Genomic DNA, 72089 nt, shown 5'->3' on the forward strand with positions numbered 1-72089 from the left:
TAAACGTACTGAGCAAGAAGAAGTCAACAGTATAATACAGAATTCTGAACAAAGAACAATTAGTGATGTTCTAATTTCCCAAATGCGAGAGCAAGAACTAAAGAATATGATTTATGGGATAATGAATCAGTGGTATACTGAAGTGAGGCAAGAAAGAAATCAGGCTGAACCACCTCCTCCCCCTACTGCTCCATCGGTGGTACCCCCGGTTGCTCCTCCACCTCCTACAACGACTGAATCTAGTAAGCGTTCTCCATTGGAAAGGCTTAGAAAACTTGGAGCCGAAGAATTTCGGGGAAGGACTGATGATGATCCCGTTAAAGCTGAATATTTGTTACAGAGTTTGATAAGAATTTTTAAAGAAATGGCTTGCTCACCAGATGATTATTTGAGATGTGTTGTGTCTCTGTTGAAAGAAGAAGCTTATAGTTGGTGGGAGACGATTGAGGCTGTGGTTCTGGCAGAGAAAATTTATTGGGAATTTTTTCAAAATGAATTTAAGAAGAAATATGTGGGCAGACGGCATTTGGATAAAAAGAAAAGGGAATTTCTCGACCTACGGTAGGGAAATAAATCAGTGGCTGAATATGAAAGAGAATTTGTCTACCTTAGCAAATATGCCCGAGACATTGTACCTACTGAAGAAGAAATGTGTATCCGGTTTGAAGAAGGGTAAAATGATGAAATTAGAATGATGATTGGGGGTAATGAAATACGAGAGTTCGTTGTTCAGTCAGACCGTGCTCAAAAGCTCGAAAAAGTATACAACAGAAAAATGTTGCGAGATCAGAAAAGTAAAGAGCCATTCAAAAGAGGTGCTTCTAAGTCATTTTCAGATTTTCCAGTGAAGAAATCTAGAGAAGAAATTAGTCGAACTACATCAGTGTCGGGGAGATCGGGCAGAGATAGACCAAGACAATCTGATTTCAGGGTATTCGATAGACCTGCAGCAAGTATGAGCAGTGTTCAGAATGCTTCACGGCTTAAGTGTCAATATTGTGGAAGATATCATTTCGGAGAATGCAGGACTAAGATGGGGGCTTGTTATAAATGTGGGGCCACTGATCATCTTATTCGAGATTGTCCTCGGCTGCAAAAAGATGAAGTGGAACAGAAGGAGATACAGAGAACCATTCCCCAAAGAAGTAGACGTTCGGGCCAGAGCAGTGCTACAGGGACTACCCGTTCGGGTACGAGGGAATCAGTTGGTTGATCAGAGAACAGAGCACCAGCACGTACCTACGCCATTCGAGCAAGGGAAGAAGCTACGGCTCCTGATGTAATTGCTGGTACTTTCTATCTTTATGATGTTATTGTTTATGCATTGATAGACCCTGGGTCTACTCATTCATATATTTGCACTATGTTAGCATCTGAAAAGAAATTATCTGTTGAGTCCACTGAATTTGATATATAAGTCACAAATCTATTAGGTCAAAGTGTGATGGTTAATTTGATATGTCGTAATTGTCCACTGAAAGTGAAAGGCTATGAATTCCCCGCTGATTTGATGTTGTTACCCTTTCGGGAATTTGACATCATTCTGGGAATGGACTGGTTAATGAAACATAATGCGGTAGTGAATTGTCGTGATAAGCAAATCAGTTTGAAATGTCAAATAGGAGATGTAATCTCAGTTGGGTCAGAAAATATGGGTGATACAGTCAGAATTATTTCAGCTCTCTCTGCCTAGAAATTATTATGCAAAGGCAACGAAGCATTCTTGTCCTATATCCTTGATACTCGGGGTTTTGATTTAAAGCCCGAATAAGTGCCAGTGGTGAATGAATTTCCTGGCGTGTTCCCTAAAGAGTTACCAGGTCTACCACCTGATAGAGAAGTTGTATTTGTAATTATGTGATCCCCGGAACAACTCCTATATCAATGACACCGTACAGAATGGCTTCAACCGAGTTAAAAGAGTTGAAGGCGCAGTTGCAGGAGTTATTAGATAAAGGGTTCATCAGACCGAGTATGTCGCCCTGGGGTGCACCTGTCTTGTTTGTGAAAAAGAAAGACGGTTCTTTAAGACTGTGTATAGATTACAGGCAGTTGAATAAGGTAACAGTAAAGAATAAATATCATTTGCCTCGTATTGATGATTTTTTTGATTAGTTGAAAGGTGCTGCAGTATTTTCTAAGATAAATCTTCGATCCGGGTATTATCAGTTGAAAGTTAAAAAGTGTGATGTGCCAAAAACTGCCTTCCGAACTTGATATGGTCATTATGAATTTTTGGTGATGCCATTTGGTTTAACCAATGCCCCTGCTGCTTTTATGGATTTGATGAATAGAATTTCTCAGTCATATTTGGATAGATTTGTGGTTGTGTTCATTGATGATATATTGATTTATTCAAAGATAGAGTCTGAACATGCACAACATCTAAGGATTGTACTACAGACTTTGTGGGAGAAACAGTTGTATGCGAAATTCAGCAAATGTGAATTTTGGTTCCATGAAGTTACATTTTTGGGTCATATTGTATCAGCTGATGGAATAAGAGTGGATCCAAGTAAGGTAGCGGCGGTGGTAAATTGGAAAGTTCCGAAGAATGTTACTGAAGTGCGGAGTTTTCTAGGATTGGCAGGTTATTATCGCCGATTTGTCAAAGATTTCTCAATGATTACCTTACCGTTGACTCGATTACTACAAAAGAATGTTGAACTTATATGGTCAGATGAATGTCAGCGGAGTTTCGATCAGTTGAAAAAGATGTTGACAGGGGCTCCAGTATTGACTCAACCAGAATCGGGTGTACCGTTTGTAGTCTATAGTGATGCGTCTCTAAATAGGTTGGGCTGGGTACTTATGCAGTCAGGCAAAGTGGTGGCATATGCTTCTCGGCAACTGAAACCGCACGGGAAGAATTATCCTACACATGATTTGGAATTGGCAGCTATCGTGTTTGCTTTGAAGATATAGAGACACTACTTATATGGTGAGAAATGTTACGTGTATACTGATCATAAAAGCTTGAAGTATTTAATGACTCAGAAAGAGTTAAATTTGAGACAGAGACGATGGTTAGAGTTGTTGAAAGATTATGATATTGTCATTGACTATCACCTAGGGAAAGCAAATGTCGTAGCAGATGCACTTAGTCGGAAATCATCATTATTTGCACTACGGGCATTGAATGCTCATTTATCTATTAATGAGGATGGTTCTGTACTAGCAGAATTAAAGGCTAAACCCGTGTTCTTTCAACGGATTCGGGAGTTACAGCATGATGACCCAAAATTGATGATAAAACAATAGATGGTTCAAGATAAGGTAAGCTCAGAATACTCCATTGATGAAAATGGTATGTTATATTATCGTAATAGAATATGTGTTCCGAATAACTTAGACTTGAAAAATGATATTTTATCAGAGCAGATTATCAGCTCGAAAAGTTAGCGGAGTTATATGTGTCTGAGATAGTGAGGTTACATGGAGTGCCGATATCTATTATTTCAGATCGAGATCCGAGATTTACCTCGAGATTTTGGAGTAAATTACAGGAAGCTTTGGGCACCAAATTAAATTTCAGCATAGCTTTTCATCCCCAGACAGACGGGCAGTCAGAGCGAGTGATTCAGATTTTAGAAGATATGTTAAGGTGTTGTATACTTGAGTTCGGCGGTAGCTAGGAAAGGTATTTACCTTTAGCCGAATTTGCTTATAATAATAGTTATCAAACTAGTATTAAAATGGCACCGTTTGAAGCTCTGTATGGAAGAAAGTGTAGAACTCCATTATATTGGTCTGAATTAAGTGAACCGAAACTGGTGGGAGTGGACTTGATTCGGGAAACTGAAGAAAAAGTCTGTATTATTCGAGATTGTTTAAAAGCTGCCTCCGATCGGCAAAAATCATATGCAGATTTGAAGAGAAGGGATATAGAGTTTAATGTGGGAGATCGTGTATTCTTAAAGGTGTCGCCGTGGAAGAAAGTTTTGCGGTTCGGCAGAAAGGGAAAACTCAGCCCATGATTTATCGGGCCGTATGAAATCATTGAAAGATTCGGTCCAGTAGCTTATAGATTGGCTTTGCCCCCGGAGCTTGAAAAGATTCATGACGTGTTTCATGTGTCTATGTTGAGACGGTATAGATCAGATCCATCACATGTAATTCCTCATACAGAAATAGAACTCCAACCCGACATGACTTATTCAGAGGAACCGGTGAAAATATTAGCTCGGGAGGTTAAAGAGTTGAGGAATAAATGTGTACCACTAGTTAAGGTGTTATGAATCGACATGGGTCTGAGGAGGCAACCTGAGAAATGGAGGAATTGATGAGATCTCAGTATCCGAATTTATTTACAGGTACGAAATTTCGGGGACGAAACTTCCTAAAAGGGGGGAGAATTGTAATGGCTTGAATTTTCAGTGGTGTCGGAATGGTGATTCGAGATCACTAAATCTGAAAAATGAGTAGAAAATATTATTAATTTAGTAAGAATAAGTAAATGTGAAGTTAGGAAAATTTTTGAAATGGTGAATAGTGTACTAGGAATAAATATTAAAATAATTAAAATTAAAAACGAGGTATCGAGACCTCGAAGATTTTAAACCGAGCCATAAGTATTTTTAGAAATATTTTTAGAGTGTCATTGAGTCAGTATTAAAGTTTCGTTAGAAAATTTTAACGTTCGGATAGTTAATTAACTAAAAAGGACTAAATTGAAAATACTGTAAAATTTGTTAAATGGTGATTAAATAGCTTAAGTGATTAAAAAGGAGGGATTTAAAAGGCAATTAGGCCCAAATTATATGGGCTGGACGGTTGGGCAAGAAAAATCTCGAAAAGTGATGTAATAAGGGTAAAATTGGAAATTTTGTAAAAGTTAACAAATAAAAAAATCTCAATTAAAAGAGTTTCTAGGTAATTATTCATAATTATCAGCTAAAAAACGCCATTGAAGAGTCCCTCCAAGCTGGATTTTCATATATTTGAATCATGTAACTTTAATTCTTGATTATTTCTTCTAATTTTTGTGGTTTTGATACTTTTACAATTAGGTCCAACTAATTGTTTCATTAGTTATTGACTTTATGGCTGATTTTGAAAGTTATCATTGATGAGTACTGAATTTTTATGATGAATAAACATGGAATTAAAGCTTTAATTTTGTTATATGATGATTCTATTAAGTAATTTTGATAGAAATTTATTTTAGGGACCTAATTGTGAAAAAGTTGGGAATTAGGGTTTGGTGTTGCGGTTTTGAACATGAAAGGCTATGTAGTAGTCTAAAATAGTTGGAAAAGGGTTTTAATTGAGGAAAATTGGATTAATTGAGGGGTTAATTGAGTAGGGACCAAATTGTAAAAACTGTAAAGTTTGGGGTAAAAGTGTAATTTCGAAACTTTAAGGGCATAAATTGTGAAATGAATTAGAATAGAATTATATGATGATGAATGAATAAATTTGTATTTTAGATCGAGAACCCGAAGCAAGTCGAGGAAAAGAAAAAGTAGTTGATTAGCCCCTGAACTTTTACAAATTCTGCAAATCGACCCAGGTAAGTTCATATGGCTGAAATTTAATGATTAAATGTTAATTTCATGAATTATATAATGTATGATGAAATATATTTAGTGTTGAAATGAGAGTAAAATAAAAATGCGAAAATCGAATAAATGAACAAATTAAGTGGAACGCCGGATTTGAGTACTTCTGATCAAGAGATAAAGTGATAAGTGGTAGCTTTAGCTACACTTATCTGATCAAGTGAAAAAGTGATAAGTGCTACACTTATCTGATCAAGACACAAAGTGATAAGTGGTAGCTTTAGCTACACTTATCTGATCAAGTGAAAAAGTGATAAGTGCTATACTTATCTGATCAAGTGACAAAGTGATAAGTGGTAGCTTAGCTACACTTATCTGATCAGGGACAAATGATAAGTGATTATACGTAAGACCATAGTTATACTATGGCAAAGTGAAAGTGAAGTACTCAATTTTCCGTAACCGTTCCTTAATTTTGATCAAGGATGGTAAGTGACAAATGGGCCCAAAGGAATTATGGTAAAAGAATAAGCAGTAGTGAGTTTATACCAAGGAACTCACCAAAGATTGTGGTTGACAGGTAAACTTAGTAATGGTGTATGTACAAGCCCAATAATGTCCGGGCCCAAACCAATAAACAAACCCAATAACACCCTGACCCAATAACCAAATTATAGGCCCATTTTCTGACCCAAATCAGCCCAAAAATGGAAAACCCTAGCAGTTTTCCTTGCGCCGTAGCCCTGTGCACCACCCCCTCCGCAGCAGTAGCCGCCATTCGCGCGAGTTGCGCCTCCACTCGCGCCTCGCCTTGTACCTACAGCAACACACACAAACAGAAGAGCAAAAATCGAGCCAACAAACAACAGAACAGATTTATTTAGATTTATTTTCTTTCTTTTTCTCTTTTCTATTTCGGCTATAAAAGGCCGATTTCAAGTACTGTAAAGAGGGGAGATATAGACAATAACAGAGAGATACACAGAGAAGAAAATAAAAAAACAATAAAATAGAAAAGAGGTGAATCGCACCACTGTTTTCTTTTCATTTTTGCATCTTACGTTTTTTTATTGTTTTTGTATAAATAAAATTAGAAAAGGGGGGAAAAGGGGGTTACCTCCGTTTTGAATATGCTCAAGGGCAGTTAAAAGCCCGTCGTGTCGCCTCTCCGATCACCATTCTCAGTGAAATCGCGGCGACAGCGCAAAAGGGGGCTAGGGCTGAAACCCTAGCAGAGGAAAAGGGGTGGCAACCCTTTCTTTTTTATTTTTTATTTTGACTCTGCTGTAAACTATTTTTTTAACATTTTTTTGTTTAAATAATATTTTCGAAACGATGTCGTTTTCACTAAAGCAGACCCGTACGGTGACCCGACCCGAAGGGGAGGATCCGCGCGTTGTTGCTTTTGATGGTACAATTGCGCATTTAGCCCCTGCCTTTTGCGACACGCTTCAATTAAACCTGCTGTGCTTCTTTTTTAAATTGAGCCGCAGATTTTATTTTTATTTCATTTTGGCCTATCATTATGCCGCGTTTTGGAAGGAGGGGATAATTTCCCTTTTAGTCCTCCTCTGTTATGCGCGCGTTCAAGTTGGTCCTGATTTTTAATTCATTCAAAATCTGCCCCATTTTTTTGTTTAGTTCAAGTTAGTCCATTTCAAGCTATTTTTTTTATTTTGTCTTTTATATTATTATCATTATACCATTTATTCATTTATTATCAATATTATTACTATATTCCTAAGCACACATGCTCTTTATATAATATATGTTTTAATATATATATTTTCTAAGCTTTCTGCGCATATATTACATATATACATACTCTTTTTGTTTTTGTTTTACTTTCCTTATTTTTTTATACTTTATACCATATATATATACATACACGCTTTATAACATGGGCATTTTTTAATATACTCATGTTCCCATTTAAAAAAATCATTATAAAATTTTCATTATTTCACATATTCTATTATCTTTTGTATATTATACATATATATTTTCAAGTTTCACCAATACATGTATTCTTTTTTTTTTATTTCTGTAAATATATACATATGCATACTTTTATACTTTTATTTTATTTTTGATACATGTATTTCTATTTGTTTTTATTTGATGTATTTCATTCCTTCTTTTTGTTTGCAAATTTACCTGTATATTATACTTATATATATTTTTGTAAATGTTTATTCATATATGCTTGAAATTAGAATATTGGTTTCATGTTATACATTAACCCTTTTTAGCATATCTTTTTTAAAAAAATGTATATTTTGGTTTCGTCAAAGCATTAAAATCATCATATTTTATAAATTTCTAAAATATTTGGCATTCATGATTCTCGAGAAAGATCGTGTCCTAACTTACTAGATTGCGATTATTTTTCGATGAATTTAAAAAGCCAAGTATTTGTTTTGCAATAAATTCACAAATTTCAAATAAAGCTTATTCTCGAGAATTCAAAAATGTTGGGTCCTAACTTACTGGTCATGACATTTTATTATCCCGAAATAAGAATTTCAAAAGCAAAAAGGCAATATTCGGTATTTTGAATATTTAAAAATATTGTGCCCTAACTCACTGGGTGTGGTGTTTTATTTCTTTGAAATAAGAATGTCATATTATTTTGATTCATTCATGAGATAAAAAGTTTTTTTAAAAATCTTTTCAAATTTTCGACACGAAGACATTAAAGAATCAATTTGGTATCAATTTCAGGCGTTACGAGGGTGCTAATCCTTCCTTGTGCGTAACTGACTCCCGGACTCATTTTCTCAAATTTCGTAGACCAAAATCATTTTAAGCTGAGCCGATCACACCTTAATAAAGGATCGGTGACGACTCCAGTTTTTGTTTCTTTAAGTCGACAACTAAAATTTTTTGTTTTCAAAAAGCGGTTTCGACAGTTTGGTGACTCCGCTGGGGACTAAGAGAGTTGAGCTATGACTTGGTTATATTTTGTCTTTGTGTCGAAAATTAAAAGTTTTTAAAATCATGATTTCCTTTCTCATTTTTTTTGGTTTTCATTGTGGTTCATTCCCATGGTTGAACCAAGCTGGTTGACTTATATTTGCATTTTGCATTACATAGTCCATTTTACCCCTTTAAGTGGGAGTGAGAAACTAGTCCTTCGCGAGGTTTTCACCTCCGTGCAGGGTAGTGGACTGCTTCCGGGATACATCTGTACCTATGTCTTCGTGAGATTTTCATCTCCGTGCAGCCATAGGGAAATGTATCCCCTTGAACTGAACTTGATCCACATGAGCCTATAATGGGTGAGGATCGAGGAATTTGTTGGTTCGGGTACCCTTACTCTAGAAACGAAGCCTCATATAGTGAGCTTTAGGAACTTGCCCTAGGTAGAGCTATATCAAACCCTAGTGGATTCCTGAATAAATGTTCTTGCTATTTCATGTTTGTATTGGATTATATCTTTTTGGTGTTATACTGACTTGGGTTTATTTTGTTTTGATTGCATGACATCATGATTGCATTGCATTTGCATCTTAGAAAAGAGATGTTGATTTGAGTTCGATTACTAGATTAGAAAGCTTGTTATGGAATACGGGGTTCTTGATAAGGTGGAAGATAATACAGTGGTCCGAAGAAAACATGGCACGAAAAGCCTAACAAGAGGAGTATATGACTTTGTTGCATAACTTAAGGATCCAAATTGTCAAAGTTTATTCAAAAGTCATCAAAGGTCCCAATCTCATAAAGAAGCTAATGAACGTGAATGAGCAAAGATTTACGACCTAGATCAAATTCGTGAGATGTATCTTAATATCTGAAGGGTCGATCTCTTCACTTGGAGTATGAGGGTAAAGCCGTATATATATGTCCGCTTTATGTAAAGAGATTTGTTTTCTAGTAAAGTTTTCTAGTAAAAAAATTGAACATGAATCAACATCTCTTTTCGCATTCATTTCATGCATTTGCATTTCATTACATCATATGCATTAAATACAGTTAAAGGATCCTAATTAACTAAAATCATTACTTAGTTAACCTGGAAACCAACCAACCAACCAAACACCGTTATGGTACTCGAGCAAAGATTAAGGACATCGATCAGAGATTGGAAAAACTCGAACAGTGTCAGAAGGAGATGCAAGACCGACTTCAGCTACAGGTGCAGGAGCGGTTAGATAAGATGCAACAGGATATGTCTGAGAAGATGCGAGAATCCCAAGATGATATGATGGCGAAGCTAACCAAACTGTTGACTGGAGGAGTTGATAAGGGAAAGGGTCCCAGGCTTTACTCCTCCACATGTTCGAACTCAAGCTGAATATCCGCACAAACCCACTGTCACAATCAGGCCTCAGTAGTCCCAGGCCAGTGCTTCAAACTTTCAAGTTAGATTGGGCTCTAATCCCGAAAACTACCCTGTTAACTCTGCCATTCCTGACTTCGATGAAAAGGCTGAAAAGGAAAGAATAAAGGAAGAGTTACCAAAGCAGCTAGAGGAAAGGTGCAAATGGCTCGAGGAGAAATTCAGGACGATGGAAGTCACTGAAAGCTATCGTGGGATTGACGCTAAAGAGCTGAGCTTAGTTCCTGATTTGGTACTCCTTCATAAGTTTAAGATGCCGGAATTCGAGAAGTACAATGGGATGACTTGCCCAGAGGCTCATATCACCATGTTCTGCAGGTGAATGGCTGGATACGTTAACAATGACCAGCTATTAATACATTATTTCCAAGATAGCCTAGCAGGGGCAGCATCTAAGTGGTACAATCAGTTGAGCCGTACCACAATTGGTTCATGGAGGGACTTGGCACAAGCATTCATGAAACAGTATAGTCATGTGACAGACATGGCTCCTGATAGAATTACCCTTCAAAACATGGAAAAGAAGCCGAGCGAAAGCTTTAGGCAGTACGCACAAAGATGGAGAGAAGTCGCAGTCCAAGTTCAACCACCGCTCTTAGAGAAAGAAATGACGATGCTTTTTATAAATACATTGAAAGCCCCATTCATCACACATATGTTAGGAAGTGCCACAAAAAGCTTTTCTAACATAGTCATGAATGGTGAAATGATTGAAAGCGCCATAAGGAGCGGGAAAATTGATGCAGATGAGAGTAACAAGAGGTCAATCTCAGGGAAAAGAGAAAATGAGGTGAACAACATAAGTTACTCTAAACCAGTTATTGTGAGTCAGCCAAGAAAGGTGGTTACTAACCAACAAGGTTTATTAAGACAGGAATCTAGAGTGAAACCAGGTACTGAGAAGCTCCAGTTCACACCAATTCCGGTGTCATATAAGGATCTGTATCAAAGCTTGTTTGATGCATATGTTGTTGCTCCTCATTACTTAAAACCTCCACAACCTCCGTATCCCAAGTGGTATGATACGAACGCACAATGTGACTACCACGCGAGAATTACGGGGCACTCAATAGAGAATTGCATTACCTTCAAAAAGCTAGTTGAAAAATTCATCAACATGGGTATTGTCAAGTTGGGTGACTCATCTAATGCAGAAAATCCGTTACCCAATCATGATTGATAATGGAGGGAACGCAATGCATAGAGAAGTGGTGAGAAATTCGCACACCAGTGTCATATCTGCAGACACAATTAAAAGGGTTCTGGTCAGATATTCGCCTGGGAGGTGTTAAAAATAATGAGATTGCAGAGGAAACCCCTATAAGTATTTAGAGTCTGTTAGAGTAATGTTCAGAACACACTTGTTGCTTTCAGCCTAGAAGCAATAGGAATTTCTTTGTGAAATAGGCTCACGTCTGAACATTATTATTTTAGTGAAATACATTATTGCAATCATCTTTGAGCAAATGTTCTTTCATTCTTTATGATTTTTTTCATTCTTTCAGATTTTTTCTGCCAAACTATTTATTCATTCATTCATATTATTCATACATTCTTTTGTATATTCTTTGGTACCCACCATGGGTCCCCAAATATCAATGACATGAGTGACGCTACTACAGACTCAGAATCTCCTTTTGAGTGAGACATGTGTTTAGAGGGATCACACAACTTTGAAGATGACATGGATTGTAGCTTATCTCCAGACTTATTGAGGATGGTAGAATAAGAGGATAGACAGATCCTACCTCACAAAGAATCATTAAAAGTTGTGAGCTTGGTGAGGATTGGAATTGATATGACCTCAAAGACAAAACAAGACATTGTTGAGTTACTTCAAGAATTCAAAGATGTCTACGCATGGTCATACCAGGATATGCCCAGGTTAAGCACTGTCATTACAATCTGAACAACAGCACAATATCAAAAATTTGTAGTATGTCAAGATTAATATCATGAATGATGCAGTGAAAATTCTACCGGAGCAGTGCCTCTCTCTTTAGTTCATCACGGTTTCTTCTATTGAAGTTGAAATTCTTTCTCTCCAGGTATTGGCTGAGCAAGTTGGATGAAGCAGAACAAATCCAATTGCAATGTGATCAATTGAACTTAATAGAAGGAAGAAGACTAAAAGTTATTCATCATGGTCAGATGTACCAAAAATGAATGATGCGAGCCTATAACAAAAGGTTCATTCTAGAGAATTCCACGAGGGTGACCAAATGTTGAAGATCCTCCCTCTACAAAAAAATTTTGGGGGGAAACGGATGCCAAATTGGGAGGAACCTTATGATTTTAGAGAAGGTTTTTTTTTCCAAAGGAGCTTTGATTTTGAACGAGATGGGTGATAAACCTGCAAAGTCCCATAAGCTCAGGTTCAGTCAGGAAATACTCCGCTTGAAGAAGGAGACGACCAAGGTAAAAACCTGCAAAGGGCACTTTGAGTCGTAAAAAATGATAATATGAAAAATGAAAAAGTGAAAATGAAAACTGAAAAAATGGAAAAGTAAAACGGAGAGGCTAAGGTGAAAACCCGCAAAGGGCGCCTTAGACCAAAGGGGATTTGAGTTGAAAACCCAAAAAGGGCGGCTCAAATGTTGATCAAAATGGCGCTTGAAATTTTCAGAGTAGCTCAAATACTGATCAGAATGGGGGCATATAGTGGTCTTGCTATACCTGAATCTGTAGGAAAGGGTAGGCAACATCTTGGGGCATCGACAAAGTACTCCTAAACACATGTTAAACTCAGAATGGTTTTCAGAAAGTTTGTACAGAGAAGTTCAAGCTGCGATATCTAGGGAACCTAATCCTTATACCATTTTTTGGTTATTCTTGGAACACTTCATTCATTGCCAAGATATGCATTCTTAAATCAATTTCTTTATTATCTTTGATAATCTATTCATTTCAGAGCCATGCTCTAAATCAATTCTATTCCTACCCATTTTTATGATCTCTTGCAAGCATGTTGCATTAGAATAATGATGAATGGACTAATAAAACTTTCACAAAAGAAGTTTTGCATATTACTCTGAAAAATTTCTAAATAATATAGGAACCTGAAACAGGACTATTGTTTAGAACACACCAAATTTAAAGGTTGGAAATTTGAGAATGAAGAGTCTAAATTTAGACTTTCTCTTTAGATTTTGTTGTCAAAAACATTGATTGAACAAAGGGACAAGAAGGTCATGTTGATGACAAAGCTTAAATAAACAAGCAAGCAATAATCACCAGGCAATAGGAAGAGGTTGCATCGGAGAAGAGAGCCTTCATTTGCGCATGAGCCTTTGGTACGACACCTTGGGAATGGTGTAAGAGACCGGAAAGATTTAGATCCTGTATCCTTGAATTGCGATAGGAGAGGATTGAAGAAAAGTCGGTCAAGCAAGAAGGCGTTGTAGCACGTCAGTGTTAAAGCCTTAATAAACTTCGAGTAATGACAACCTAAGCGGGATCATTCTCGGAAAAATAAAATTCTGCATTCATTCAAATGTCATTCACACATGTCTAGTTAGGAGCATTTGATTCATTTTGATCATGCCATCCTAATCATTAGGCATAATTAGGTTCATTATACAGGTCCTGTTCTCCAGAGAACAGATCAATGAAAATAGCAGATTTTGCCTTCCTGCATTGACAGCGAAGCAAATCGAAGATACCAGCCTTACCTCCCTCGGTTGCAGTAGAGCAGGTTGATGGCAGATTTTACCTCCCTGAGGTTACAGTGGAGTACATTGAAGCCAGTAATTCTATCCCCCTGGGCAACAGTGGAATAGATTGAAGATTACAGATCTTATCTCCCTAAGTAGTAGTGGAGCAGATCAAATATGGTGGATTTTACCTCTCTGATGTTACAGTGGAGTACATTGAAGCCAGTAATTCTATCTCCCTGAGCAGCAGTGGAATAGATTGAAGATTACAGACCTTATATCCCTATGTAGTAGTGGAGCAGATCAAAGATGGTGGATTTTACCTCCCAGAGGTTACAGTGGAGTACATTGAAGCCAATAATTCTATCTCTCTGGGCAGCAGTGGAATAAATTGAATATTACAGATCTTATCTCCCTAGGCAGTAGTGGAGTAGATCGAAAATAGCAGATTTTACCTCCCTGAGGTTACAGTGGAGTACATTGAAGCCAGTAATTCTATCTCCCCGGGCAGCAGTGGAATAGATTGAATATTACAGATCTTATCTCCCTAGACAGTAGTGGAGTAGATCGAAGATGGTAGATTTTACCTCTCTGAGGTTACAGTAGAGTACATTGAAGCCAGTAATTCTATCTCCCTGGGCAGCAGTGGAATAGATTGAAGATTACAGATTTTATCTCTCTAGGCAGTAGTGGAGTAGATCAAAGATGGCAGATTTTACCTCCCTGAGGTTACAGTGAAATATATTGAAGCCAGTAATTCTATCTTCCTGGTCGGTAGTGGAATCGATCGAAGAAAGTAGATCTTGTCTTCATGTATTGGTGTGAAGTAGATCGAAGGAAGCAGATCTTGTCTTCATGTATTGGTATGAAGTAGATCAAAGAGAGCAGATCTTGTCTTCCCATACTGGTGGCGAAGTAGATCGAAGATACAAGTCTTATCTCCCTGAAGTAGCAGTGGAGCAGACAGAAGTAACCAATCCTATCTCTTTGAAGTTGCAGTTGAGCAGATCGCATCCAGTCTTATCCCTCTGAAGTTGCAGAGGAGCAGACAGAAGAAATCGATCCTATCTCCTTGAAGTTGCAGTGGAGCGGATTAAAATCACAAATCTCATTTCTCTGAAATTGCAGTAGAGCAGATCGCATCCGATTTATCTTTAAGTCGTAGCAGAACAAGTTGAAGTTATAAGTTTTATCTCCCTAAAGATGCAGTGGAGCAGATTAAAGATAACAAATTTTGTTCTTCCGAGAAACTACAACATATGAATCCTTTCTCCCCGACATTGCAATGGGGTAGATCGAAGCACCAGTTCCTATACCTCTGAAGATGCAGTAGGAGGGAATGTAGTTACTTGAAGAAGAAAAGCACTAAAGAAGGCGAGGCTCAGTAAGACCGAGCACAATTGGGCTTTTAGTCTTTGCTCTATTCCCGTTACACGACAATGAGCAAAGAGGGGCAGCTGTACAAGCCCAATAATGCCCGGGCCCAAACCAATAAACAAACCTAATATCACCCTGACCCAATAACCAAATTATAGGCCCATTTTCTGACCCAAATCAGCCTAAAAATGGAAAACCCTAGCAGTTTTCCTTGCGCCGCAGCCCTGCGCACCACCCCCTCCGCAACAGTAGCCGCCATTCGAGCGAGTTGCGCCTCCACTCGCGCCTCGCCTTGTACCTGCAGCAACACACACAAACAGAAGAGCAAAAATCGGGCCAACAAACAACAGAACAGATTTATTTAGATTTATTTTCTTTCTTTTTCTCTTTTCTATTTCGGCTATAAAAGGCCGATTTCAAGTACTGTAAAGGGGGGAGATATAGACAATAACAGAGAGATACACAGAGAAGAAAATAAAAAAAACAATAAAATAGAAAAGAGGTGAATCGCACCATTGTTTTCTTTTTATTTTTGCATCTTACGTTTTTTTATTGTTTTTGTATAAATAAAATTAGAAAAGGGGGAAAAGGGGGTTACCTCCGTTTTGAATCTGCTCAAGGGCAGTTAAAAGCCCGTCGTGTCGCCTCTCCGATCACCATTCTCGGTGAAATCACGGCGGCGGTGCAAAAGAGGGCTAGGGCTGAAACCCTAGCAGAGGAAAAGGGGTGGCAACCCTTTCTTTTTTATTTTTTTTTACTCTGCTGTAAACTATTTTTTTAACATTTTTTTGTTTAAATAATATTTTCGAAACGATGTCGTTTTCACTAAAGCAGACCCGCACGGTGACCCGACCCGAAGGGGAGGATCCGCGCGTTGTTGCTTTTGATGGTACAATTACGCATTTAGCCCATGCTTTTTGCGACATGCTTCAATTAAACCTGTTTTGCTTCTTTTTTAAATTGAGCCGCAGATTTTATTTTTATTTCAATTTGGCCTATCACTGCGCCGCGTTTTGGAAGGAGGGGATAATTTCCCTTTTAGTCCTCCTCTGTTATGCGCGCGTTCAAGTTGGTCCTGATTTTTAATTCATTCAAAATCTGCCCCATTTTTTTTATTTAGTTCAAATTAGTCCATTTCAAGCTATTTTTTTATTTTGTCTTTTATATTATTATCATTATACCATTTATTCATTTATTATCAATATTATTACTATATTCCTAAGCACACATGCTCTTTATATAATATATGTTTTAATATATATATATATTTTCTAAGCTTTCTGCGCATAAATTACATATATACATACTCTTTTATTATCCTGAAATAATAATTTCAAAAGCAAAAAGGCAATATTCGGTATTTTGAAGATTTAAAAATATTGTGCCCTAACTCACTAGGTGTGGTGTTTTATTTCTTTGAAATAAGAATGTCTTATTATTTTGATTCATTCATGAGATAAAAAGTTTTTTTAAAATCTTTTCAAATTTTCGACACCAAGACATTAAAGAATCAATTTGGTACCGATTTCGGGCATTACGAGGGTGCTAATCCTTCCTCATGCGTAACTGACTCCCAGACTTATTTTCTCAAATTTCGTAGACCAAAATCATTTTAAGCTGAGCCGATCACACCTTAATAAAGGATCGGTGGCGACTCCAGTTTTTATTTTTTTAAGTCGACAACTAAAATTTTTTGTTTTCAAAAAGCGGTTTCGACAGTGTATATTGTATAAGTGTACAAATGTTTGGTAAGATTTATGTTTTATGCCTATGAACTTACTAAGCTTTTCTATAAGCTTACATGTGTGTGTTTATTGTTTTTGTAGATTAACGTATTTATACATTCGGAGGATCGGATCTACATCGAGAATCACACTATCCAGATATACTCCGGTAGATTTTGTTAAATAACTTTTTGGATTTATATGGCATGTATAGGGAATTGAAGTAAAAAGTAATAGAATGAATGACTAAGTATGCAAAGTAAAATTGAATGTGATGGTTGTGTTAGACATTGAAAAATACATGTTTTTAGTTTGAAATGGTTGATTGGTTGAACTTCACTAGTATTCAAGTGAAGTAGTTGAAATACTGAAGTTGGTTGTTATTTGAAATTTGCAGGGAATGTTAGGTAATTATAAAGGGGTTATATTGAATTTTTTTTTAAATTTCCAATAGAACAGTTTTTGAACAGCAGCATTGATGTAACTTTGAAAAATCACCAAAAATAGTGAAAATAGAATTAGAAGTTGAGTGAGATATGAAATTAAATCTGAAAGAGTCTACTTTCACATGAAAGCAATAGAGTAAGCAACAGAGTTATATATTTTTAGATATTTTAAATTTAGTGAGATAGTGTCAGAATGATTTTGAAGTCCCCTGTTCTGACTTTAGAAATTCATTAAAAATTGTAAAAAATGAATTATGAGTTATAATTTATATTTTTAAATTCCTTAATGAGTATATTTTAATTAGAAACAAGTGGAATCACCATATGAAGTCTTTACAATGAGATAATTGAATTTTAGTGACATGAGGTCAGGATAGTTTATTAGTGAAATAGGGGAGAATTAAAATAATAAAATGTACTAATTCGCTAAACCAAAAATTCTTAAAAATTTATGGTGAATATATATATGAGTCTAGTTTTAAGGAAAATTTACGGATCTAAATTTCAAGTTTTTTATCTTGAGTTATAATTATTTTAGTGACTGCTGCGCAGGTGAACAGCTTTATTGTGAATGGTGAAATTAATTTTTAAAGTAAATTTTTATGCCCCAAACTTTTAAGTTAAGTCAAGTAACGCCTCATGCTCGACTCCGGAAACGGTCTCGGGTAAGGGGTGTTACATTTCCTATAGATTTTTTCTTTTGGAACGTGTCAGTTTAATCTTTGAAGAGCTCACACTATCCATCTCTTGATTCGGTAGATTTTTAATTGTTTGAACTCGGTTATATGTGGCATGTACTTAGGAGTGTCAAGTGAATTGTATTGTTAAAATTGCTTGGAATCGTAGTTGATTATGTATACTTTTAGTAATTCCAATTTAATCATGTTTATAATTGGTGTTATGCTCTGTGAATATGCATGTAGATTATCATGTCATATGGAATGAATGAAATGGTATGAACCATATAAATTGATTGAATGATTTGCTTGTAATCTTGTTGTGAAATGGTGCCAAGTGATGGCATATTGGTTAGTGAAGTTTTAGGATCTTTTGATGATTGTTTATATTGTGTTGTAAATGGTTTTTGTGCAGGTCTTGATTGTGCCTAAGGCACCACTTTATATAACAATTGGATTGAGCATGAATAAGTATTAAAATGTGATGATTTTGACCCTTTTAACATTAAGTATCAATACCTTGAATAAGAGTATCAATACCTTGAATAAGAGTATCAGTACTTAATCAAATGAACAGTATTTTAAAATGACAGAATGCTAAATTGGTATCGATGCCAGTATAAAGTATCGATCCTTGAGGATAGGTATCGATATTTAAATAATGGTGTCAAAACAAAATAATTTGTTTTAGATTTTGAAAATTGGCAGAATGCCAAAATAGTATCAATACTGAATTTGGTATTGATACTTTTTAACAAGAGTATCAGTACCTTATTCCAAGTATCGATACTTGTGAATTCCATCTTGATTTTTGAAACATCGGAGTTAGTAATGGTGTCGGTACCTAACCTTGGTATCGATACCTATACCTAGATTTTGAAAAGTTTTCGATATGGTCATTCTTCATGCTCGGGTCAACTTTAAAGCTTTCGTAAGCTTGATTGAGTATAAGTTTTGTTTGAAGATCATATTATATACAGATTTATGATGTGAATTGGTGTTCAAGTGAATTATTTGTTGTAAATTGTGTATGTTTTGCTCCGATAATAGTAGTAACATTTTGTAGCTCGGGTCCAATGACTGGACCGGGTGAGGGGTGTTACATCAATTTTGTAAAATTTAATATAATATAAAATTTTGAGACGTCGAAGAGTGATCGAAAAACATTTTGAGATTAAAAATGAAAGTCGAATTCCACAAGCAACTTTAAAAAATGGATAAATGTCTTGTCTTTTAAATATATATTTTTAAATATTTTATTATACTATAGGACACTTGTCAACCCCTAACCTTGCTTGTAGAGTCTAAAAACTCCATTGATAGGTACCAAATAATTTTCATATATATATATATTCAAGGGCCTTCCTTTATTTAACACGTGGCTATACTAATGTTGGAGCTCTCTTATTTCTGATTATAAAGAAATGGTTAAATTTCAGCTTTGGTCTCTCCATTATGTCTAGATTTTATATTTAATATTTACATTTTAATTTCTAACAAAATTTGATCCATACATTTTTATAATATTATTAATTAGTCCAAATAATTAATATCGCTAACTTTTCGATTAAAATGCTACGTGATTATATATAATTTAAATGCCCTAAAGGTCATAGAGATTGAAGCGTGTTTCTTTTGAGTTTGTCTTTTTTTTTCTTTACATTATAAGACAAAGATCAAATTTTAGTTTTGTCCTTATACATTGGTATCTTCAATGTTATTTTTGTTACAAGAGTAGCAAGTGAGTTTTTTTTTTAATTTCAAAGTGTCACGAATGTAATAGAACTAATTTTTAATGTTACATACGTTGCATGTGATTACAATTATATTAATAATGATGATTAAAAATAATTATTAAAATTTCACTTTCTTTTGAAAACAAATTTATAAATCATTTTCCACACATGCAAAACAAGTAACAGATTTAAAAAAAGAAACAGTTTTAAGAGTGCTTATTTCACATGATATAAACAACATACAACATAATTATAAAAAAAATTAGCATATTATATTATCTCATCATAAATTAAAGTAATATTCAATTTTTCTTAGATATTACTAGATTAAATATAACCACTGGATGCTATTTATAAAGCTAAACATAAATTTTAATTGGTACATAACTCTAATATTAATTAAGTGATAATTAAGATGTTTAAAATTTATTTAAGTAATAACTCTATTTTACATCAATAAAATTAATGAAACATTTTTTAAAATAAATTTAGCACAAATTTTTTAAGTCAAAAGTTTTTTAAATAACAATTTAAATAATAATTCTAATTATCATAAAATTTTCCAATATTTTATGCTTAAAGTTTTATTCAAGTACAATTTTTTTTTGTTCTCATAATTGTATATTAAATTATAATGTTTTTAAATATGTGATTTTCACAACTTTTATTTCACTTTAACTTTTTTAACTAATAATTTTAAATTAAATATTATAATTATTTTTAAATGTGAATATAGTGATGTGATGGGAAATAAATGAATATTCTCGTAGTTCAAAAGTTTTTTTTTTCAAACTCGTGGCTATATATATATATATATATATATATTTCTATTATAGATAATTTTAACGTGGTAACAAATAGAATTGAATTTTTATTTAATTCAAAAAGTAGAGAGACTAAATTCCTACAGATAAAAGTAGTGAATTAAATTCCAAATATATAAAGTATATATGAATTTAAGTACATTTAGCCTTCACTTTTTTTACTCTATAATTTAACACAAACAAATAATTACATCTACACTAACATGTTGATTTTGTTTTTTCTTTCTACATTTAAAAATGGTTAAACTTTAGTTTTGATCTCTTTATTATGCCTAAACTTGATATTTAATCTACATACTTTAATTTTTTATGTAATTTGGTCTTTCTATTTTTATAATGTCATTAGATAGTTTAAATACTTAATATGGTTAACTATTTCCGTCAAAATGCTAATATCATTTTTTCTTAGAAACACTTTCCGAAAAAAATTATTTTATAATGATGAGTTCGAATGAATACTTTTAAGAAAAAATCCACATAATTATTTTTAAAATTACTTTTATTGTTACATGACTACCAAGTGATTTTTTTAAAAAATTTTAAAATATCATGCCAATGAATTTAATAGAAAAAAATTAATAATAATAATAATTGGACCAAAATTTTTAAATTCAAAAAGTGGAGAAATTAAAATTCTGAAAATAAAAATAGGAATTATGTTTCAAATGTATGTATGAAGTGTATAGGGACTTAGAGTATATTTTAACCTTCAAATATTTATTTTATAATTTGATACAAACAAACAATTAACCCATCTTGAAGTGTGGGAACGTACAAGTAACTATATATAAACCAAAGATCCAAAACCTTCATTTGTTTGACACGTTGCTATACTGATGTTGGAGCTCTCTCTTTTCTCATCATAAAAAATTGTTAAATTTCAGTTTTGGTCCCTCCATTATGTCTAGATTTTATATTTAATATCTATACTAATTTCTAATATATTTTGGTCAATATATTTTTATAGTGTTATTAATTAATCCAGATTGTTAGTATCATTAACTTTTGAATTAAAATGCTACATGATTATATATAATTTGAATTCCCTAAGATCATAGAGATTGACATATAGCTTCGAGTTTCTTTTAGGTTTACCTTGCTTTTTTTTTCTTTTTACATTATAAGACAATGATTAAATTTTAGTTTTGATCCCTATACATCAACATCTTCAATTATATTTTTATTATTACATGACTATCAAGTGAATTTTTTTTAATTTTAAAATGTCACTTATGAATTTAATAGAATAATTTTAACATGGTAACAATTGAAACTGAATTTTAAGTCCCAAAAAGTAAAAAGGCTAAAGTTAAGAAAATAGAAGTAGAGAGATTAAATTGCAAATGTACAAAGTGTATAATGACTTAGAATATTTTTTAAGTTAAAATATGCATATCAAAAATTAGGAATTTAGTCCTTGTACTTGTATTTTTAGAAATGTAGTTCCTCTACTTTTCAGATTTCAAAATTTAAGTTCAATTATTAATATTGTTAAATTTCTTTTGTTAAATCCAGGTTAATTATAACAATTTTTTTCAATTACATAGCTATCAAGTGAATCATTTTTTTAAAATTTCAAAATGTCACGAAAATTGATTTAACAATAAAAAAAGGTAACCGTGTTAACAGTTTGACCTAAATTTTAAAATTTGAAAAATAGAAGGACTAAATTTGTAAGAATACAAGTACAGAGACTAAACTCTTAATTTTCAGAGAATATAGAGATTAAAGGCACATTTTAATTTATATTTTAACTTTCAAACTTTTACTACATAAATGGACTCAAGTAAATAATTAATCGAATGTGAAACGTGCTGTACTAATAATAACTAGAGTCTGGGATAAAAACAAATTTAATAAATGGATATAAACAGAAAAAGGTGCGTCCTATTGCTATCGTAAAACCAGATTGAGAGGTGAATAATATAAAACATGAGCCAAATTTCCAGGGGGGTGACAAACAAAATAGCCTAAAAAGGAGTGTTGGGGTTCATTTTCATGGTGTCATCAGATGGCAAAAGGAAAAAAAGTGCGTCAAATAGTAGAGTAAATGAGAGCAATGATAGAAGCATGGGATGGGATGAAGGGCTCTTTCAATGGTGGGTTGTCCTTATTTCATTGGCAAACCCAAAGCCAACAGCTAGCAAAGATGTTGATGTCTCTATCCTTCACTCCCATTTTCAGAAAATGTGACCGCACAAATACTGGTCCAAATTCTGAACAAGCCAAAATATTTAGGGTTTTTTCATTATTATTATTGGGAATTAGGGGTAGTTTATTTAATGCTTTGCTTGCTTTCCCCATTTGTTCAAAATTGGAATTCTCGAAGGGACCACCCCCACTCCTATTTGTTTAAATGTCAACGCAAGTTTAAAAATAAATGAAAAACCAGCACTCATTTTGGAACTGTCCTTTTTAGTTATGGAGCTGTCTGTCTCTTATCTTGAATTTTAAGTCAATCGGCGGTTTATTCAATGAATTTTAACATTTCCTGCTTCATAACTATCCGTTTCTTTAAATAATGATTACTTCAATTATGTTTTGAAAAGCCAAAACTTCACTACATTTAACGAAATATAATACATCGCTTAGTTTAATCTAAGTAACAACATAAGTTTCAACCGATTGAGTTTTAATTCAATTGATATAGATATTATTATGATTTAAGTGAAAAAATATAAATATATCTATTTTATTGATTAAATTTTAACTTAATTCACATGGTGGTTAATATATAAGTTCTTCCAATTTAAAGATCATGTGGTAGTAAACTTTTCTAATGATGATTAGATGATAAGAAGAGAATTACAATATTTTACTTCTGAGTAAAATCAGACTTGAAAAGCACTTAATTAGCAATCATTTATAAAGAATTTAAGGTTTCAATCATCAACTGAGAAATTACTTCACAAGAAAAAGAAAGCAGAGGAGATGAGGAAACAAAGCAACAAAACAAAAACAAAATCGAAAAGAAAACAAGCTGTCTCCGGATAAAAGTGCGGCATCGAGGCATTGGCACGATACAAGTCCAACAACACACAAGAAAAAAGAAGAATTGAAGTGATTTTTGCTGTTTTTTTTTTCTTTTTTTCTTTTTTGAATGTTGTATCCAATACAAAACAAACAAAAAAACATTGAAAATAACACCCATCTGCTTCAAAGAGGAACCACCCCAAAACAACCGACCCTCCTCTGTTTCTCTACCACCGAACACCCACCACCGCCCCCTTTCCTCTTTATCATCCACCTTCAACATCTTATCCTACGCATACCCTTTTCTTCAATCATCATATATCATTCTTTTGATTCCTTGTTTTACCACTTGGTGGGAGGTTTTTTTCTTTTTTGGGTTTAAACCTCAGATCACATCATCCTATTGTGAAATTTGGAATTGTACGGTGGTTTGGGATTTTGGGTTTTTGTTTGTTTGTTTTGATGATGAGAGATGTCTGATGCTCCAGGGATTCATGAATCTTCTCTCCCTCTGCTGGAAGCCATTCGGGCATGAGAAGGGAAATCACGGGGCGAACGGCGTTCTTGGCGGCGGAGGAAGTAGTGGCGGCTCAAAAGAAGGTAAAGATGGGTTGCTTTGGTATCGAGATATAGGGAAATATGGTTCCGGGGATTTTTCCATGGCCGTGATCCAAGCCAACCAGGTCCTTGAGGATCAGAGCCAGATCGAGTCCGGCCAATACGGTACTTTTGTTGGGATCTACGATGGACACGGCGGACCCGAGACGGCTCGTTACGTTTGCGATCACTTGTTCAAGCACTTTCGAGGTTCGTCACTTTGGGTGTTGTCAATAATTTCTTATGCTTGCTTTCAACTCTGTTGACCCTAAAATGTAAACTTCGATTATTTACTATTCAGGGTTTTCTTTTAGATGTGTTCATATTTGGATTACTAAATGAATATAATTTTCAGTCAGTTGTTGCTTTTTTCTTGGCTTCAGAAAAGTTCAGCTTTTGATTGGGTACTTTTATCGAGTATTTGAGTACAGTTAACAGTTGAAAGCAGGCAACAAAATGCTCGTAGTTGGAAACTATTTTGCTACTTTGGCTGGTTTTTAGTTAACTATCAAGTTCTTTTCTTATTCATTTTGTGGCTAAAATTAGAGTGAATTCGGGTTCAAAAGCAGCCGGATGTGGTATTGTTTGGATGTATTTAAATGGTGCATTATGTTCTGCAAGTTGCCTTTAATACCCAAGAATTCCCTCTATTGCATTAGTTTTTGGTTAACTCCTAGAGAAGGAGCTGTTCTTATGTTGGCGTTCTTAGACTTTGTGTTTATGCAGCAATAGCAGCCGAATCACAGGGGGTTGTGACTGCCGAGACCATTCAAAGAGCTTTTCGTCAAACGGAAGAAGGGTTCACTACCCTTGTGTCAGAGTCATGGAGTACTCGGCCCAATATGGCAACAGTTGGGACATGCTGCCTGGTTGGAGTAATACATCAGCAAACGCTTTTCATTGCGAATCTTGGTGATTCGCGCGTTGTACTGGGCAAGAAGGTTGGCAACACTGGAGGAATTGCTGCTTTGCAGTTGTCAACTGAACACAATGCAAATATCGCGGCTATCAGACAGGAACTTAAGGAATTACACCCAAATGATCCGCAAATCGTTGTCCTCAAGCATGGAGTTTGGCGAGTAAAGGGCATTATTCAGGTGATATAAACATCCACATTGTATGATTCAGCATATTCAGGCACGCATAAAATTTGTCTAACCATTTCCACTGCTGAAATCTTCATAATATAATACTTAGCTTATAGGCTTATCCTCAAAAAACCAACAAAAAGATGCTGATCTAGGTCTCATGGACTAAAGTGTATTATGTCCGTTTTGAATTTAGGAGAACGATTATTATGTAAGTACTATTGCCTCAGATGCTTACACACAGATTACTTAGTAGGATTCTCAGTGTAAGACAGACATGTTGGATTCTGATTGCTTTCCTTTTTCATGCAAGACTTTCAGAGTTCATTAGATGCATTGGCATTATACCCTGCTTTCTCAATTGCATAATCCTATTCCATCGTAAATCATCATGTCATATCCTCAATTTCATGGTTGTATTCAATGCAGGTTTCTAGATCTATAGGCGATGTTTATATGAAACACGCAAGGTACAACAGGGAACCAATTAACGGAAAATTCAGACTTCCTGAACCAATGAACCTGCCTATATTGAGTGCTAATCCGACTATTATTTCTCATGATCTCCAACCAAATGATTCTTTCCTTATATTTGCATCCGATGGTCTATGGGAACACTTGAGTAATGAAAAAGCTGTGGATATTGTACACAGTCATCCGCGTGCAGTAAGATTGTCCTTACTTCTATGTTTTTTTTAAAGGCATAGTTTTGTTGCATTAGAGCTTTTCTGTTTTCACACCTTATTGATGTCATCGCATTCCATGGTTAGTGTTGATACCAATTTTCGTTTTCTGATAATATTGTGACAAACCTCATTTCTGATTCTTTTGTTATTGATACTAAACTACTTTTTTCTCGGTCCTCAATATTTTCATGTGAGCATATTAATACCAAATTCCGTTTATTTCCAATTATGAGTTCCACTTTTTCCGAATTCTACAGCCTTTATTCAGTCGGTTAAACTACTTTCACAAATGTGACTGCTTGTAGTTGAGTTTATTAGGATATGATATGTAATCTTAAGGTGTTTCTCATGAGCCTCTACAAATGCAGGGGAGTGCCAAAAGGCTGGTCAAAGCTGCCCTACAAGAAGCAGCAAGAAAACGAGAAATGAGATATTCTGATCTCCGGAACATCGACAAGAAAGTCCGACGCCATTTTCACGACGATATAACTGTTATTGTGTTATTCTTTAATCATGATCTTATATCCAGAGGTGTTGTCCAAGATCCTCCGGTATCCATTAGAAGTGCAGTAGAACACGGATAAATTATTCATAAACCGGATAGATTTCTACTTCCCTGAACCCGGTTTTCGCCTAACACTCAGAAAAAACTGCACCAAGAACACGTAGACATTTCATGGTGCAAGCACGGAATAGTGATGTAGAGAGCAGTTGTTTTAAGAGGATTCAAATTTGTAAAATGTCAAAGAAAAAAAAAAGGAGTATACAATTCCTCGTAATAATATTTTTAAGTAAAATGCATGTTGTAGTTGTTTTTCGATGGCATTCGCCATTTAGTGATTAAAGAGGTCAAGCTGTGTGGGACAATAACTCGAACACATAGCGTGCTACTTTATTTGGTTGCGAGGCGTTTTGATTTGCAATCAAACATGTCGAATATTTAGTGTAAGTTATTAACATTACTCCCAATCTGTTGTGAGTCTGATTTTACCTGGTTATATAGTACAGCTCAAGGATCAGCATATTAACGTCATGATTGATGAATCATGTTTTTCATTCCAAATGCTGAACAGTTTTTTTTTATCTAATAATAATAAACTATTTCAGCATCAAATGCATGGATGGGATAATAATAATAATAATAATAATATAAGATCAATTTCCATAAATGGAACAAGAGAACTGTCGATAGAAAAGTTATAAACTTGCCCAAAATAAATGTCCTGAACTATGAGTATGGAAATGTACCTACATTGCTTATAATACCAAAAATGAGTTATGGTTGGATAATCTGGGTTTTATTGAATTGAAGTAGTTGAGTACATCTAATTCTACACTTCGATTCATAAGAGAGGGTTAAGAATTAAAATAATTCTGTGGGTAATTATAAATAACCATACTCATATCTAATTATTCTATGATTTTTCAAATGTACACATGCATTATTTAAGTTTAATAAGTTAGTTTTATAGAATAATAATAGTATTTTAATTGTAGTATACATACTGGATAAACAATCAAAGTAGTCACTTTTGTTTATATCTTCGGTAAACTATCAAAATAGTCAAATTTTATTTATCTCAGGTTAGATTTTAGTCACTTATATTTGAAATGTTATGTTTTAGTCACTTATATTATCGTGTTGTAATATTTTAGTCACTGAGTCGTTAATTATCGTTAACGGCGTAACGGTAAGATGATGTGGCACGTTAAATCATCATTTCAAACAAAAAGCTTAGGTTAAATTATACAATTGGTTCCTACATTTTTTTCGTTTTAAGCAATTTAATTTTTTCTTTTATGTTCTTTTAACTTTCCTTTTTTTTATTTTTTTCATTCTCTTCGGCTTCTCCCTCTATTTTCCTCCCTTCTCCGTTTCTTTTAACGTAGTTTTTTTTTTATGTTTTCCATTTGTTAAAGCTTTTTTATGTTTATGAAAAAATAAAAGGCGAAAGACGAAATAAAAATAAAACTTGATTCGCATATTCTCACCCCACAATAACAAACCCTCATTGTCTATCACCACTTTAACGAACCAATTTGGATCTCTTAATGACTTAGTCTACAAGCTCGCCTCACTCGAAGACCTTCCAAGTCGTGACTTATGACAATCCACCCTCAACAAAGTTTCCCAAGCCCATTCGCTCAACCTCCTAACCACCCCCCACGACCACCTTATCTATCTTCCCTACAACATTCTCGTTCTCTCGAAACTACGTTGTTTCACAAATCCTTCAAACGAGCTCTACACTCTCGATGACTAAAATGACCACCATGCGAAACTTACCCTCAACTTTACCCAAACCAGTTTGGTTCCATGCTCTCTTTCTCTCTTTGGTTCATCCATACTCGACTTCCAATCAAACTTGCTTGGGAATATCCAAGAAGGTTTAGATCAATTTTATCGTTTGCTTAATTTTATTCATCAGAAAGAGAAAAGAAAAGGATATGAATAATCTACACGATTCAGTAAAAATTTGGAAACGAAAAAAAATTATTTTGAATATAAAGAATTCAATTTATGTTTAGATTTGATTAAGCATATGATTTTTCATATTGATTAGTTAGATCCAATTTTAGTTTCAAAATTAGGCTATATTCTAATCGAGATTTGATTAAGAATGTTTGGTGTTCAGTTTCGAGTGAAATTCAATTTAGGAATCATGTGAAAGAAACAAAGACTTGGTTTATTTGGTGGGCAAATATTATGTTTCTGCAATGAAGAATATGAGAAGAGAGAAAAATAAAGGGGAGGAAGAAAAGGAAAATAAAGAAATAAAAAGAAAAAAAATTAAATTGTTCAAAAAAAATAAAAGTATAGGGACTAGTTTTAACAAACGGAAAACATAGAAAAACTACATTAAAAGAAATGGGAAAGCATAAGAGAATAAAAAATAAAGAGAATATAAAAGAAAAAAATTAAATTGCTCAAAACGAAAAAATATAGGGACTAATTATATAATTTAACCCAAAATTTTCGTTTGAAATGATGATTTAACGTGCCATGTTAGCTTACCGTTACACAGTTAACGGCAATTAACGGCTCAGTGACTAAAATGCTACAACATGATAACATAAGTGACTAAAATGTAACCTGAGCTAAACAAAAGTGACTATTTTAGTAGTTTACCCTATATATCTTTTAAAATATAATTATATATTATTTTACTAATCTCGCTTAAATAATTTGAATATTTTGTAAATGAGAGATCATTTCCGATACTTTTTGACCTACAATATAATTAACTAAATCATATAGTATATATTATTGGTTATTTATACATTGTTAATGATTAATCGATGATAAGAATAAGTATATGTTTAATGTTACAGAAAGAATAACTCATAAAACATAGAATGCTAAAGTAATTAAATAAAATTGGTTAGGATGTTTATTTTTCTTAATTTTATTAGTTGAGTTTGGTTTCCAAAAAATGTCATCCTACCCATCATTAGTGTTCCACCACCTATGGCTTCTACGGGATCGTATTTTATATCATGGACTTGTACCTTGTCTGGCATTTTTTCAGTCAAAAGCGCATGTTGGATGCTAAAAGAGGGGTCTTGGAATCCAAGAGATGGTATTTGGAACATTGTATGGAAATTTTCGGGTCTCCAAAGAGTGCGACAGTTTATTTGGCTAGCCTTAAAATAGAGACTTCTAACTAATTCTGAAAGGCTCCGTAGGGGTATTGGACAAGACGAGTCGTGTCACCTTTGTGGCCATGAATTCAAGGATGCATTACATGTTCTTAGAGATGTTCTCCCGCCAAATCTGAAGAGACATTTTTTCTATTGTAATTTATCGGATTGGATACTTTCAAATCTACAAGTTTAGTCAAATCCTAGCATGAGAGAATTGGAATGGTTATGTTTCTTCGGGTTATTACTTTGGCGAATCTGGTAAAATCAAAATTTGATCATTTTCCAAGGTAAATCAATGAGTTCGGATGAAATCATAAGGTTTCATATGGTTGGGCTACAATTGTTTTTTGGGGAAGTGCTCGGTTTTAGATGGGCATTTTAGATGGTTTATTACTGATTCAAAAACAAGGTTATGATGAGGTCGTCATCGAATCTAATAATCTTGATGTCGTTAAAATCATCGGCAACAATAAACTTGAAAGATCAAATTTCGCTTTGATTAGGTGAAATCAACAGATTTTATTAAATGAAGAGAAGTGATTCTTAGAATATATCCTTAGAGAATTTAATAAGTGCAATAACAAAAATTGCTTCATTGGACGATGAAGACTTACATATGTTCGAAGATCCTCCCATGGCAATCAAAGAAATACTGCAAGAAGATAGTATTAGAGGCACTGTATCTATGAATAAATCCATGTAATCATTTGTTCTTTACTTTTCACCAAAAAGAAGAAGAAAGACACATGATAATAATAACATTTATCAAAGTAGAAGATTTTACTTAAATTAAATTTTAATGTTATAATATTAAATTAATGGATATTAAATTGTTAAGTTTAAAATATATTTTTAAAGACAGACACTTATTAATAACATTTATCAAATTAAATTTATATTTTTCAAATATAATAAGAATTAATTATATTCATTGATTAAAGTAGAACAAAAATAAACATAAAATTACAAAAATTGAATATTAACAATTTTAAGATTAAAACAAATTAATTTAACAATATATATAAAATAAAGAATCTGTAAGAAATTATTAATAATATTTTTAAATTATAATATATTAATATTATTAATAATAGTTTTAAACTATAATGTATTAATATTAATATTTATACCATGATGAATTTTTGTATTGTTTTAATAGTAAATACCTTTAAGATTAAATAACACTAATATAACTGATTCTAAATTAGTTAAATATTTTTAATTACATTAATTTTTAATTTAATAATGACTTTTTTGAAGAAATTAACATAAACTATGTTATAAAAGAATTAAAAAGTTAATATATATAATTGTGCATCACATAAGAATACAAATTAGTTCAAATATATAATGTTGAAATAAATTTCAAGAAGTGAAATAATTGTATACCTAATATAAATATCGCAAAAAAATAAATTTAATAATAAATGAGGGTTAAGAATATTATTTTGATTCTAAAAGTGCTTCTTCAAACAAAAAAGTACCTATGTCTTTTAAGGTTGTACCATTGCATATGACTTTAAGGTGTATTTGGTTGGATGAAAAAAATAAAGGGATGGAAAAAGAGAATGAAAAAATGGAAAGAAAATAAATTTGAAGTGTATTTAGTTGGAAAGAAAAGTGAGAAAATAAAATAGAAGGGATGATCATTTTCTATTCTAATGCATAAAAAATTAATCTTTCTAAATTGGAATGATCAGAGAAAAGAAAATGGGAGAAAAGTATATGTTTGTTCAAATTTTACATTTTTCGGTTGTTTTATTTGCTTTGCTTTCACTTTTCAACTCTACCAAGCAATTGAGAGAAAGAAAATTACTTTTTTTTCATCTTTTCTACCAAGTACATCTATGGAAAGAAAATTTATATTTTCCATCATTCTAGTTTTCCTCTCCATTTTTCTAAATTTCTTTCATTTGTACCAAGCAAATCTTAAGGGTGTGCTTGGTTAGGTGAAAAAGTGGAGTGATGTCGAGAGGGAGTGGAAAAGTGGAAAGAAAATAAATTTTAAGTATACTGGGTGGGAAAGAAAATAGGAGAAATAATAATTTTTTATTCTAATGCATAAAAAAAAATCTTCCAAATTGAAATGACGATTAGAGAGAAAGTGAGAGAGAAGTGTCTCTTAATTTAAATTGTGTATTTTTCAAATGTTTTATTTTATTTAATTTAATCTTTCAATTTTACTCGGTAATGAAAGAAAAAAAATCTTTTCCATCTTTTCTACCCGGCGCATATATAAAAAGAAAAATTACATATATTTTTTTATCTTTTTATTTTTCCATCCTTCAATTTTTCATCATTTTAATTTTCTTTTCACTCTATTTATTTTTCAAAATAACGGAAAAACACACCAAGTCTAACCCTTCGTAATTTGATGAAAGGAGAAGATGGGGTGGGCTGCTTCAAGTTGAAAATTGATTGCCCAAAATCAAAAGGCCCATTATAAAATGTTTTCATTCTACATCTCGTAATTTAACCACAAAAGCAGGGATCATTTTGGAAACTTTGTAAATTATTATTTCACAGTTCAGTCTAGGCGCAAGTCATCGCCGGTAATGGCTAAAAAGCTCATACAAAATTAATTGAGTAGCATTTTCACGCATTTCTCCTCTGTTTTTATCACTGAAATGGAATCGAGATCGAGGTTATCGTCTATGTTATCATATGCGATATTTCTCGTTACACTCAGTGGACTCGCAACTCTCTCCGATTCTACTCAACAAGCGTTCAAAAGAGACCCCGGCCTCCCTCACTGGCACCATAGCGCATTCCTCGAAGTTCGCGACAGCGTCCGATCCGATGTTCGCCGCACGCTCCACACGCGTGCTGAGGTAATCGATTCTCGCTCTGAAAATCTTGTTAAATCTGTGAAGAAATTAATGACGACTTTTTCCTCGCCAATTTTCATCGAGTTTTCTTTTTTGAAAGAAATTCATATTATTAATAATGTCGGGTTTTCATCGAGGTTTTTTCATTTTAATTATTACTTTAGAGCGTCGAATTTACGAAAATTATAGGACTCGAATTGACTGAATTTGAGCTACACAGTTGATCTCTCCTAAAATGTAATTCAAAATTCGAATTGCGTTCTGAAAATCTCTAGAACCTTGAAGAGTTAGTGGCTGCTAGCTTAGTTCTTCTCATCTCTGGTTATGATTGGAAAAGGTTCCCTTTCTAAAAATCTTGTTAAATCTCTAAAGAAACTTATATGGACATTTTTCTCGCCAATTTTCATTGACTTTTTGTTGTTTTAATGATTACTTTAAAGGAACTTACCAATATTATAGGTTTCGACTTGAGTGAATGAGCTACGCAGTTGATCTCTCCCAAAATGTGATTCAAAATTTAAATTGCGTTCCTGAAATCCCTAGAAACATGAAGAGGTTGTGGCTGTTAGCTTAGTTTTACTCATCTATGGTTATGATTAGAACAGGTTCTGTTGTGCAGGTTCCATTTCAGGTTCCGCTCGAGGTGAATGTGGTGCTAATTGGTCTCAATGGAGATGGTGGCTATCGGTACAATGTCGATTCACAGAAATTGGAGGAGTTTCTGAGAGTTAGCTTTCCCTCTCATAGGCCTTCCTGTCTCGAGACCGAGGAGCCCCTTGATATCGAACATCATGTTGTTTATAACACATTTCCTGTAAGTTTTTTCATTCCTTATTGCATCTTAATAATTACTACTGGTTTAAGCTTCAGCTAGATATCTAAACTGAGTTGTTAGTGTTGTTCTTCACTTATTTGTTCTACTATAGGCAGGACAGCCAGAATTGATTGCGCTTGAGAAGGCACTGAAGGGGGCCATGGTTCCTGCTGGTTCTGCAAGAGAGGTCTACTATATTGCTTCATATTTACTATTACTCTTGATAGTGGAAAGAATATTAACTATATGAATTCTTTTGTATATCAATTTCTTTTTTCTTTTTTCTTTTTTCATTTTACATATTAGCCTGATTTTGGGAGAGAGGTGCCCCTATTTGAGGTGGAAGCAACAGCTGTGGAGCCAGTATTCCAAAAGCTATATTCATATATATTTGACATCAAAAGTGGGGGATATTCTGCTAAAGAGATGGATAGACCTGTGCCAACTGCTATATTTATTGTTAACTTCGACAAGGTATAAGCTAAGTATAATTTCAAACATTAGTTCTGTGCTTTGTCTGTATGAAACTTTGACCATTCCTAGTGTTTTAGTTTTTCCTTTCCCCTTACATGGCTGCATTGATTTGAAATTTTCCTTCTTGATACACTGGTGAATGATTCGGCCTCTTTTTAGGTCAGAATGGATCCTAGGAATAAAGAGGTTGATCTTGATAGTTTGATGTATAGCAAACTTACCCCACTGACTAATGAAGAAATGAAACAACAAGAGGGAGACTACATATATCGATATCGATACAATGGAGGAGGAGCGTCTCAAGTTTGGCTTAGCTCTGGAAGGTCTGTTTTGAGTTGCATTACTTTGTCGAAAGTTTAACTTTTGGGTCCCTGATTTATGGACTTATGGGAAAGAACTGCTAGATTAGAAATATTAACAAGATATTTGATAATATAAAATTCCACTTCTCAATTAGCTGCTCTATAACCTCACTTTTTTTTTTAATATCTTTCTCTGGGGCTCATTTCTGCCTCTACTGTTCAGGTTTGTTGTGATCGACCTATCGGCTGGCCCTTGTACTTACGGGAAGATTGAAACTGAAGAAGGAAGTGTCAGTCCTAGAACATTGCCACGAATACGGAGTATCTTATTTCCAGGGGGTTTGGCTTCTGTCAGTAATCGTGCTACTCATGATAATTTCATGGGACATCTTGCTGCCTTGGTAGCAACCACAGTTGAGCATGTTATAGCTCCAGATGTTCGGTAATTTTACACCATCTTTATTCATTGATAATACTTGCATTTTATGTTTCTTAAATTATTATAATTGGAAACATAGTTGATTATGATTTATGAATCATGCTCAGCTCTATACCTTTCTAGCATTATTATTTACTTTGGTTTAGGGCCTTTTCAGTTGCCTTCTTATTTGTTTGTCCTTGGTGAACTCAGGTTTGAAACTGTTGATCTGACGACAAGGCTGCTTATACCTATTATTATCCTCCAAAACCATAACCGGTATAATATTATGGTAAAAGGTCATAATTACAGCATAGATATTGAAGCAATTGAAGCAGAGGTAAGAAACTAATCTTGAATGGCATCTTCAGATCTGCTTATGCTTGTAAAGCTTGGGTTTAGCCCTTTTTTCCTTGACTCATTATCTGGAACAACATGTAAATAATTTTTTTCAGATTATACTGTGGTGATAACTGATACTCTGAAAACTACTGTATACCATCATACTTTAGTTCTCGAAAACTACTTTTAAAACCTTCTGATTAAAAGCAAAGAACATATATCCTAAATATAACTGTGTCATTTGTTAGTTGGATCGAACTCCTTTTATTTGCATTGGCTGCAAATGAAATTGCTTGGGTTATTTTTCTGGCTCTGCTGAAGGCACTATATTTATTTTTGCGTGATGCTCAAGAAGCAAAATTAATACGTTTCATATGTGGATATTTTGTTTTCTTCAGGTGAAGAAGTTGGTTCATGATGACCAAGAAGTAGTGATTATAGGGGGGTCACATGCACTGCACCATCATGAGAAGTTGGCTATTGCTGTGTCAAAAGCTATGCGTGGCCATTCCTTGCAAGAAACAAAGAGGGATGGGCGCTTCCATGTTCATACGAAGACATATCTTGATGGTGCCATTCTTAAAGAAGTGGGTTTTCCACTCTTTGACCACTTTTTTCCATTTTCTTTCTGAGAGTCTTACTTTCATTAGGTTACATATTGTCAATATCTTGTTGTTATCTCTGTGTTCTGAAGTAAGTTTTCTAAGGATAATGATGAGTTGTTGTATCTAGTTAATGCACTTTTCATTGGCAATGCTTACTTGCTCTTCTCATTGTGTCTTGAAGTCTCCTTGGGATACTGATAGACGGTTATACGTGTGATTTTTGTTGGCTTATCACAGGAGATGGAACGTTCTGCAGATGTGCTTGCTGCAGGTTTACTTGAAATGGCTGACCCATCTCTTTCAAATAAGTTTTTCCTTCGCCAGGTCAGCTTATATTGACTTATTCTTTTTACTTGCTTAAATAAAGAAAAAGAAGTATAAATTGGTGGCATGTCTAGTCTCTTGCAAGTTGAATTTTTCTCTTGCTTGGTTCTGAGGTTAAACACTCTTTCTACCCATGCTTCTTTATCTCTCTTTGGCTTCCCTATGTTGCCATAACATGAATTTTATGTTCAGCAGCATTGGATGGATGAATCCGAGAATTCAACTGATTCGGTTCTGAAGCATAAACCTCTATGGGCTAGTTACAACTCGAAAGTTGGCAAGGATAAGAAAAAGAAAAAACAGAAGAAAAAAGGCGATCTGCACCCAACTTATGGAACTAGAGTTATTCCTGTGTGAGTAGACCAACTTATCTGACAATTTAAAATTGCAATCATGCCCAGGTTGTCTGATCAAATATTTCAATACAACAAACATGTATTACAGGTTTTCGTTGTCCTGCTTAATAATCTTCTTTATTGTAGATGCTGCTTTGTTTATTGGTTTAAAATGTTGTTTGCAGCTTCTATGTGAGATTGAAAAGTTTTGCATCCTGTTCTACCACTTAATAATGTCTTTAAGAACTAAATGGCAAATTTAAGAGCCTCAGTTACTTGTTTTATTCTACATATTTAGAAGGCATGGATAATCATTTATAACATCAACAAAATTGTGGCCTGGTGGTCATAGTTGATGGCTTTAATTACAATTCTTTCATGATTTGATCAAACTGCTAAACCATTTTAACATGCTGGCGATTAATCAGAAAATTGGTCTTATGATCTTTTTCTGCAAAACATTAGAGAATGTTACAGTTTGTACAGGTAGTATTTGGAAATTTGACAGTCTTCACTAAATTAGAACAGCTGTTGCTTCAATCAGCAATAACATTTTTGCTGATTCCCCCCTCCCCATGTTATTATCCTTAAGCTTATGATAAAAAGTTGTACAATAAATTTTGGTATGTTTTTGAATTATCTCTTGTATTGTAATACTTCAGATAATAAGTTCCCAAAAAGCAATATTATGAATCAATCTTTAGACTGTTTAATGGATATTAGAGCTTTTCATTAGACATAGATCAGTTATTTTTCTGCAGCTTTGTGCTATCATTGGCTGATGTTGATCCACAACTTATGATGGAAGATGAAAGCTTTGTTTGGACTGGAAATGATGTTGTCATAGTACTTGAGCACCAAAGTCCAAATATACCTCTGAGGTGAGCCGAAAATTCTTTATTCCTTTAAAAAATACCCTTGCTGTATAATTTTGATTTGAGCTATCTTATGTATTTGACTTTGCTGGACCAAAGAGTTCTCTAACGTCTCTATTCATTTTTTAACTCTTTCCTCATGCCTTACCATGGCTTTTTGACTAGTTATGTTTCTGAGACTGAGAGAAGGCATGCTATTCCATCACAAGCACAGCGCCATATTGTAGCAGGGCTTGCTTCTGCTGTGGGTGGTTTGAGTGCACCATATGAAAAAGCTTCTCATGTACATGAAAGACCTGTTGTGAATTGGCTCTGGGCTGCGGGTTGTCACCCGTTTGGACCATTCTCAAATACATCTCGAATTAGTCAAATGCTTCAGGATGTTGCACTGGTAAGCTAACTTCATCGTCTTAAAGTTCTTTGTATCACACACGAGACACATACCTACCAAGGTATTAAGAGTGCACTTTGCAACTCGATATCTATTTGGTCGAAACAACTTTGCATACTCTGTAGGATTTCTTGCCTAGTAGGTACACATATATTCACATGTAGGTTCTAATGGACAAGCTTATTGAGGCATTTGAAAGATTGACCATCTTGTTGGCAGAGAAATACGATTTATGCACGTGTAGATTCTGCTCTCAGAACCATTCGTGATACATCGGAGGTAATTTTATCTTCTTATAGCCATTCCTTGTCCAATGTGATAATTTTATCGAGATAATTTTATCTGCTTCTCATTGTCTTCAGGCTGTCCAATCTTTTGCTGCTGAATATTTAAAGACCCCACTTGGTGAACCTGTGAAGGGAAAGAAGAACAAGTCGACTACTGAACTATGGCTGGAGAAGTTTTACAAGAAAACAACAAACCTGCCTGAACCGTTCCCGCATGAATTAGTTGAGCGATTAGAGAAATACTTGGATGTAAGCTGCAACTAATCTAGCTAACTGATTAAGTTATTTGAACTTGTTCTTTTTCTATCTTTTTTTTAAAAGTTTTTTCGGGTCTATTCCTTGATTAAAACAGAACCTTGAGGAGCAACTCGTTGATCTTTCTTCTTTGTTATATGACCATCGACTACAAGATGCACATTTGAATAGTTCGGACATCCTTCAAAGCACCATGTTTACACAGCAGTAAGTTAGCCTGCATTATGGCTTGGCAAACTATTTGACGTTCTTTCTCTTTCTTTCTTTCTTTGTTCATTTTTGGCAGATTATGCAACATTTTTAGTAGGTATTTATCAATCCTGTTCCAAACCTTTATAATGCAGGTACGTTGAGAATGTTTTGACAAGCGAGAGGGAGAGAATGAGATGCTGTAATATTGAATTCAAATACCTGATGCATTCTTCCCAAACTTTCGTCTATGGAGGAATTCTTCTTGCTGGGTTCTTTGTATATTTCATTGTCATTTTCTTTTCATCACCCCCCGGTCAATGATCTCAACTCCGAAGATTATCAGGCATTTGAAGGTAAGCTTGGTCTCTCATCTTTAGGGAACCCATCTTAGTCTGTACACATTTCAGAAAGAAGAAAGTTTTGTAAAATTAGGGTTTCTTTGCTTGCATTACCACAACATGGTATAAACAAATAGCTGAATCTTTGCTAAAAACCTGTTTTTCTTTGAGAACCATGAACCAAAAAAAAAAAAAAAACTTTTGAATGAGTCTGTCAAAATTTGATCGTATATCTTATTCCATTCATGGCGATGTAGTTCTTGGAAGAAAAAATATATATTTGACGTTTCTTGATGCATCCATACATCAGCGCGCGCACAGACATCTCCATATATTCTTCCCACTTCTGTATATAAAAATCAACTTCTTAACTTACTTGATTGGCAAGCTTTCACCCGTTATGAATGATTCAATCTCTTTTTTTTTTTCTTTTTCTTTTTTTTCCCCTTTCATTATCAATGGCTTGCGTGCGTTGACCTGGTGGTTCAATCATATACGATGAACACCGGTAAAAACTGGGAACCATAAACCCTTTAATATATATATTATTTTTACTTTTTGGACATTTTAAACTAAAAAGTTAGATTTAAGAAAAATATCATGATCTCATTTTTATCTTTTGTAAATATGTCTTCCCTGATTTTTTTAAAAAATAATATATTTTTAGTTATTATTAAATTTACATTTAAAAAAAAAATTCAAGATTGAACTGAGAATTTAAAACAGATTTGATATTTGGTTTTAGGCTTTTCAACAGGGAGATTTCATCTATAGAGAGAGAAAATCATTCCTTCACTCTCCAAACCTTTCAATTAGGAAAAGGATTTCTGCTAATGAAAGTTCAAATAACACTATTTTATATATATATCTATAATATTTTGACCTAATGATGTAAAAATGATAATGAAATAAAATTACCAGTTATTATGTTTCGTCCTATGATTTATTTCATCATATATAATATAACCTTAGCGTTTGGAATAGGTTTGGGAAAGTAGGTTGAGCTCTTGTGTCACAAATTAATTAAGTATTAATCCAGTTGGCTAATGATTTTTTACAGAGTAAATTGTATTATTATAAAAATATTTTTATTTTTATTTATATAAAATCAATAAAAAAAATCTATATTTGGACTTGAAGGATTACGATTTCTTTACAACCATTTCAAAGTTCTATTTGATTTTTATATAATTTTTTAAAAATATATTTTATAGGTTTTTTAGGTGTCACATAATCTCATAGGTTTAATGGATATGAGGTAATTAAGATAGTAAAATTTTAAAAGTGATATGATAAGAGAACTAGGTTGAAATAAAACTAGAAAACAACCTTAGTCAATTAAGAAAGAAAGACATGCTCTTACTAATTGCTTCATTGGCAAGCTTCCAACAACCGGTTGCAATTATTTTTATTCATTAAAAAGACTAAAATGGGCTTAAGCCTATTTGGGCCGGGCCTGGATAGATTTTTTAAAGCTTGAGTCGAACCTGATCTTATTATATATTGTTAATATATGTTATAAATGGTTAATATATAAAATCAGCCCAAAACCAAATATTTTTTTACCCAAAACTCCAACTTGTCCTTAATAAATTAAAGGACAAACTACTTAAATAGTCATCTAAATATTTTGCATTCTTATTTTGGTTATTAAATTTTTTTTGTTAATTTTACATTTTAGTCACTCCACCATTAAAATCTGTTTGGTCATCATACAGAATGTTGATGTATGTTGGTATAATAACAATTTTAGCCCTTAATATTTACCCATTTTATTAATTTAATCATGATTTTGAAAATTTCAACAAATTTAATTTTTAATATTTACATATTCTATCAATTTGGTCTTGATTCTAGAATTTTAAAAATAAGTGAATATTTACACAGAATGTGTAAATCGAGAACCATAAAACCATTTTTTATTTATCTTTTTTGAATTTTGTAACTTAAAAGTCAGATTTTTAAATTTTTTTGCAGATATATTTATCTATTTTTCTTTTCTACTTTTTATATGTTGATAACTTTTAAGTATTATTTAACTTTTTTGCAGATTTGATCTTTGGTTTAGGCTTTTCAACTGGTAGATTTGATCTGTGATAAAACTAACAAACAAGTTAACCATAGAAATTCTTTTAATTACTTTCCAAACCTTTCTATTAGAGCTAATGAATGTTTTTTAATAACCAAAAACTCTAGGGTTAGTGGTACTAAGTACTAAGTGTTCACTGTTGACTTTAAAAATTTATTTCATGGGTTGGAGTTACAAAAATAATTCTGATTGGTTGTTATTAGGGGTGTGCAGGTTAGTTGTAAATGTAAATGTAAATGTAAAAATAAAAATAAAAATAAAAATAAAATATTTATTATCTTTTCACCCAATGATTTAAAAATGATAATGAAAAAAATATCAATTATTATGTTTAACATAATATTCAGTCATTGATATATTGCTATATTATATGATGACTAATATAAATGAAAAACGATTGAATACAAAATTTATAACATCAAAATCGGTTTGGGAAATTACTTATATAAGATAAACAGTTAGTATCACGAATTAATTAGATACAAATTTAATTAAATAATGATTAAAAAATTAAAAATTATTTTTATGAAAATTGTTGAGTATTTTTCTTTGTCTCTCTTAGATAGTGGTGTTTCCCTATTTATATGTTATGGGTACTGCTCATTGGTATGGCGTACTAGGTAGGTTCCATGCACATAAACACATATCCTATACTAGGCTTAACACGTTTTTATGCAGTCTCATGTGTGATCTCATGTGTTACTTCGCATGAGAACATAGGTAACCATCCTATGAGCTCAGTCTGCGAGGTCCTGTGAGCTTGATAGAAACTAGCCCATCCGACCTGAACCCATTCGGGTCTTGGGCTGATGGTAACAAGTATCATAATAATTTGTCCCTCATTTGATTCGAAGAAGAGTTATAAAGTGACTCTTCTTGGAACTTGTTTTTGTGGGTACAAAAGTAAAATTAATAAAACTTACCGAGTACGTTTTACATTTTATTAGATAACTCACATTTAACCACATGGATAGAAAAAGTATAGCTGCTTACAGCTGATCGCTCTCCCACTGTTGGGCATTTGAAGTGTTAAAGAATGAATGGGAATTTCTTTTAAAAGGGAGTTAACCAGGCCCTAGAAATCACATTACTTAAATTCAAATTTTTCGAAGAAGAATCATAGTCGAAAAGGATAATTTCAGAGGTAATCTCTCTAAAATTTCCATTGTATTCTCAACTTTTCTTTCTACTTTCATTGGTAAAGTATGGCTAGAACCAGAGGCAGTTGTTGTGTTATTCTGGGTAAGACTTCGCGACATCAGGAGGCAAGAAATGTCGTAGAAGAAAAAACGTATGTTTGTACAACAAAAGATGAAGAATTGCACCAAGTTCTGGCTGTTCGAAGAATTAAAATTTCAAATTTCGCTGATGATTTTTCTATTCCTGAAGGATCGCACCTTTTGAGCGACACCAGTAATGGTAGATTTTTTACTTCCACTATATGTGGTAGAAGTGAGGTTTCATTTGCCCCTTTATCCTTTCTTTTGTCATCTCCTTGATGACTATAGGATAGCTCATAACCAATTATCTGGTTTTTCTTGGTGGTTGGTTGTAGCGTATTTCATTAAATGTGGTTGACGCGATGAAGTGTCATTGATCGTTGTATTTCAAAGGTTATATCAATTTAAGGCCTATAATTAAAGGGGTCCAATGGTTTCTTCTGTTTTACCCCCCCGAAGACGTGAAATCTATTATCAACAACAGATGTTCTAATCTTCATCTCAATTACTGTAAATATATCCAAGTCACATACAATCTTAATAGTGGCTTTGGTTTCCCCACTGAGTGGTAATCGCCAAACAAAGACATATGCTCGAGAAGGCGAGACATAGTATCAGAAATAGGCTGAGGATAATTTTATAGGCTTCGCCAGGGCTGTGTACTGACTTAAAAGAAATACTGATTGTGAAAAATGTTTTTTGGTATTGTCTTTTAAGTTTAAGCCTTAATGGATGGAGACAAGTTGACGCGAATAATGGAGCAAACACCATTAGGCTTCTTCCTGCATAGTTTGCGTAGCCTTACGGGGCAACTGATAAATTGGCTCTTATATTGTTGGGAAATAAAGATGAGCCTGGGAATTACTTTTATAATTTTTGTAAACTAAAGCCTCGCGCTTGGTCTTCGTAACCTTCAATGAATGTAGAGAGTGATGTGAACCCCCTTTTTTTAACTAGTGTTGATTTAAGAATTATTGGTGGTGCAGGCACAACTCAAAGTATCAAAAATAGTCCTAAAGAATCCACCAACTTATCAAGGGAGAAAGACGAATACATGGACGTACGTTACTTTATGCAAGGTATGCGAGGTGGTCCTTTTGGTGCCAATGTTGGTGAAGTAGTGCGAACAGTAGGAAGAAACAAAAAACTACAGTAAGAGCCACCAATATAGTTTTAAGCAGCGAAGACGAAGGTAGCCCAGGGGAAAAGCTTCGCCGAAAAAAATGGGATATCATCCTAAATCATCTGTTAATGTTGTTCTTATTACTGTAGCTTCTTTTATAACTCCTTCTCCTTTGATTTCTCCTGTTAACTCCCCACCACCACCAAGGCCAGTTAATGATAATGCCTTTGGGGTCATTGTCGCTCATAGTCCCCCTAGTGGCTCTGTGAAGTTCTATACTGTTGGTGATGAAACAGGGATCTTGTTTCCTTGGCGTGAGTAACTCAGCATGAAGAAGTTTCCCTTTAGCCCTGATGAAGTGATGAAACAATGGAATAATATCTTGCTTAAAGAAACAAAAGGGCTTTTTTGCCCAAGTGAATTAGGTAAGTCATCTAGTGAAACAAGGAAACCTTCACTAAAAAAGTTAGCGGTCTCATTACAAATGATGTTGAATGAAGCATGTATGGCTAGCATGGGACTCGTTGAAGGTGTGAACAAGGTAGGAATTAAAAGGAAGCAACATGAAAATATGTATCAATCCATTATGGAAGCATTAGCACAGGCACGCGAACACTATGCCAACTTAGCTGAAGAAAATAAGAGACTGCTAGAGCAAAATAGAAGGTTAGGAGAATGTCTTACCATCGCTTAGAGAGATGTTGAAAGATTACATGAGGAGATCACAAGTGAACGAGTTGATAAGATGATGTTGGAAGCTATTTTAAAGGAAATGGATGAAGAATATAAGGTTACAATGGCTAATTCAGCGAAGTGACATGAAGAAACCTTAGAGAAATATAAGACAGATACTATGCAGAGTCTCCAAGAATATTTTCTTGATTTAAAGGCTAACTTCTTTTTGCATGCTCAAGTAGCTGGTGGCCTTTTTGATGCTCGTAGAGTAAATTTTGATGCACTTAGCGAGCTAACTAGTGTTCAGCTAGATTTTGATGTTCATTTCCTCTCTAGAGCATCCTGGGAGGAATTTGCAGAAAACAAAAGAACTCTGATAGTTTTACCTCCCTAAAGACCCTATTGAGACCAGCTCTACTCCTAAAGATCTTTTTGACACTAGCATTGTTCCTATAGAGGAAGGCAAAGGCAATGGACTTGAAGGACATGGTGAAGGATAAGACGAGTTGTTAGTTAATCCTGTAGGCACAAGTAGTAATTGATGACTTGTCTATTTTTTAGTGTACTTGTTGCCTTTGAATTGGAAATGAAAATCTCAGCTTTAATTTTTAGTGATATGGTGATACATAACTTGAAGCAAAATACTTAAAAAAAATCATCCTTAACTTTGAACCCAACAAACTTGGGTTATAATCTAAAACCATTAAACTTCAACAATGTAAATGTATGTCAGTTAATTGTTTAAGAATTGCGATCTTGAATCAGTTAACTCAAAGAAATTTAGGTTGCGATCTTAAATCAACTAACCTTTATAATTCCAATTGTGAACGTAGGTCAGGGACCTGTTTAGGAGTTGCAATATTAAATCAGCTAACTCAAAGAAATTTAGGTTATGATCTTAAATCAACTAACCTTTATAATTCCAGCTGTGAATATAGGTTAGTGAGTTGTTTAAGAGTTGCGATATTAAATCAGCTAACTTAACGAAATTTAGGTTGTGATATTAAATTAGCTAACCTTTATAATTCCAGTTGTGAACACATGTTAGCGAGCTGTTTAGGAGTTGCGATCTTAAACCAGCTAACTCAAAGAAAATTGGGTTGCGATATTAAATCAGCTAACTTTTATAATTTCAGTGGTGAACGTAGGTTTGCAATCTGTTTAGGAGTTGTGATATTAAATTAGCTAACTCAAAGAAATTTAGGCTATGATCTTAAATGAATTAACCTTTATAATTCCAACTGTAAATATAGGTCAGTGAGCTATTTAGGAGTTGTGATCTTAAATCAACTAACTCAGAAACTTAGGTTGTGATATTAAATCAGCTAACCTTTATAATTCTAGTTGTGACTGTAGGTCAGTGAGCTGTTTAGAAGTTATGATCTTAAATCAGCTAACTCAAATAAATTTAGACATGAAAATTTGCAAATAATACTTTTTTTTATTGAAGAAAAAGAATTATTCATACATGATATTTCTTCAAATGGCGAGCATTCCATGTTCGTGGCAGAATAAGGCCCTCTATTTTCGCTAATTTATAGGCTCCATAACCTATTTTTTCTATCACCTTGTATGGTCCTTCCTAGTTTGGAGCCATCTTTCCTTTCTATGACACGGGGAGACTAGCTTCAGTGTTCCTCAGAACAAGATCACCTACATGAAATTACTTGTTTTTAACTTTAGAATTGGAAAAAAACGAGTCACTTGTTGAGCTCACGCAACAACTCTAACTTCTGCTGTTTCTCTAACTTCATCAATAAGATCTAGGCTAAGTCTCATAGCTTCTTGACTGCCTCCGGACATAGTAGTGTCCAGAGTGTAAATACTGCTATAAAATAGAGGGTTATGAGGTGGTATCTGTAAGTATACAGGTCGAGTTGTAATACAGATTTTACAACGAAGTAGGTGAGTACTCCGAGGATTGTACCCAAAGAAGGCGATTACTAAATCAATCTTAACCTAAACAATTAAAGATCTAATTAATACTTAAATTTAGTTATAGTACGAGAGTAAAATAAGAAATATTATTTTAGGGTTTTTAAATTAATAAAATAACATAAAAGAATTAAAATTGCAAGAGATAGAGAGAAATAAAGTGAACCAAATTTGAAGATGGGTGATTAGCTTGCTTCAACAATCTCAATCAACTGTCGTCTCAGGTTCTTTGTCAATCAACTAGTCGCTACCCTAGCAGGATCTTCTGATCTTCCACTAATATAAAGAGCCAATAAGAACGACTTATGTTCTGACCTCACAATCCAGAATGGCTTGGGGTAAAGGTGTTCACGAATGGGCAGTATCAATTTTGGGTTAATTCCCACCTTGATGATTTCCCAGGGTTGTTAGGCCTAGGGTTTGTTTCACATTCTTCCTTTCCCAAACAGTTGATCCGTTGAATAACCGTACAAAATAGTTAAAAGATCATGCTTCCACTCGCTAATCCCCCATAGAAGGATTAGTTCCTTATGGCTTTCATAAACAACATGGAATAAATGAAAGACTTAAGCATAGAGAATGGATTGAATAGAAAGTTTAAGAAAAGCCTGATTGATATTGATAATAAGCCTGAATCCACAACAGTTAATCTTTTTTATAACTCAGAACTAATAAACTAAAACTAAGAAAATATAAAGAAAGCAAGAAAACAAAACTTACACCTAAATATAGAATCTAAGCTAATGGAATAGGTACATAATGTGTGCCAAATGAGCCTATTTATAGCCTTCAGGTAGCCGTCATCCTTAACCCTAGGTTAGCTGGCGTTCTCGAGCTTTAATTTTGATTGTGCAGACCAAAACGCCCTTACTTCATGTTTTACTCTCGTCATAGAGTCGATGTCGCGACACACCATGGCCCGTGGCGCGACATAGCTACTAGTATGCTCCTCTGCAGCCATCTTCAAGGGTATGTCGCAACACCCTCAGCTTGTGTCACAACATTGAAGGCAGTTTCTTACTTTCTACATTATGTTCTCTGTAACACCCCTAACTCGTATCCATTGTCAGACTAGGGTAACGAGGCATTTCCGAACATATCAGAACATTTCGCGATCACTTCACAATCGTAAGTCATACATCATCATCTCAAAGTCAAATATCATCATAAGGTCCCTTTCTTAGGTCAACGAGACCTTAAACATGCATTAGAAGAGGTTGGGACTAAACCAAACACATATGAATTTTTAACAAAATCTAACATTTTTCGAAATTGCATAGGTCACACTCCCGTGTGGTCAGGTCATGTGGCACAAAATTAGGCTTGGATTAAGCCACATTTCTTCTCCTACTCATACATATCTAATCCACATCATTTTGTACCATTTCATGCATACCTTATCCAAATCATACACATAATCATATTTTCAACCAATAAACATGCCTCAAAGCCATTCAATATATGCTTTATAAATACATAACTCGAATTGTTTGCATATCACCTTAATGGTATTTGAATACTTAATAAAAATCGAACATTTTTTTCTTCATAATTCTATACATGTGCATATTAAACGAAATAGATCATATCACATGGTTTTTTGTCCGTTAGCATATGCAACATTAATAACTTCACAAAATTATCAAGTATAACCTTGTTTCAACCTTATAACCTTATGTGCATTTCACCATACCAAATCAATTACATAACATTCGAATATCTCAAGTATAATCAATCATATTTCATTTCAAATACCGAGCATATATCAAGATATCCATTTTATACATCTATTTTATTAACTTAAGCATATTCGTATTTTAAGACAAAACAAACCATATTATACGACCTAATATTCATCCAAACATAAAACCTTATCAAAAGAACCAAATTCCATAACCGAATATACAACCACTTTTATAACATATTTCGAAATCAAGTCTTAATCCAACAACTTGACCTTTAAATACCGAACCACAAAACAACCATGTCATAGGCGTATGAATTTATTTTACCTATCATTAGCCAAATATAAATGTACATCATATATCATAATTTATCTCACAAAATGACCTAAGAAATTTCCATCATTCACAAATCAATTTACAAGGAAATTTATACTTCAAAACATAGGTTATCAATAAGCCACACTAAATAGCCAAATTCACATAGCATAGCATAGTCATTACATGGAAATTATAAACACATACCAACATTATCATCTAACCGGATCATTAACAATATTAACATCACCCAATCTTTTAAGCTAAAAATGATATCTCATAACTTAACATCAAAACAATATATCACTTATAGTTATTCAAATGACCATCAAGCATACCCAAAATATAATCATCAATTTACCACATTAACAAGCCACCTTATCCCACTTTTTCATGCTTCCAAAATAAGTTAACTAATAAGCCGAATATACATCTTACTACCCTTCTTCATTGCCGAATCATATAACTAACATTAGCATCATGATCAAGCCATTTTCGCATGGCTATACATATACAAATTTTAAACCAAATATATAAAAACTAGCCTATACATGCCACATAACCAAAAACTCAAAGCTTTTATTTACCGAAGTGATAACCAGATAGTGTGATGAGATCTCCTACGACTTCCAACCCGAGCGAGTCTCCGAGACACTATAAACATTGAAAAGGAAACAAAGTAAGCTATAAATCTTAGTAAGCTCATATCTTAATAAACTTATCATAACATATAATTTCAATTCAATGTCATAAGCATGATATGCTATCTTACAGGCCAAACATAAACTTTTCTCAAATTTATAGCATGTTCTCATTTCAACTTACCACCATTCAATAATATAATCACTTACAAAACTAAATTTAGCTTTCTCAAGTTTATTCAATTCAATTTTCATATGACATTCAGTTCATAACTTCATATAGCCAAATGAGCAAATTTTGGAAAATGACATATTTAAACACATATCTTTCTCGTATAAATCAAATATCATCGCTCATATTCATACTCACCTTTCATTCTCAAGATACGTATAACATTTTTCAAACCTGAATTAGATAACTCATTCACATAGTCATTTGCTTCTCGATATTGCCCGTTGAACTGTTCGGAATCAATAAGGATACTCGGAAAGCTTGTAAAGCTCGTACAATGCCATATCCCAGATATGGTCTTACGTGTTATCAAATATCGATGCCACTGTCCCAGACAGTGTCTTACACATAATCTCTATTTGATGCCAATGTCCCAGACATGGTCTTACACGAAATCACATCTCGAAATCCTAATGTCCTGAAATTCGTATCCTATACTATTCCTATGGTTCATACGGGGCTTTCGAATGCCACATCATTGTCAATACTTTCTCGTATTCATATATTCTACTTCTCAAACAATTCAATATCATAATAACATATATAAATCAATCATAATACTTTTATTTGCATAACCATTTAGCATTGAATTCAATCACATAAATAATAAGCATTTATAATATAGTTTCATAGCATTTATTAACTTACGAACTTACCTCGTTCGCTGAAACGACGAATTATGTCGATTAATCCGAACTTAGATTTTCTCCTCGATCTAGATCCGAATTCCGCTTTTCTTGATCTAGATGTATTAAAAATTAACTTATTTATTGAACCATTCATTCAATTCAACTCACAAACACACATTTAAGTACTTTTAACTTTAGCTCCTAAAGTTTCACATTTATGCACTTTAGTCCTTATTGCATAAAAACACAAATTACAACAATTTCAATTAAATCCAAGCTTGACCGAATTCCACATACATCAATAGCAGCCCATGTTTGCACTTAATCACACATTTAACCATATAATTTCCACTTTTGTCAATTTAATCCCATTTTGATATTTTTATCAAAATTTCCTTAATAAAACTTGTTTAAACAACATCAAACATTAATAATCTATCCTCAATCATCAAAATACACATATAATCAATAATAACAACATTCATAAACTTAAGCAGTTTTGAAATTGAAGGTATGGGCTAGCTAGTACTTGATGTAACGATCTCATAAACGTAGAAATTATTAAAAATCGAGCAAAAAAAGACCTACAAATAGATCATGAAGCTTGGCCGAACCTATACTTCTCCCATGGCTTTTCTTTTATTCATTTTCAGTGGAAAGAATTGAAGGAGAAAGTGATACAATGTTGTTTCTTTTAATTTAATGATAAAATCATTAATTTACCTTTTTAACCTTAACATTAAAACATTTAAAACACTTAATTAATAGCCATATAAGTCCACTAATATTAACAATAGATTAATAACAACAAAAGGACTCCCCCTTTTTAATTCTATAGCCAATTAGTGCTTTTAACTAACAGAATGCTACTTTTGCTTTTTACACGATTTAGTCCTTATTAACAAATTGAGCACTCAAACGATCAAATTATTTTACGAAATTTTCTCACATACAAATTCACATATTGTAAATGTATAAAATAATATAAAAATGATTTTTTGGTATCAGATTTGTGGTCCCGAAAACACTGGTCTGATTAACCCTAAAAACGGGCTGTTACATTCTCTGTGTTGCGACATCAGATCTCTCGTGTTGCAACATAGCATCCAATATTGGTCCAAAATGCCTTTTAATGGTCTCCTGTACACTTAGAAATCATGTTAGCTCTCCTTTAGGCCCTTAAAGTCAATAAAAGACTCAATGTGCATATTTTATTGGATGTAAGTAAAACTAAAGAAACTTACTTAAAGCATAACGGAAATGCTTGTATTCAAGCTTCTTAAATGTGAAAACTAGTTTAATTTGCTACACCGAATTATGGTAGATCACCTTTTGGTTAGCATTTTCATCAAAATGTATTGTTCTATGTGAGCACATACCTATTTCAGTAGGAACCACTACTTTCACTCCATAAAAAAGTGAGAACATGGTCTCCCTAGTTACTGTGTAAGGCCAGGTTTGCGAAGCCCAAATAATTCTTGACAACTCCTTTAACCAAGCACCTTTGGCATCATCTACCTTCTTTTTCAAAGCTGTTAGAATTTTCTTATTCATGACCTCCATTTGATTATTTTTCTGGGAAGTCTTGACAGAGCTTTGAGTCAGTGCAATCTATAAATCTTTGCAAAAGTTTTTGAATTTCCCTAAAAATTGTGTTCCATTTGTCAAAACCATTTTTGAGATTTGAAAAAAAACAAGGATCAACTTAAAAAGGAAAATGGGGAGTCGCCACCGATCATTTATTGAGGTGTGATCGGCCCACCTTAAAAATGATTTTGGTCTGCGAAATTTGAGAAAACAGGTTCGGGAGTCGGTTACGCACGAGGAAGGGTTAGCACCCTCGTAACGCCCAAAAATTGGTACCGAATTGATTGTTTGATGTCTTAATGTCAAAATTTTGAAAAGATTTTAAAATACGATCCTTTTATTTGGAATAAATTGAATAATAAAACACTCTTATTTCAAAGAAAACAAAATGACACACCCAATACATTAGGGCACAACATTTGTAGTCCTCGAGAATAAGTTTGTCTTTTGATTTTCAAAACTTGCGTGGTGAGATTTTAAAAGGATATTCGATTGCTTTGAGTCCGATGAAAAAAATGAAACCCAATACATTAGGGCACAATTTCTCAATGTTCTTAGCATTGAATATTGCCCTTATTATTTTTTTTAAAATCCTCATTTCAAGAAAACGACGTATCACATCCAATACTTTAGGACACGACTTATCGAATTCCCGAGATTGAGTTTTATGTATCTTGATTAAAGAAAACTTTCGATTATTTAGATTCAACGAGGAGAAATAGAACCCAATACATTAGGGCTCGATTCTCTCGGGGATTCTAAATATCGGGTATTGCCTTTATTTTGAAAGTTCTCGGATAAATTGGCCTTGATACTCAAATGATATTAAACATAATTCTTTTAAACCAAATAAATGGTTAAAAATACGATATACAATGCAAAATGACGATTCATAAACCTAAACGTATATTAAAGCATGTCAAACAATCAATATATATATAAATAATACAATATATCAAAGGTAAGAGTCTCATATTATATGCTGGTGGAATAATAAGAATTAAATGGAATATCGGATAAATTAATATATACAATTTTTGAAATGGACTAAAAATATAACATGCAAGAATAAAAAATGAAAAATATCACATGCATAAAATTCCATCGCAAACAATATATGTACATGCGAGTTTAAATTAAATTTAAAGGAAGATGAAAGAAATGCCATTTGAAATTATAAAAACAAAATGAATTTTAAAATGATAAAAAAATACATATGACATACCCAATAACATACCTATACTAATCTAAATAGGTTACCATGCACACGAAATGAGCATTTAAATAATAATACAAATAATACTAGGGTTAATAATATTAATATTATTATTAGATTAATTGTTATAAAAAAAGGAAATGAATCAGATCAACTCAAAAATAGAATAGAAAGAACCCGAATGAAAATAAAATAGAACAAAGGGACCAAATGCAATGTGCGGACAACCTAGAGGACCGAGGGAGAAATAATCCCTGTCTCTCCACAACGCTGCACATAATCTGGACCCAGATGAAATAAAGGCAAAATGTAGTGCTAAATTCACAAAACAAGGAGAAAATGATTAGAAAACGCCCCAGAAGAAGGGGGACCGAATAAGCAAATAACCCTACCAAGACCATGATGCGCGGATCTCAGCCGCTTCTAGGTCGGGTCATGGAGTTAAGATTAAACGACGCCGTTTCGAGAACTATTAACCCTAGCCCAAAATGACGCTGTGCGACTACCTTTTTAAACTAAAAAACTTTGGTAGCTCAGCTACCCTAATAACAAAAACACAGAAAAGGAGGCGCCCCATTTTCCTCATCTGTGCTAAGGTCTCGCCCTAGTTTCCCATTGCCGAAAGCTCCGCTGGTTTACGGCCTCATAGCCCTCGTCCATACTTCGATTGCGATGAAGTGAACGAGGCTTCGATCGACACCGTTCCAAAGGTAAATCTCCCCTCTCTTTCCTTTATTTTGCAAAACTATCACTAGCAATCACGCATCAAAGAAGATGGAGAAGAAAAAAGGAAAAAAAAAAGTCACCTTTCAAATTTTCTTTGATTTCTTTTCTGCTATTTATTTTGTATTTTTTTCGTAAAAACTTTATAGAGGCCTCAACATTCATTTTATAGGCCGAGAAAATGTGAAGCAAAAAATGAAAAATACAATTTTTCTCTTTTCTGCTGCGTCGTTGGCTCTGTTTGTAGGTCGTTGCAAGTGCAAGGCCGTACAGTGACGTGGCACGGCTCGGCGCGGCGTATGGAAGTTATTGCTGCGGCGGCTGGAGCTGAGTGCTGAAGTTTCAGACTTGGGTTGTATTGGGCTAACGGTTCGGGCTAGGGCTAGGTGTTAGGTTGGTATTTGGGTCTAGGTAATTTTGGGCTGAGTTGGGCTTATTTTATTTCTGAGTATTTAGTTTATTTTGTAACTGGGCTGTATATGTAAAATGGACTATTTATTTGGACTTTTAATTTTGTTTTTTTTATATTTAGTTTAGGGGCCGGGCAAAAAATGGGTATTACAGCTTCCCCTCTTTGTTGTTTGTCGTATAATGGGAATGGAGCAAAGACTTTAAAATGGCCAATTTTTGCCCGGTCGTACTGGACTTTGGTGCTCTTCTTTTTCAAGTAGCCTCATTCCATTCTACTGTATCTTCAAAGGTATAAGAATTGGCGCTTCGATCCACTGTAATCTCAGGGAGATAGAATTACTAGCTTCAATCTGCTTCGCTGTAATCTCAGGGAGATAAGACCTGACCTCAATCTGATGCGATCTACTCTGCTGTAACTTTAGAGAGATAAGATCTTTTATTTTAATCCGCTCCACTATAATCTCAGGGAGATAGGATTACTAGCTTCAACCTGCTCTGCTGTAATCTCAGGGAGATAAGATTTCTGGCTTCAATCTGACGCGATCTACTCTACTATAACTTCAGAGAGATAAGATCCTTTGTTTTAATCCGCTCCACTGTAATCTCAGGGAGATAGGATTACTAGCTTCAATCTGCTTCGCTGTAATCTCAGGGAGATAAGATTTCTGGCTTCAATCTGACGCGATCTACTTTACTGTAACTTAAGAGAGATAAGATCCTTTGTTTTAATTCGCTCCACTGTAATCTCAGGGAGATAGGATTACTAGCTTCAATCTGCTCCACTGTAATCTCAGGGAGATAAGATCTATAATTCCTCGGTCTATTCCACTGTAATCTCAGGGAGATAAGACCTGTATAATGAACCTAATTATTCCTAGTGATTAGGATGGCATGATCAAAATGAATCAAATGCTCCTAACTAGACGTGTGAATGGTGTTTGCATGGATGCAGAATTTTATTTTCTGAGAATGATCCCGCTTAGGTTGTCATTACTCGAAGTTTATTAAGGCTTTGACGCGGACGTGTTACAACGTCTTCTCGCTTGACCAGCTTCTTCAAAGAATCACTTTAGTCAGATTTCCCCCACTGTAGACCTCAAAGTTTAATCCATTGGGGCGTAAAATTTGTACCATCATTCTCCCACCGCAATCCAAGGGTAGAAATATGTGGCTTTTCCTCAATCCTCACAATTCAAAGATATAAGATCTGAATCGTTCTGGTTTCTTACACCATTCTCAGGGTGTCATACCAAAGACTTAAGCGCAGATGAAGGCTCTCTTCTCTGAGGTAACCTCTTCCTCTTGCCTGGTGATCATTGCTTGCTTGTTTACTTAAGCTTTATCACCAACATGGCATCTTGTCAATCAACGCATTTGACAACAGAATCCAAAGAGAAAATCTTAATTTAGACTCTTTCTTTTCACATTTTCAGCCCTTAAATTTGGTGTGTTCTAAACAATAGTCCTGTTTCAAATTCCTATATTATTTAGAAATTTTTTTCAGAGTAATATGCAAAACTTCATTTATGAAAGTTTTATTAGTCCATTAATCATTATTCCAATGCAACATGCTTGCAAAAATGGTCATAACAATGGATAAGAATAAAGTTGGTTCTGAGCATAACTCAAAATGAATAAGTTATCACAAATAGTAGAGAAAGATAATAAAGAAATTGATTGGGAATGTATATCTTGGAAAAGAGAAAAAGAAAAAATATTCCAAGAATCAACAAATTCAATAATAGGAGAATGAAGTTCCTCAGATATCGCAGCTTGAACTCCTCTGTACAAATTCAATAAATGGAGAATGAATGCCCTTTTGAGTTTAACATGTGTTTAGGAGATCTGCAGTACTCCGTCAATGCTCTAAGACGTCACATACACTTTCTTGTTGGTTCAGGTAAAGCAAGATCATCACAAGTCCTAATCTGATCAATATTTGAGCTGCCCTTTTCGGGTTTTCAACTCAAATCCCCTTTGGCCTAAGGTTCCCTTTGTGGGTTTTCCCCTTAGCCTCTCCATTTTTATCATCATTTCACTTTTTTTTAGAAATTAAAGCGCCCTTTGCGGGTTTTCACTTTGATTTCTTTTCTTCAAGTGAAGTAATTCTTGACTGAGTCTGAGTTTACAGGATTTGACAAGTCTTTTCCATCTACCTCACTTAGAATCAAAGCTCCACCAGCAAAGGACTTCTTTACGACATAAGGACCCTCCCAATTTGGCATTCATTTTCCTCTAAAGTTCTTTTGCATAGGAAGAATCTTTTTTAGCACCAAGTCTCCTTCGCTAAATTCTCTGGGGCGAACCTTTTTATCATAGGCTCGCATCATTCGTTTCTGATACATTTGTCCATGATGAATAGCTTTTAACATTTTCTCCTCTATTAGGTTCAACTGATCATAACGAGATTGGACTCATTCAGCTTCGTCCAACTGGAGTTCGGATAATACCCGTAGAGAGGGGATTTCAACTTCGATGGGTAATACTGCCTCCATTCCGTAAACTAGAGAAAAAGGTGTTGCCCCGATAGAAGTTCTAACAGATGTTCGATAGGCAAGGAGAGCAAATGATAACTTCTCATGCCAATCTTTGTAAGTCTCAGTCATTTTCCCCACAATTCTTTTAATATTCTTATTGGCTGCCTCCACTGTGCCATTCATTTTTGGACGATACGGCAAAGAGTTATGATGCTTGATCTTAAATTAGCTGCAAACCTCAGCTATTATGCTATTGCTCAAATTCAATGCATTGTCAGATATGATTCTCTCAGGCATTCCATATCGACAAATAATCTCCTTTTTTAAGAATTTATTGACTGCTGACTTCGTGACATTTGCGTATGAAGCAGCTTCCACCCACTTGGTGAAGTAATAAATGACTATGAAGATGAAGCGATGCCCATTAGAAGCCTTTGGTGATATCGGCCCAATAACATCCATACCCCACGTGGAGAACGGCCATGGAGAGGTCATAACGTGAAGTGGCAAAGGGGGTGCATGCATCTTGTCTCCATAAATCTGACATTTATGACATTTCTTGGTGTAATTAATGCAATCCCTTTCCATAATGGATCAATAGTATCCAAATCTCATGATCTGTCTGGCCATGGTGAATCCATTGGCGTGCGTCCCACAGATACCCTCATGGACTTACTCCAAGATTTTCTTAGCTTCCACGATATCCACACATCTCAACAGTACTTGATTTTTCCTTCTTTTGTATAGTACTTCCCTATCTAAGACATATTCAATGGCTAATCTTCTCAGAGTTCTCTTGTCGTTCTCCGTTGCTTGACCAGGGTACTCCCGATTCTTCACATACTGTAGGATACTCTGATACCAAGGGTGATCGTCTTTTCCCTCCTCCTCAATATTTAGCAATGAGCCGGGGTTTCATAGATACTCATCTGAATAGGCCTCATTACTTCAAGCCTATTCACCTGAATCATCGAAGCTAGAGTAGCCAATGCATCAACCATTTGGTTTTCCTCTCGTGGGAGATAACTGAAAGTGATATCGTCAAACTCATCAACCAACTCGCAGACCAGCCTTCTATAACTGATTAACTTAGGGTCTCTAGTTTCCCATTCCCCTTTAAGCTAGTATATCACCAATGCGGAATCCCCATATACTCTTAGCACTTTGATGTTCCGCTCGATGGCTGCACGAATGCCCATAATACATGCTTCATATTCTGCCATGTTATTTGTGCAATCAAAGTCCAACTTGCTAGCGACAGGATAATAATCTCCACTTGGGGATACTAAGACTGCCCCGATTCCATTACCTATAGCATTTGAAGCTCCATCAAAATTTAACTTCCAAGTGTGGTCCGTTCGAGGGTTTTCTTCAGTGTTTGCCACATACAATAAGTCATCATTTGGAAAATCAAAGTTCAAAGGCTCATAGTCCTCCAAGGCTCTGCTGGCTAGAAAATCAGCTATTGCACTTCCTTTTATTGCCTTCTGACTCACGTATACTATGTCAAATTCAGAGAGCAGAATTTGCCATCTAGCCATTCTCCCATTTAAAGCAGTTGATTCCATCATGTACTTTAAAGGATCTAACTTTGAAATCATCCAAGTCGTATGATACAACATGTATTGCCTTAGTCTTCGAGTTGCCCAAATTAAAGCACAACACAACTTTTCAATAGACGAGTACCTCATTTCACAATCAGTGAATTTCTTGCTGAGATAGTATATTGCTCTTTCTTTCTTTCCTGTTTTGTCATGTTGGCCCAAGACGCATCCCATGGAATTGTCAAAGACCGTTAGATACAATATCAATGGCCTATCTAGACTAGGCGGTGATAGTATTGGAGCATTAGCCAGGTATTGTTTTATCTTGTCAAAAGCTTTCTGACATCCCTCATCCCATTCTCCCGGATTATGTTTCTTCAGAAGGCGAAACACTAGATCGCATTTCTCAGTCAATTGCGAAATAAACCGGGCAATGTAGTTCAACCTTCCTAGGAAACCTCGGACCTCCTTTTGAGTACCTGAAGGAGGAAAATCTCGTATTTCTTTGACTTTATCCTGGTCAATCTCAATCCCCTTCTTATTGACTATGAAGCCCAACAACTTTCCTGATCTGGCTCCAAATATGCATTTGGCTAGGTTGAGTTTGAGTTGGAATTTTCTCAATCTCAAGAACAACTTCCTTAAGACTCAGAGATGATCCTCTTCAGTTCTAGATTTTGCAATCATATCATCAACATAAATCTCAATTTCTTTGTGCATCATGTCATGAAACAGGGTGACCATTGCCCTTTGATATGTTGCTCCTGCATTCTTCAATCCAAAGGGCATTACTTTGTAACAAAATGTTCCCCACAGGGTAATGAAAGTGGTTTTTCTCATGTCTTCTGGGTGCATCTTTATTTAATTGTATCCAGAATAGCCGTCCATGAAAGAAAATAACGAGTAGCCGGCTGTGTTATGTACTAAAGTGTCAATGTGCGGCAGTGGGAAATTGTCTTTTGGACTCGCCTTATTTTGGTCCCTGTAATCCATGCACATCCATACCTTTCTATCCTTTTTAGGAATAGGGACAATGTTTGCTACCCAATCTGAGTACTTAACCTCCTGTAAGAACCCAGCATCGAATTGCTTTTTGACCTCCTCTTTTATTGTCAGCACAACATCAGGTCTCATTCTTCTGAGCTTCTGCTGAACTGGTTTGCAATCCTCTTTTATAGGTAAACGATGTACCACAATGCTAGTATTTAGCCCTGGCATATCCTGGTAGGACCATGCGAAAACATCCTTGAACTCTCGGAGTAATTCAATGAGGTTATATTTCGTCCTTGCGATGATGTCAGTTCTGATTTTCACCTATTTCCCTTCTTCTAGGCTCACAATTTCTAATGATTCCTTATGAGGTAGAATTTGCTTATCCTCTTGCTCTACCATCCTTAACAAGTCCGGAGATATACCACAGTCTTCGTCATTTTCAAAGTCATGAGATCCTTCCGAACACATGTCTTGCTAAAAAAGAGACTCCGTGTTTGAAACAACATCACTTATGTCATTGATATCTGAAGACCTATGGGGATACACCAAAGAATACGCAAAGTATAAATTTATGAATAATTATTTGCATGATTAGGTTATAAATAAAAAATATTTGGAAACAATTAGTCAAATGGAAGATATTTACTTACTTGGAAAGAATAAAAGAATAATTGATCGAAATGAATGCAAAGATGTATTTTATTAGGATAAAGATATTTAGACTTAAGCCTAGTTCACAAAGGATTTCTTGTCATTCTTAGGCTAAAAACAACAACAATGTTTTGAACATTACTCTGCATATGCTCTAAAGACTATAGGTATTTCTTCCACAGTCCAATTGTTAGCTCACTCCCAGGTTCGTCTGGGCCGATCTCCAGCAATAACCTTCTTTCAGCTGCCTATATAGCATTGATATGAACTTTCTCCAACATTCCTTCAATGCTCTCACTTCTGGACACCCCTTGCTTAGGGTAAATAAATCCCCTTGACACAAAAGATTTAGATATGTGAGGGAAGGTCAAAGGTTCCCACTTGACTTCCTCTCTGCTTAGTCGTGCCCTTCTTCTCTCCTGCCTTTTCTCTATTTCTTTTCTCCTTTGTTTCAAATATGACTTGTAACCTAAGCCAAAATGATCGAACTTCCCTTTCAGTATCGGTGCTTCAACTCTTCCTTGCAAGTACTTTCCCAACTCTTTTCCTGGCAAAGCTCCTCTTCCTACCAACAACTGCAGACCCATTTCAGTAGTTTTGGATATCTTTGGTACCGGGATCTTGTTTCCTTCAGCAATAAACATTGCGTTCACAAATTCCAAAGACCAGAAAGAACATTCCACTGCCTCATCATTGGTCTCTACATAAGGCGCATCACCCGTTACCATTGCGATAATATCTTCCTCCACACCTATTGTCACCAATCGACCCTCTGATATTAGCTTCACCTTCTGATGTAACGATGAAGGCACTGCCCCAGCCGAGTGTATCCACGGTCTCCCCAATAAACAATTGTAGGAAGGCTTAATATCCATTACTAAAAAGTCCATCTCATAAGTAATCGGGCCAATTCTTAACGGTACTTCAATTCTTCCTACGACTCTTCTTTCTATTCCATCAAATGCCCTTACTATATTCTGGCAGGGTTTCATATGTGAATTGTCTATAGGTAATCGATTAAGAGTGGACAAAGGCAATACGTTTAACGCGGATCCATTATCAATCAAAACCCCCGTTAACGTGTCCCCCTGACAACGGGTAGTAATATGAAGAGCTTTAGTAGAACCCATACCTCCAGACGGTATCTCATCATCATTGAAGAAGATAAAATTTTCAGCACTTATATTGTTGACCAAGCGATCCAATTTATTGACTGAGATGTTTTTGTCCACGTATGTTTCGTTTAGTACTTTCATCAGCGCATTTCGATGTACTTCCAAACTTAGGAGCTAAGCTAATATAGAAATATGGGCCGGTTGTTTGTGCAGTTGCTCCACAACACTGTATTCACTGTATTTCAAAAACTTCAAAAACTCTTTTGCTTCCTCATCTTTTATTGGTTCATTTACCAATGGCTCAGATTCCACCGCCTTCCCTTTCCTCTGCTCCACCGTTGGAGTCCCTTCTCTTGGCAGTTCTGCTTGAGTGTCATAACGTTTTCTATTACGTGTATAGGAACCCCTTTCCTGGTATTCTTTTACCATATTGCCCTTAACTTCCTTTCCTGAGATTGTCACATTGCATCTGTAATTCCATGGGACCATTTTGTCATCCTTGTATGTGAAACTTGATGGTTTCGTGATTACAATTTTTGGTACTACCTGAGCCCTATCCTCATTACTCTTAGGGCGTGAGATAATAACTACAGGATGATTTATTTTCGGGGTCCCTGTTCCCGACTCTGTCGCGCATATGCTCCACATTTCTTTCGCATCCTCATAGAACCTCATCTCCCTGTTATCCATCATGCTTTGAACCAAAGCCCTGAATCCTTCACATTCCTAGATTTCGTGCCCTATTTTACGGTGGAATTCACAATAATCTCCCATCTGATACCCTTCCTCCAAATCTGAAATAACTAACCCTCTTTTTGCCATCTCTTTCCATACCCGTTTCAATGGAGTTCTTACTTCAGCGACGTCAGTCTTAACTCCTTTCCTCGTACCTTCGCTCAACATATTCACTCCCTTATCATCATGATTGGGCAATGGACCCTCGGTGCTGAGTGAGTCATCAAATTTGACAACACCCAATTTTATAAGTCATTCTACAACATTCTTGAAAGAGGTACAATTTTCTATTGAGTGTCCTGAAACCCTGCATGGTAGTCACACTGAGCGTTCGTGTCATACCATTTTGGATACGGGGGTTGTAGAGGGTTCAAATAATGAGGAGCAACAACATGGGCATTAAATAACTTCTGATACAGCTCCTTGTATGTCATTGGAATGGGAGTGAACTGAAGCTTTTTAGTATTTTGCCTCGTTCCTGATTTTGGTTTCGATGAGCCTTGCTGATTGGCAACCATCTTCCCTGTTTGATTCACTGTAATTTATTTACTATATGCGTTCACATTATTTACTTCACTTTCTCTTTTCTTTGAAGTTGACCTTCGACTATTCTCCCCACTATCTATTTTTCCACTTTTAATGGCGTGTTCAATCATTTTGCCATTCATGATTATATCCGCAAAACTCTTCGAGGCACTTCCTAGCATGTGCGTGATAAACGGCGCCTTCAATGTGTTGATGAAAAGCATCACCATTTCTTTTTCCAATAGTGGTGGCTGAACTTGAACTGCAATCTCTCTCCACCTCTGTGCATACTGTCTAAAACTTTCGTTTGATTTCTTTTCCAAGTTCTGCAAAGTAATTCTGTCAGGCATTATTTCAGATACATGACTTTATTGTCTCATAAAAGCCTGTGGCAAATCTCTCTAAGTGTTGATTTTGGCCCGACTTAACTGATTATACCATTTAGACGCCGCCCCAACGAGGCTATCCTGGAAACAATGTATTAACAGTTGATCATTGTTAATGTACCCGGTCATTCTCCTACAGAACATTGTAATATGGGCCTCCGGGCAACTGGTCCCACTATATTTCTCAAATTCCGGCATCTTAAATTTGTAAGGAAGCACCAAATCCGGGACCAGACTCAGATCTTTTGCATCTATTCCATGATAGCTTTCCGTGCTTTCTATCGCCTTAAACTTCTCTTCAATCCACTTCCATTTCTCCTCAAACTGTTTTGGTAATTCTTCTTTTTCTTTATCCTTTTCAGCTACTTCATCGAAGTCCGGGACAGCAAGATTAACTGGGTTTTCACCAGGATTAGAACCTGATCCAACTTGGGAGTTCATCGGTATTGGAGTATCTGTTTGAAACCATTGAGGTTTTATGGAAACAGAGGATCTACGCGGCGGCACCTCAGTCTGAACCTGCGCATGCGGGGGGCGTAAAGCCTGGAGGATAGGTAGGTCCAGTCTTGTCCTCTTCTTCATCATTGATCATAGGGCCTTTTCCCTTATTTAATCCTTTTAATAATTGCGTCAGCTCAGTCATCATATCCTTTTGAGTCCCCAGCATCTTTTCTGTCATGTCATGTTGAATTTTCTCCAATTGTTCCTTCATTTGCATCTGTAATTGATCTTGTATTTCTTTTTTAAGTCACTCCAACTTTTCCGATCGTTGATCCATAATTTTTGATTTTACACGGGTACCGTAGTGGTGTTCGGTTAACGAGTTTTTGTTGGTTTCCAGATTAACTGTAATGATTAATCAATTAGGTTCTTTCAATAGACCTTAATGCATATGATGCAATGTAATGTAATGAATGCAAAGAAGCGTCGATTCTGATTCAATTTCATTTAGAAAACTTTTACTAGAAAACAAAATTCTTTACATAAAATAGGTTACATATATGCTCTTGCCCTAATGCTCAGAACTTTAATTTTCCTAAGTAATGAAGCTAATTCCTGTCTTCGATTTGATTCCAGCTCATACTTTACGCTCAATGCATCAGCCTGTACCGCCAAAGTCTGCAAGTGATCAGCTACTTCCGGGATCTGAACCACAGCTTCTCCCATGATACGATCTCTATTGTCAACTTGATTTTGAAGATGGTAAATTTGCTCATTCTGGCGACTTTCATTGGTTTCCAAGTACTCAGTCCGGATCTCACAACTTCGCAATGCCGATTCCAATTCTTCTATTCTTCCTTTCATTTCTTCGATTTTTTCCAAGCTCGCCCTTAATTCTATCATAGAATTTCGACTTCGATACTGATGAAGAGATCTTTCCAACTCAACCACTCTATCTTTTAATTCGCATTTTTCCTTTTGGCTTTCTGACAAACTCCTTTCTAAAGCTCCATTTTGCATCTGAAACTCTTGGAATTTCTTTTCCCATCCATCAGCCTTGATCCTTTCCTCCTGAATCTCTTGGCGCCATTGCTCTGGAGTTTTTCCTAGCCCAGCGGTTCTTATTGACAACCTCAATTTCTTATAGTCAGTCTTCAAACTATCCAAGTCCTACTCAGCCTTATTCTTTGCTTTTCTTAATTTCTCCATCTCTAACTTTTGAACATCTACATCTAATCCTAAGTGCATTTTTTCTTCTTCCAACTGCTTGATCCTCTTTTCAAGCTCTGTATTTCTCTTCTCAAAATAGTGTTTCATAATTTCCAGTTCGGAGGGAACAACCCGCAAATGTTCTTCTATTGACTGACTATCTCCTTGACTTGGTCTTGGGATGTTATCATTGGTTCTTCTGACCCACCATTCATTATATTCAGAAGTCGTCGTCGGGCCTACGACTAATCTTTTCATCTGTCGAATTTGGTTCCATGCACTGGTTATCTCTCGAATCTTCCTTTTATAACCATTGTCCTTAAATGAGAATTCGAACTCAACTAAGCCTTGGGTCATAGGTATAAACTGCCTTGACCTGTACTGACTTAGCACCATCAATAGAGCATAACTAACCGCTCCCCAGATTCCAAGTAACCGGACCCAATCAGAGTTACCACATCGGTACAAGATTTCATCCGGCAGTAACCATGGGGCCCTCCACTCGACGTCCTCCTCACGGAGATTTTGAAGAATGAGCAGCCATTTCTCTTCCGAGATGTCATCTCTTCTTGGTGTAGCTGCTATCTCCTTTAACGGCGAATAATTTTCAGAAAAAACTCGATACGAAACCTTATCAATTTTCCAAAAATGACTGTGGAACCATGCCAATAGAAGTTGCACACACCCAATGAATCTGCCTTCCCCTGCCCTTCGACACGCATTTAATGACCTGAAGGTTTTTGCCAAAATTACCAGAACAGGCGTAACTCTCTTATCAAGTCAGTCAAAGAGATCGGAAATTGCCTCATCTACATGCCCTAATGCCTTAGGGAAAATTACTAGCCCATAAATGCTTAGAGCAAAGGTATCGACCTTTTTCCTTGTATCAGGGTGCCCCAAAATCAACTCCTGCAGGCTCTTGCAAGGGATACATTTGCTTTCCCCCTTCTGCTTGATCCGTGTCGTGACCCATTGCTCGCTCATTCCAGTAATGTTCATCAACTTCTTTATAAAGGTCGGAACATTAACGGCCCTAGAGTAGATATTATCAACTTGGATTTTTGGACAACGTAGCAAAGCTGTATACTCTTCTATAGTGGGCACCAAATCAGCCCCTCCAAAGGTAAAACAATCATACGCGGGGTTCCAAAACTGAGCAATGGCCCGGAACAAACGCACGTCTACCTTAATGTTGAGTAGATACGGCAAATCTCCATAGCTTTGCGTTAAACAATTGCTTAGTTTCATCGTTCCAATTGTCCCATATTACCTTTAAATCCTGAAGGTTGTTTTGCGTCACACTGATACGGGTGTAGTCCCACAACTCCGACATATACCCCTTGGCTAGACTATCTCCTTTCTCCGATTGTGTTTTCTCTGACCACACACGGACAGCAGCATTGTCCTTTACTTTATCAAGAAATCCGTTTTCCATGCCAAGCTTTCTAACCTAGTAATCGAACTTGAATCGACACTCTTTTGTGTATGAAATGACATGCAAACATAAAAACATAAGTTGGTGCAACGAAACAAATAACACAACTTTAAGTAAGAAAATCAAACACCTATCGGGGTAATCGCTAGGGTTTCCGCAGTATGATCAAGGATGGGCTCCTAGGTTTTTTCTACATGCAGCTTGGTTCTAAAGTTGAGGTACCCGAACCAGCAGATTCCTCGATCCTCACCCATTATAGGCTCATACGGACTGAGTTCGGTTCAGGGGAATACATTTCCCTATGGCTGCACGGAGATGAAAATCTCACGAAGACATAGGTACGGATGTATCCCGGAAGCGATCCACTATCCTACATGGAGGTGAAAACCTCACGAAGGAATAGTTTCTCCTCCCACTTAAAGGTGTAAGACCAGAATAGCCTTATGTAATATGATGCCAAGTTATAAAACAGTAATTATACAAACAAATGCACAGAAAAGGTCATGATTTTTCAAATCAAATTTTTAGTTTTCTACAATAAGACAAAACAATCAATTTTACGGCTTGAGACTCTAAATGCATCCCCAGTGGAGTCGCCAAGCTGTCGAAACCATTTTTGAGATTTGAAAAAAAAAGCAAGGATCGACTTAAAAAGAAAAATGGGGAGTCGCCACCGATCATTTATTGAGGTGTGATCGGCCCACCTTAAAAATGATTTTAGTCTGCGAAATTTGAGAAAACAGGTTCGGGAGTCGGTTACGCACGAGGAAGGGTTAGCACCCTCGTAACGCCCAAAAATTGGTACCGAATTGATTGTTTGATGTCTTAATGTCAAAATTTTGAAAAGATTTTAAAATACAATCCTTTTATTTTGAATAAATAGAATAATAAAACACTCTTATTTCAAAGAAAACAAAATGACACACCCAATACGTTAGGGCACGACATTCTTAGTCCTCGAGAATAAGTTTGTCTTTTGATTTTCAAAACTTGCGTGGTGAGATTTTAAAAGGATATTCGATTGCTTTGAGTCCGATGAAAAAATGAAACCCAATACATTAGGGCACAATTTCTCAATGTTCTTAGCATTGAATATTGCCCTTATTATTATTTTTTTAAAATCCTCATTTCAAGAAAACGACGTATCACATCCAATACATTAGGACACGACTTATCGAATTCCTAAGATTGAGTTTTATGTATCTTGATTAAAGAAAACTTTCAATTATTTAGATTCAACGAGGAGAAATAGAACCCAATACATTAGGGCTCGATTCTCTCGGGGATTCCAAATATCGGGTATTGCCTTTATTTTGAAAGTTCTCGGATAAATTGGTTTTGATACTCAAATGATATTAAACATAATTCTTTTAAACCAAATAAATGGTTAAAAATACGATATACAATGCAAAATGACGATTCATAAACCTAAACGCATATTAAAGCATGTCAAACAATCAATATATATATAAACAATACAATATATCAAAGGTAAGAGTCTCATATTATATGCTGGTGGAATAATAAGAATTAAATGGAATATCAGATAAATTAATATATACAATTTTTGAAATGGACTAAAAATATAACATGCAAGAATAAAAAATGAAAAATATCACATGCATAAAATTCCATCGCAAACAATATATGTACATGCGAGTTTAAATTAAATTTAAAGGAAGATGAAAGAAATACCATTTCAATTTATAAAAAACAATGAATTTTAAAATGATAAAAAAATAATACATACGACATACCCAATAACATACCTATACTAATCTAAATAGGTTACCATGCACACGAAATGAGCATTTAAATAATAATACAAATAATACTAGGGTTAATAATATTAATATTATTATTAGATTAATTGTTATAAAAAAACGAAATGAATGAGATCAACTCGAATAGAAAGAACCTGAATGAAAATAAAATAGAACAAAGGACCAAATGCAATGTGCGGACAACCTGGAGGACCGAGGGAGAAATAATCCCTGTCTCTCCACAACGCTGCACATAATCTGGACCCAGATGAAATAAAGGCAAAATGTAGCGCTAAATTCACAAAACAAGGACAAAATGATTTGAAAACGCCCCAGTAGAAGGGGGACCGAATAAGCAAATAACCCTACCAAGACCATGACGCGCGAATCTCAACCACTTCTGGGTCGGGTCATCGAGTTAAGATTAAATGGCGCCGTTTCGAGAACTGTTAACCCTAGCCCAAAACGACATCGTGCGACTACCTATTTAAACTAAAAAACTTTGGTAACTCAGCTACCCTAATAACAAAAACACAGAAAAGGAGGCACCCCCTTTTCCTCATCTGTGCTAGGGTCTCGCCCTAGTTTCCCATTGCCGAAAGCTCCGCCGGTTTACAACCTCATAGCCCTCGTCCATACTTCGATTGCGACGAAGTGAACGAGGCTTTGATTGACACCGTTCCAAAGGTAAATCTCCCCTCTCTTTCCTTTATTTTGCAAAACTATCACTAGCAATCACGCATCAAAGAAGACGGAGAAGAAAAAAGGAAAAAAAGTCACCTTGCAAATTTTCTTTGATTTCTTTTCTGCTATTTATTTTGTATTTTTTTTGTAAAAACTTTACAGAGGCCTCGACATTCGTTTTATAGGCCGGGAAAAAGTGAAACAAAAAATGAAAAAATGAAAAATACAATTTTTCTCTTTTCTGCTGCGTCGTTGGCTCTGTTTGCAGGTCGTTGCAGGTGCGAGGCCGTACGGTGACGTGGCACGGCTCGGCGCGGCGTATGGAAGTTATTGCTGCGGCGGCTGGAGCTGAGTGCTGGAGTTTCAGACTTGGGTTGTATTGGGCCAACAGTTCGAGCTAGGGATATGTGTTAGGTTGGTATTTGGGTCTAGGTAAATTTGGGCTAAGTTGGGCTTATTTTATTTCTGAGTATTTAGTTTATTTTGTAACTAGATTGTATATGTAAAATGGACTGTTTATTTGGATTTTTAATTTTTTTTGTATTTAGTTTAAGGGCCGAGCAAAAAATTGGTATTACACCATTGTTTGTTATAATTAGGAGTGGGATGCCAAATCTACACATAATAGACTTCTAAAGAAAATATTCCGTTTGTTTTTCTATAATTGTAGCTAAGGCTTCAACTTCTATCCATTTAGTGAAATAATCTACAGCTACCATTTTAAACTTATTCTATGTTGTAGCTATTAGAAATGAGCCCACAATATCAATTCCCCAAGTTACAAATGGCCAAGGGCTTGACATAATTTGCAAAGGTTCTGTTGGTGATCGCTGCACTTGAGCAGATCTCTGACAAGAATCACAAGTGCGAACCATGTGGTACGCATCCTTTTGCACAATTGGCCAATAATATCCTTGTCTGAAAAATTTTTGTGTAAGGAGTCCGCCACCGAAGTGGTCACCACAAATTTCTTCATGAATCTCTCGCATCACATATTCAGCTTTTGAGGGTGCTAAACATTGTTGCAATGGTTGGAAATACCCCTTTCTATAGAGTACGCCCTCTAAAAGGGTATACCACGTAGGCTTGCATTGTAACTTAGCGAGCTCTTTCTTGTCAAGGTGATTTACTTGGCCTTGCAATGTTTGAATAATATGGGGTCATCCATGTTTCTTGTTGAATCAAATTAAATATCTGTAGCATGTCATAGCTTGGGACGTCTCTATATTCCAGGAAGAGTTTTCCTTTTTGCTCAATAACAACAAATGATGCCAACTTTGATAAAATATCCGCCCAAGTATTATGTTTTCTAGATAGCTACTTGACTTGCACTTTATCAAAACCTATGAGTGGCTGAGCTACTATAGAATAGCATTGTTTCAAGATTGGTTCCTTCACTTCATACTTGTCATTCATCTGCTTTGCTACCAGTTGTGAATCTGTATGTATGATTAGCTCATTTGCCCCAAATTGTTGGGCTAACTGTAATCCTGATATTAAGGCCTCATATTCCGTAACATTCACAGATGCTTGAAAACCAAAAGAGAGTCCATACTGCCATTCATTTTTATCAGGATCAATTAGGAGAACTCTTAACCCTGACCCTATCTTTGTTGTAGAGCCATCAACATAAACTGTCTAGCTCTTTGACCTATCGATTGAAATTTTATCTCCTTGTGGCAAACTAACTACTAATTTTGCTTGATAAATAGAAAAAAAAGGAAATCTTAGAGCGGAACTTGTATTTGTCATAAGTCATCACAGAAAACAATAAACTAAACATGCACTCATAATATGTCATCACAGGAGATAATAAACATCTATCAAATGTGATTCCAATAATTGTTCGTGAATTAATATTTCAAACTATAGCTTACCTGAGAGATCAATTGACTTCTCAAAACAAAACATGTATTTGTCATAAGTCATCACAAGAGAAAATAAACTAAACATGCATTCATAATATGTCATCACAGGAGATAATAAACATCTCTCAGATGTGATTCCAATAGTTGTTCATGAATTAATATTTCAAACTATAGGTTAAAATAATAAACATCTAACCTTTTATCGCTTTCCTTGGAGCATACTCTACACCAAACTCAGCGAACTCAATTCCCCATCTTTTTATTCTTCTTGAAGTGTCAGGTTTGGACAGCATATCTTTAACAAGTTGATTCATCATAACAATAATAGGATGACCTGAAAGTAGGTACGCAACTTCTAATCTGCAACAATTAGAGTAAAAATAAAATTTTCTATTTTTGAAGACCTTTGCTCCCCGTTTTGCAACACTTTGCTAACATAATAAATTAGAAACTGGTGAGCTCCTTCTGCCCTAATTAAAATAGCTACAATTATCTCGTATGAGGTCACCAAGTAAACATACAAAGTCTCTCCCATGCAATGTGACATCAAAAGTGGTAGGGATGTAAGGTATTACTTAAGTTTATCAAAATTTATCTTGCACTCTTCAGTCCAAGAGAAAGAAGTTTTCAAGCCTTCAAAAAAAGGCAAACATTTGTCTGCCATTCTAAAAAAGAATCTATTAAGTGCGACCACTCTTCCTATTAAACGTTGAATATATTTAATTTTCTTTGGGGGAGGCATATCCAAAATGGCACAAATCTTCTCCGGATTAACCTCTATCCCCATTTCTGAAACTATGAACCCTATAAATTTCCCAGCTCTAACATTAAAGGCACACTTTTTCGGATTAAGTTGCATATTGTGAGCTCATAATACAGCGAATGCCTCAGAAAAATCTTGAACATGTCCCTTTAGAGTAGAACTTTTCACCAACATATCATCAACATAAACTTCAACACTTCGCCCAACCTGTTTTTTAAAAATTCTGTTTACCAACCTTTGGTAAGTTTCACCTGCATTCCTCAAACCATAAGGTATGACCCGATAACAAAATAAGTCTTCCTCAATAACAAAAGTTGTCTTGTCCTAATCCTCTAGGGCCATAGATATCTGATTATAACCTGAGAACGCATCCATAAAGCTCATAAATATATTCCCCGGTGACGTATCATCCAGTCTATCAATCGAGGGTAAGGGAAAATAATTTTTACGGTAAGCTTTATTAAGGTTAGTGAAGTCAATACACATTCTCCACTTACCATTAGCTTCTTCACCATTACAACATTCGAAACCCAATTTGGATATGTGACCACTCTGATAAATCTTACTGATAGTAGTTTCCCCACCTCTTACCTTATTACTTCAACAACCTATGGAGCAAATCTTTTTTCTGTTTAATTGATTTAACCTCAGGTAGTAAATTTAGCCTATGAACAATTATCTGAGGATCCACTCTAAGCGTATTCGTAGCCGACCATGCAAAAACATTAGAATTTACCCTTAGACGCTGAACCAAATCATATTTTTCCTTAACTTCCAATGCTGATGAAATTCTCACCACCTTATCGACATCATCATAAAATAACTGTAAAGTGTCAATAGCTTCTGCTGCCTCTAGATTCATAATTTTCTCCTCACTTCTCGCATTAAGACTATCCAAATCCAGCACTTGACTATCTAGTCTTGTTTCCTGCAAAATCTATCCTTATTGCCTTTCCTCGCTTGTTTGCTTGACCGGTAGCATATGGCATTCCCTAACTATTCGCTGATTAGGTTGTATGAACCCTACCCTAATTTTTGTAGGAAATATAATCTTCATGCAGAAAGTTGCAATCATCATCTTAGCCATCATTATTATATGACGCCCAAAAATGACACTGTACGCCATGAGATGATTAACCAAAAAAATTGAACATACTCCATCATGGTGTGCTCGCCATCCCCCAAGGTCACAGGTAAAGTGATAAGGCCCTTCACCTCAACAAGATAGTTCACAAAACCATACAATGGACTCACCCTCTATAATGCTTGTTCCTTCAATCCCATTTTCTGGTAAACCTCTCAGGTTAACATATCCACAACATTGCCACTATCCATTAATATTTTTTTACTCCAAAATTTGCAATAGTTGCTGGCACAACCATCGGATCATTTCTCTCCTCATCGCAAACTAGATCTTTATCTTCGTTACCAAGTTCCACTTTCCACTTTTTCTATTGACGCAACCTCTTTGGCGAGCTAACTGACATAACACTTCTAAGATGAGCCTTCCTCTCAGTATTATAGGTCGTCTGATCCTCATCTATCCCAATTATCATATGAATAGTTCCTCTCATGTTCTACTTACCTTTAGCTTTGGTCTTCAAACTCTACCTTGGTTGACTATCATATTGAGCTACAAAATCCTCCAGCTTGCCATTTCTGACTACTTCAATGGAATCCTTTTAAAGAAGAACAATATTCAATTTTATGACCCCCATCTTCATGAAAAACACACTTGTCCCTTGAGTTCAACCTTTTTGCATTATGTCTTATAGGTGGAGGGCTTAATAGAATTCCCAGGCTCTTTACTTAACTGAGGATATATGCACGCGTAGCAGTTAAGGGAGTGTATGTCTCAAATTTACCATAAAAAGGATACATTCTCGCATACTGAGGTTGAAACCTTTAAGATGTCCTGGATGGCCCATTTTGTGACTGTCTCTTCTGCTGTCCCCACCTTGTACATGTATAGCCTGAGAAGACAGACCTTGAGGACCGCGAGCCCCTCTCTATTCCTTGAAACCTATCATCCCTTTGGAATGTACCGCGAGCTGTTCTCTTAATTTTTTTTTGTTTCAGTAAATTTGTGAGCCCTCTCATATAAATTTTCCAAACTTTGTGGCCTGTTATTAGTGAATGAGTACTACACGTGCTCATTCAAGACTCCCATAATAAAAGCATCAATGACCCATTGGTCCTCCAAATTTTTGTATTTAATGTCGCTGTATGAAAACGCTTGATATAATTCTGCAAACTATAATATCCCTTTTTTAGCAGCAATGAAAATAGTGGTTTTGAGACCATAATTTTGATATGTGAGATTGTGGTTATTATGTAATTATTATTTATCGAGTTACATTAAGGCCGTATTAAATTTTGATGAAGAAATTTTAAGGTTTACCTTGTTAATTTAAGGAAAATGATTAAATTGTAAAAAAAGGTATAAAATCATGTCATAATTGAATTGTATGGAATAAGTGGCTTAACTATTAAAAGAAAGAGGACTTATATGGTAATGAGACCCTAGTAAAGTTAAGTGGATGGTTTTGCATGATGAATTGGCTAAATATATGTTAAATAAAATGGGTAAAATTGTAATTAAATAATAATAAGATAAATATTAATTTAAATAGAATTTGGTATCATCTCTTTCATATTTTCTTCCACCAAAAATTGAAAGGAAAGACACCATTTTTTGAGCTTGAAGTTCGACCATCATAGTTCCCTTGCATGTGAGTTTGTTTTGATTCTGTTTATTGTAATTTTTATGTTTTTGAGATCGTTGCAACTAGGTCTAGCTAACCCGTACCTTTGTTTTTGAAAATGTTAAAGTTTTTTAATGTTGCCATGGATGAATTCTTGTTTGTTTAAATGTTAAATGATGGTATTGAAGTGTTAGATGTTGATTTTGATTAGTTTATTGATTGATATTTTGATAGTTTTAGTAAATGGAGTAAATTGTTTAAATGC

General features: G+C 34.9%; 2 protein-coding genes across 3 annotated transcripts; both read left to right on the forward strand.

Moving 5' to 3' along the window:
- Nucleotides 1-23047: 23047 nt before the first annotated feature.
- LOC107915085 (probable protein phosphatase 2C 42) lies at nt 23048-26657 on the forward strand. Its single transcript, XM_016844201.2, has 4 exons — nt 23048-24060; nt 24577-24947; nt 25368-25604; nt 25993-26657. Exons 1-4 carry the CDS (start codon nt 23733-23735, stop codon nt 26206-26208), a joined length of 1152 nt encoding a protein of 383 aa, XP_016699690.1. The 5' UTR covers nt 23048-23732; the 3' UTR covers nt 26209-26657.
- A 5117-nt stretch (nt 26658-31774) lies between these two features.
- On the forward strand, nt 31775-38353 carry LOC107915086 (uncharacterized). Of its 2 annotated transcripts, none has more exons than XM_016844202.2 (16): nt 31775-32100; nt 32717-32911; nt 33024-33098; nt 33218-33385; nt 33545-33708; nt 33911-34129; nt 34319-34445; nt 34846-35034; nt 35290-35376; nt 35569-35729; nt 36473-36592; nt 36752-36977; nt 37197-37256; nt 37340-37513; nt 37617-37726; nt 37864-38353. In XM_016844202.2, exons 1-16 carry the CDS (start codon nt 31897-31899, stop codon nt 38030-38032), a joined length of 2448 nt encoding a protein of 815 aa, XP_016699691.1. In that variant the 5' UTR covers nt 31775-31896; the 3' UTR covers nt 38033-38353. The 2 variants fall into 2 exon arrangements, with proteins under 2 accessions (XP_016699691.1, XP_016699692.1); XM_016844203.2 differs by having other exon boundaries at nt 35572-35729.
- Nucleotides 38354-72089: the final 33736 nt, after the last annotated feature.

The sequence above is a fragment of the Gossypium hirsutum genome, chromosome D10 (assembly GCF_007990345.1).
Source record: "Gossypium hirsutum isolate 1008001.06 chromosome D10, Gossypium_hirsutum_v2.1, whole genome shotgun sequence".
NCBI lineage: Eukaryota > Viridiplantae > Streptophyta > Magnoliopsida > Malvales > Malvaceae > Gossypium > Gossypium hirsutum.

Coding starts and splice junctions, on each gene's coding strand:
- LOC107915085 (XM_016844201.2), top strand. CDS start 23,733: ATGCTCCAGGGATTCATGAATCTTCTCTCCCTCTGCTGGAAGCCATTC. Junction 24,061..24,576: donor CTTGTTCAAGCACTTTCGAG/GTTCGTCACTTT, acceptor GTGTTTATGCAG/CAATAGCAGCCGAATCACAG. Junction 24,948..25,367: donor GAGTAAAGGGCATTATTCAG/GTGATATAAACA, acceptor TATTCAATGCAG/GTTTCTAGATCTATAGGCGA.
- LOC107915086 (XM_016844202.2), top strand. CDS start 31,897: ATGGAATCGAGATCGAGGTTATCGTCTATGTTATCATATGCGATATTT. Junction 33,099..33,217: donor CTGCTGGTTCTGCAAGAGAG/GTCTACTATATT, acceptor TTTACATATTAG/CCTGATTTTGGGAGAGAGGT. Junction 37,514..37,616: donor GATTAGAGAAATACTTGGAT/GTAAGCTGCAAC, acceptor TGATTAAAACAG/AACCTTGAGGAGCAACTCGT.